This window comes from Mesocricetus auratus, unplaced genomic scaffold, assembly GCF_017639785.1.
Source record: "Mesocricetus auratus isolate SY011 unplaced genomic scaffold, BCM_Maur_2.0 Super-Scaffold_100676, whole genome shotgun sequence".
Taxonomy (NCBI): Eukaryota; Metazoa; Chordata; class Mammalia; order Rodentia; family Cricetidae; genus Mesocricetus; species Mesocricetus auratus.
In genome coordinates this window covers 111,864,788-111,928,413 of record NW_024429266.1, presented here as the reverse complement: position 1 = coordinate 111,928,413, position 63,626 = coordinate 111,864,788, and the positions used below count along the sequence as shown (strand labels likewise).

Genomic DNA, 63,626 nt, shown 5'->3' with positions numbered 1-63,626 from the left:
ATTTTTTCTGGTCCCCCCCTCCCAGACAGGAGATGGGAAAGAGAAACTGAAAAACCCCCTGCCTGTTTTCTGGGGGACAGTTTGAATATCCTATGGGAGTGGTCTTGAGCATCTTTGTGGGAGGGGGTCATTATTTGACGGGCTTTCTGAGATGCCACAAGGTTTGGATAGTGATACAAGAGGGGGCTTGAGGTGTAGCTTCCACCAGAACATTCCAGACACTTTGGGTGTATGGATGCCAGGGGCTGGGGTGTAGCTTCCACCAGAACACTCTTGCTACTTGAGTATGCAAGTCTTTCTTACTTGAGGAATCTTTCATTAGATGGCAGCTTTAAGGGAGTCTGCTGTCATTTTAGTCTTATTTTGCCCTTTATTGCCCACAAAGGAAGTAGCTTCCTCGTACTCCTTCTGGAGCCAGAGGACTAGCGGAGAACCTAGTTGGAACCCACAACACATGATGCACAGGTGAGGAGATATTAAGATTCACCAAATACTTTTTTGTTTGTTTGTTTTTTGTTTTTCGACACAAGGTTTCTCTGTATTGCTTTGGAGGCTGTCCTGGCACTCACTCTGTAAACCAGGCTGGCCTCGAACTCACAGAGATCCGCCTGCCTCTGTCTCCCGAGTGCTTGGATTGAAGGCATGCACCACCACCGCCCGGCCACCAAATACTCTTGTGGTGGCTGCTAGTGAGAGCTGCACTGGTAGAGGGATGTTGGCCAGATTATCCTTGTTTAAAGGCAGTTGGGTGCCGTGGGTTTAACTCACTGGCACGGGACTTACCTAAAATGTGAGAGGTTACACCCCCCCCCACACACACCTTTTTAAAGAGAAGCTATAGGGCTAAATTGGGAGATGAATAAGAATGTTTACATTTCTGTAAAAAGTCTATTGATCCAACTGGTTCTGTTTGCATGCGTGCGTGTGTCCGTGTCTGTAATGTGAAGCTTTTTCCTTGAGAGAAGCCTTCCCGCCAGCCTGGTTCTAGAGCCGCATCAGTCCCAAATAAACACACAGGAGGCTATATTAATTATGAAGCTGTTGGCCTTGCTTGTTTTTTACTGGCTATCTCTGACTTAAGTAATTACCCCATAATTGTTAATCTAAGTATGTCTCTTACCGGAGAATAGTTCTGGGCTTCCTACCCCATGGCATCACATGTCGAACGCTCCTGTTTCTCCTTCCCAGAATCCTCCTGGACTCCTAGTCCCTCCTATCTAGATTCCCTATTGGCCAGACAGTGCTTTATTGACAAATGCACAGGACCTCCCCAACACGTGTCCATGTCCGCGTGCGTGCGTGCGTGCGTGCGTGTGTGTCTGTCTTGTGCACATCAGTGTCTGTGTGCCAGCTATGTGCACAGAAGTGGAGGTGCCCAAGGAGGTCAGAAGGCAGTGTCAGATGCCCTGCAGCTGGAGTTACAGATGGTTGGGAACCACCTGACATGGGTCCCGGGAACCAAACTCCTTGTGGGTGGGCTTTGAGGGTTACAGCCCACTGCATTTTTAGCCCAACTGGCTCTATTTTCTGGTACACTGAGATAAGAGTAGTTCAGGCTTCAGCCCCCACCCATGTGGATTTTTGTGTAGTGACGGAGTGTGTCCTCTGATTTTTTTTGTTTGATTTTTTTTTATTTTGCTGTTTTGAGACGGTTTCTCTGTGTAGTCCTGGAATTCACTGTTTAGACTAGGTTGACCTAACTCAGAGATCTATCTGCTTCTGTCTCTTGGGTGTTGGAATTAAAGGCTTGCACCACCACCTCCTGGCTGGAGTGTGCCTTCTACAAGTGTGGTGGGGGGATGTCATTCCCTCCCACCAGCAAGTTGCCTATGTCATGTACTTCCATGTTTAACTAGTAGACAACAAATCTCTGAGAATTTACCCTTAAGCAAAACCAACATTTCCCCAAATACTGAATGAGATTGACTTTGTCAATATTTGTTGAGAGCACCTCGTAGGAGCCAGTCCAATGCAGTCCAGACAGTAGGGAAGAAAACTGAAGTCTCTGAATAGCTACTAGCCCTTGGGTGATTCCACACATAGGAAAAGGCCCTCTCAGAAACAATCCATTGTAATACAGATGTAATACAGATTGAGACTAATATTGAATATATATATACATATATATGTATACATATATACATATGTGTGTGTATACATGTTGTATGTCCTAGTGTGTTTTGGAATATTATTTTAACTGGACAAAGATGTGTTACATTTGTTTATGCTGCAGAATATTTAACTGTGTAAAGGTGTGTTACTTTTACTTATGCTGCATTTGTTTAATGACTCAAGGGTGTATGTTTAACTATGTAAAGACGTGTTGCATCTGTTTCACCTTGCCCGCTAAAGGCCTCTAAGCAGAGAAAGGATAAGCAGGGCTGGTGGGCAGAGAGAGTAAATTGGAAGAGAAATGTAGACTCAGGAGGAGGAGAAGGAGGAGAAGGAGATGCCCAGGGCAAGGGAGCAAGCAGCCACCACCAGCCAGACGTGCAAAGCAGTGAAAGTAAGATACGCAGAAAAAAGAAGAGTAAAAAAGCTCCGAGGCAAAAGGTAGATGAAGAGAAACAGTTAACAAAGCTAGACAGGTCCAGCGGTGGTATCGCACGCCTTTAATCCCAGCACCCAGGCGGCAGAAACAGGCAGAACTCTAAATTCGAGGCCAGCCTGGTCAACAGAGTGAATTCTGGGACAGGCTCCAAAGCTACAGATAAATCCTGTCTCTAAAATCAAACAAACAAACAAACAAAAAAAGAGCTTGACAGAAAAGAGCGAAGCGAAGGCCAAGCATTCGAAAGGAATAGTAAGTCTCCATGTCTTGATTTGGCTGCTGGTTGGTGGCCCAAAAGAAAAAAGCCTTGTACCCACGTGTGTGAGTGGGGGTGCATGCCCATGCCCTGGCATGTGTGGAGGTCTGGGGACAACCTTAGATGTCAGTCCTCACCTCTCCTTTGCTGCCGTGTACCCCACACCCCAGGCTACCTGGCCTGTGAACATTTGAGGGTTCTCCTGCCTCTGTCCTGTCCAGCTGCAGGAACACTGGGATTACAGATATGTGCTGCCGTGTCCAGTTGTACAGGGCTTCCAGTAATCCAAACTTAGGTCCTCCACTGCTGCACTGTCTCCCCATCCAGGAAGAATGTTACTGAATACTAGATGATATAGCAAAATGCCTAATTTCTATATCCTTGCCTCTGCTACCTGCATATTGACTTGTTGGCCATGCCGTAGTCTTGGCCTTAGTTTCCTTGATGAAATACCAATTATAATGTTTCTATTTTGATTTCTTAGGGTGTTAGAATAATTAAATGAGATAACAAAAATAGTTGAAAATTGTTTAGATTATATACATTAGTAATTAACTCAGAGCTACTGATAATGCATTAAGAAAAAAATAAAAGCACTTTCCCTTGAAGTCATTTATAACAAATTTGTATTTTCTTTTTCATGCTCCTTGGTTATTCTCTCTCCTGTCTGTCTGTTGCATGAGTCTGAATCTGTGCCTACCTGAAGGCTGCCTTGTGAATTTGTTTGTGCCTGGGCCTGTGTCTGTCCCTGTTTGTCTGTTCCTGTGTGTCTGTCTGTATATGTCTGTCCCTAACAAAGGGCTTCGCTTTTTGCTTATTGAGTGGCATAGAAGGTATCCTGTGGGGAAGGAATGGGATAGTTTACAGACATCTTTTACAGAGTTTTACCAGGGATTAGGTAACTGGCTCCAACTGGACAAGGTAACAGCCATCATTATTTATATCCATATGGATGATTTGAATCTTTATGGTAGAGTTTAATAAATTGCTTTCAGCAAATGATACACATGTGTTTTCCTGGGCCAGGGGCATGGGAGAGTGCACAATTTAAAATTACAGCTACACATTAGCTTAGATTGTAAAAGTCAATTATTTGGGAAGTCCAAGGCGGGTAAGATAGGTTGTTACATTGTTCTCTTAATGACAGGCTTAACAAACAGTTTGAGAACACAGAGGGAGAGCATTCTTGTTTTCAGTGACCTCAAGGTATGTTCTTTTTTTTTTTTTTTTTGGTTTTTCGAGACACGGTTTCTCTGTGGCTTTGGAGGCTGTCCTGGAACTCACTTGGTAGTCCAGGCTGGTCTCGAACTCACAGAGATCCACCTGCCTCTGCCTCCAGAGTGCTGGGATTAAAGGCGTGCGCCACCAACGCCCGGCTCAAGGTGTGTTCTTAACTTTGGCTATGAGGTCCAGCAAAAGTTCCAGTCTCTTAGAACGTAAGAAATATTTTCAGAATATTGCATTACCACAAAATTTATACAAATGAGGTCACTACATATTTCTATAGATCCTATGGTTTCTAATGGTTGCTTAAAACACTTTGGTTATGAGTTCTGTGATGGCTCTTTTTGGTTATCGATTTGACTGCGACTGGAATTAACTAAAATTGAACTGGATTATTTGGGGTGTGGAGACCAGCCCCACAGCAAACCTGGGACACGGAAGAAGGTGAGGCTTGGTTTCTGCTTGTTTGCCCTGCATCTTGCTGGCAGTTTAACCCCTTCACTGGCCTTCTTCCTCAAGGTTCTGATGTGCACCGAAGACAGCAGAGACATCCAGCCTTGTATTTCAGCCATTGTTGGAATAGTCAGGACATAACCTGGAAGCCACTCTAATGAATCCTGCTTTTAGACACTTGGTGGTGGTGTACCCCTCTAACCCTAGCACTCGGGAGGTAGAGGCAGACAGATATCTGAGTTCAGGGTTTGCCTAGGCTACAAAACTACACAGAGAAACCCTGTCTCAGAAAACCAAACCAAACCAAAGCAAGACAAAATAAGGGCTGGAGAGATGACTTGGTGGTTAAAAGCACTGGCTGGTCTTCTAGAGGTCCTGAGTTCAAGTCTCTGTCATGAGATCTGGTGCCCTCTTCTGGCATGTGGATGTACATGCAAGTGGAACACTGTATACATAATAAAAAAAAATAAATGTAAAAAACCCAAATTCAAAAAAATTATAAAAAAAAAAGCTGGGCATTGGTGGCACACGCCTTTAATCCCAGCACTGGGGGGGGGGGGGGCAGAGGCAGGTGGATCTCTGTGAGTTCGAGGCCAGCCTGGTCTACAAAGCGAGTTCCAGGACAGCCTCCAAGACAATACAGAGAAACCCTGTCTCAAAAAACAAAAAACAAACAAACAAACAAAAAACCTCAAATTCCTGTGTTTATGTATATCGACCCAGTCTATTAATTCTGTTTCTCTAGAGAACCCTGACTGACACAAGTTCCCTGCAATCATATTAAGTAACAGCTGATCCCAGATTTAACAGTGTTCTTGCTATAATTGAACTTTAACACGTGCTGTTATGTTCTAAACATGTAGTTGCACTTTTACAACTATATCACTTAATAACGTTTTTGTATTTTCGCCATTTGCTCTTCTTGTTGTGCATGCTATCTTGGCCCCCTTGGAAAAGTCATAAAGTGTAGGCCTGCTTGTGCTTGCCATGCGTTCTTGAGGCACCAGGATGAAGCTGGGCAGTTGGTGCTCTGGAAACATTCAATCCGGTGTTTGAATAGAGGATGTTATATGTGTGAAAGCTGAGAGTCTGAATCTTGCGTGTCCTCAACCAAGTGAAGAGACTGTGGAGTTATTACTAGCCAGTTTCCTTCTCCTCCTTCTCCTCCTTTCTTCTCCCTTCTCCCTCCTTCATCCTTCTTTCTTTCTTCTTATGTCTCCTCCTCCTTCTCCCTCCCACTGTTTATGGAATCCAAGAGAGTTGCTGATATGGTGTGGGTAGGAATAGATGGAGTTGACAGGGACTTGGGTTTCAAGGCTGCCTCTTTCTGTTCTGCTAAAAAAAAAAAAACTATGTACTCTGCTTCAGGATTAACTGAACCAAGTATAGTGGGGAGTGCATTGGAGGAATCCAAATAGAGTTTCTTAATAAAAGATTTATTTTTATTTTTAAATTTTGTGTGTGTGTACATGTGTGGTTGGATATGCATGTGAGTGCAGGTGCTCTTGGAGATGTGTGTGTGTGTGTGTGTAGGTGTGCTAGGGATTGAAGTTAGGGCCTTGCACATGCCAGACAAGTATTCTACCACCGGGTGATAATCCCAGCCTCTTTAAAAAAATTTTTTTTGTGAGATAGGGTCTTGCTAAATCCCTCAGATCAGACTTGAAATCATTCTGTAATGCTGGTAGTTCTCAAATTTGTCATCTTCTAGTGTCAGTCTTATGAGTCCTTGGGTTACAGGTCTGTACAACCATTCACAGCCTGGCTTTGCCACCGGCTTCTCTGTCTCTCTGCAACCACGTGATTCTCCACTTTAGCCTTTCAGAAAGGAGCCACTGCTACCCTCAGGACAGAGCCACAGATGCCCTGCATGTGTCCTCCCAAGTCCTTTGCCTGGAATCTGCAAATCCGAGAGATAATGGCCCGAGAATCATGCTTTACCTTAGGGGCAAGAACAGTGTTGAGGCTATAGCTCAGTTGGTTGAGTCCTTGCCTAGCATGCATGAAACCCGAATTTAGTCCTTAGTACCAAAGGAAGCAAAAACCTGCTAGTGCCTACCTGTAATCCCAGCTCTGGTCATCGTCAACTACACAGCAAATATGAGGCCAGCCTGGGCTACACAAGAGTCCGTCTCAATTCCAAACAAAGAAGACAAGAATGGAAGTAAAACTCCAACTTACCTCCTTTTCCAGTCCTCTCCCCAGCTCTTTTCCTTAGACACCACGTGATTAAACACATAAGTGTTGCTTTCCTTACTAGTGTGATATTGATGACCTTGTCCTCTTGCTGAGGAAGGTGGCACTTCCTAACAGGACTCTGATTCTAATTGACTGTAATTTTAATCTTGGATTCTGGAAAGGCATGGCTTCCACTCTGATGAAATTCACATGAGCAGCTTATTGCTTTTCTTTGATTTTAGTGTGTCTTTGACAGATGAGCAGGATGAGTTTGGCAATACATCCCATGACTTCTAAGAAAATAGTTTCTAAGCTGAAAAGTGCAATAAAAGATAACAATTATTATTTTAATCTCTTGAATCTTCCAAACTAAATTTATGTTTTTGTCTGCCAGGTTGTAGGAGTGAATGGGGGTGAGCATATTGAAATTAGGGCTGAAGAAATGGTTCAGCAGTTAAGAGCACATACTGCTCTTCCAGAGGACCCAAATTTGGTTCCCAGCACTCCTGTGGGTGGCTCAAAAGCATGGGTAACGCCAGCTCCAGGGGAATCTGTCTCCTCCAGCCTCTGTGGTTACCAGTGTTCATGTGCACATGCCTACACAGATGTACACATAAGAAAGAAAGAAAGGAAGGAAGGAAGAAAGAAAGAAAGAAAGAAAGGAAGAAAGAAAGAAAGAAAGAAAGAAAGAAAGGAAGGAAGGAAGAAAGGAAGGAAGGAAGGAAGAAAGGAGACAGGTGTTGGTGGCACACACCTTTAATCCCAGCACTCGGGAGGCAGAGGCAGGTGGATCTCTGTGAGTTTGAGGCCAGGCTCAACCGACAGCCTCCAAAACAATACAGAGAAACCCTGTCTCGTAAAACCAAAAAAAAAAAAAAAAAAAAAAAAAAAACAGGGGCCGGGCGTTGGTGGCGCACGCCTTGAATCCCAGCACTTGGGAGGCAGAGGCAGGCGGATCTCTGTGAGTTCGAGGCCAGCCTGGTCTACAAGAGCTAGTTCCAGGACAGCCTCCAAAGCCACAGAGAAACCCTGTCTCCAAAAACCAAAAAAAAAAAAAAAAAAAAAAAAAAAACAACAGAAAAAAAGAAGAAAAAAGAAAGGAAGAAAAAAAGAAGGCGAACAGAACTTATTAAATATCTGTAGTGTTCAGAGATTGGTAAATTGGGGTTAGGAGAAAGATTTAGCCATGTCCCATGTGGCCATTTAAATTCTTACTATTGTCTGGAAACAGAATTGTTTGTCTTAATCAGAGTTTGTTTTGTTTGCCTTTCTCCCCCCCCCCCCCCAGGGTTTCTCTGTGTAGTTCTGGTTGTCCTGGAACTCACTCTGCAGATTAGGCTGGCCTTGAACTCACAGAGATCCACCTGCCTCTGCTTGGGATTAAAGGCATGAGTGCTGGGATTGAAGGTATGAGCCACCATCACTCAGCTTTACTCAGGGTTTCTATTGCTGTGATAAAACACCGAAGACTGGCTTGGTTACCTTTGTACTGCTGTGAAGAGCTATCATAACCAAGACAGCTTACAGAAAGAGAGTTTATAGTTTTAAGGGTGAGTCTATGGTCATCATGGCAGGAGGCAGGGTGGCTTAGTGCTGGAACAGAAGCTGAGGGCTTGCATCCTGAGACATCGGCCATGATGCAGAAGGATAGCAAACTGGGAGTGGCATGGCCTTTCGAAACCCCCAAAGCTCATCCACAGTGACACACCTCCTCTAACAAGGCCACGCCTCCTAATCCTTCTCAAATAGTTTCACAAACTGGGGACCAAATACTCAGACATATGAGCCTATGGGGCCATTCACATTCGAAACCCCGCAATGACCAAGGTGATTTATAAACAAAGATATTTAATTTGGTTTGTGGTTCCAGAGGGTTGTATCCGTTATGGAGTGGGGTGTGTGTGTGTGTATGGGGGGGTAAAGGTGTGGCAGCTGAGAACTCACATCTGGAACTGCAAGGAGAAAACAAAGAACACACCGAGGATGGTGTGAGGCATTTGAAACCTTAAAGTCCACCCCAGTGACACACACATCTCCTCTAACAGGGTCGCACCTCTTAATTTTTTTTTTAAAGATTTATTTATTATGTACACAGTGTTCTGCCTACACATATATCAGCTTGCCAGAAGAGGGCACCAGATCTCACTATAGATGGTTGTGAGCCACCATGTGGTTGCTGGGAATTGAACTCAGAATCTCTGGAGGAGTAAGCAGTGCTCTTAACCTCTGAGCCACCTCTCCAGCCCACACCTCTTAGTTCTTTCCACACAGTTCTTCCAACTGGGGACCAAGTATTCAAACATATGCCCTGTGTGGCCATTCTCATTCAAATGGCCATAGTTTACACATATGTGAAATTAACGTACATAAATATTAGGTAATAGAGTTTCAGATAGATAAGAACCATCATTTTAACACCTTTTTTTTTTTTTTTTTGGTTTTTCGAGACAGGGTTTCTCTGTGGCTTTGGAAGCTGTCCTGGAACTAGCTCTTGTAGACCAGGCTGGTCTCAAACTCACAGAGATCCACCTGCCTCTGCCTTCCGAGTGCCATTTTGACACTTTTTAATACTCTTCAAATTAAAAAGAAATCCCTTAGGCTGACACCTTTCATAACCAGTATACAATAGCTACTCTTCTTCTTTAGTGTTGTCCCTGCTTGAATCTTTTCCCTTTTTCTTGAATCTTTTCCTTATGATTGTAGTTCTCTTTTTAAAAAAATTTGTTGTATTTTATGTGTGTGAGTGATTTTGCTTGAGTCTGTGTATGTGCTTGTGTCTGTGGAATGCAGAAGAAGATGTTGGATCCCATGGGACTGGACATGTGGATGTTGTGAGCCACCGTGTGGGTGCTTGGAATTGAAACTGGGTCCTCTGTAAGAACAGGCAGCTCTCCTCACCATGCAGCCATTTCTCCAGCCCTTGATTGTATATATTGTCTATATACAGGCTCTTTTTTGGTTATACATGTTATAAGGCCCTGCAAATTTTGTTCTTGTCTACATTTTTAGCTTTTCATGTATCTATAGCAACATTGTTCAACAGAAATGTAATGCAAACTTCATTTTGATTTTTACCTTTGCTTGTACTTATTTTAGTTTATGTACACACTATATATGCTAACTACCATATATATGATAGTAAATAAACCACACATATATATGATAGTATATATGCCATATGTCGTATATATGATTGTACACACACACACACACACATTTGAGATAGGATCTCCTGTAATCTAGGAATATGTAGCTAAGAAAAACATTGAAATTCTGATTCTCCTATGTCCATGATCTTTGATTTTCGACTTGGTAAGCACAACATATATGTGGAAAAATGCATGACCCATAGATATATACTTGTCTGGAAGATTGTAAAGCCTACAATGAAAGCCCCAAAAGAGATAGCGGTATGTAAAATTCTAGCCCACCTCTTGCCAACGGTAACTCCCTTTGTGTAGAGATTTCTGCAGGCAGCATTAAACACCCTCTATGATAGCCAGTTCCTCAGTGTGTGTGTGTGTGTGTGTGTGTATGTGTGTGTGTGGTGTGAGTTTAGGCATGACTGTCACCGCACATGTGTGGGCTCACAGGCGAGCATTCTGGAGTGTCCCCCCCCCTTCCCCGTGGGCTCCGAGGATTGATGTCTGATCATCAGGCCTGTGTATTTTTTTTTTCTGGCTGCCACATCTCCCCGCCCTTGGAGTTCCTTTTTGTTTCATCACTTACATGTGCATTTCCCTCTAGTTTCTTCTACACATTTATTTACTTATTTTGTACGAATGTGGTTGTGTGTGAGCGTGTGGTTTCCAGTGTGCTACAGCAGGTGTGTGAAGGCCGGAGGAGGGAACTTGTAGGATCGATCCTCTCCTTACACCATGAGGGATGGAACTGAGATTGTCAGGCTTGCAAGCTTGGTGGTAAGTCCTTTATCCCTGGAGCCATCTTTTAAATTCCAAATGGCTCGTTCTTCTAATGCGATGCGCTTAGGTTCATCTGTATTGTTGCATGCAGCTCGCTCCTTTTCCCAACTTGCTGTATTTTAGTTCCCTTGTGGTGACCTATGAGAATCCTGAAACATTTGTCAACAGGTAGAATTGCCAGTCTTTTTGTTTTAGCTGTTGCTGGATTTTCTTATTACGGTTTGAATTTTCCCATTTTTCCCATGAGGTTGACCCTCTTTCATGACAGTAAACCCTGGTTATTTGAATTTCCCCTTAGTTAGGGACCTTCTGGATCACCTTTCCTCCCCCCCTCCCTTCTGCAGTTCTGAGGATCAAATTGTTTCACCCTCACACAGGCTGCTATTCTACCACTGAACTATTTTTTGACCTCTTTTTTCTTGTGATTAAAATTCTTTATATATATGTACATATATACACATACATATGTATGTATATATATATATGTATGTATATTCTGAACACAAGGTCTTTGGTGGTTGCAGTGGTCTTAATTCCACTCTAAGGCTTGTCTGTTGTTTGTGCTGTTGAAACCGTGTCTTTCCAGAGTGTCTTTGATGCTCCTGTTTTGTTTTTTGAGGTGTGTGTGAGAGAGAGAGAGAGAGAGAGAGAGAGAGAGAGAGAGAGAGAGAGAGGGAGAGAGGGTGTGGGTGTTTTGTCTGCCTGCACATCAGTGTATACCTCCATTCGTGGTGAGGCTGGAAGACGATTGTCAGACATCCGGAACTGGGGTTACAGATGGCTATGAGCCATCATTGTGGGCACTTGGAACAGAACCTGAGTGCTTTGCAAGAACAAGTGCTCTTAGCCGGGCATTGGTGGCGCACGCCTTTACTCCCAGCACTCGGGAAGCAGAGGCAGGCAGATCTCTGTGAGTTCAAGGCCAGCCTGGTCTACAGAGTGAGTTCCAGGACAGCCTCCAAAGCCACAGAGAAACCCTGTCTCGAAAAACCAAAACAAACAAACAAACAAACAAACAAAAAACCAAACCAAAACCCAAAAAAAAAAACAAAAAAACAAGTGTTCTTAACCACTAAGCCGTTTTTCCAGCCCTATCTTTGATTTTTTTTTTTTTTCGAGACAGGGTTTCTCTGTGGCTTTGGAGGCTGTCCTGGAACTTGCTCTTTAGATGAGACCGGCCTCGAACTCACAGAGATCCGCCTGCCCCTGCCTCCAGAGTGCTGGGAGTAAAGGTATGGGCCACCACTGCCTGGCTACAAATGTCTTGTAATTGCAGTGTGCATACATACTTATACTATACGTGAAAAGCATATCTTAAAAATACTCCATTTGTATGCATGAAATTGTGTGTGAGTGTGCTGGTCTGCAGAGGCCAGAGGAGGCTGAGATCTCCTAGAACTGGATTCCAGGAGGTTATAAACCTCTTGATGTGGGAGCTGGGGATCAAATTCTGGCATTCTGGTCCTCAGCAAACTGTCTGAACTGCTGAGCCGGGTCATCAGTCACCAGAAAAGGATACTTTATTTCTATTAATCTTTAGTCCTTTTATTTTTCTTATCCTTCTGCACTGTGTAAGGACCTAATGGGCTGCAACAGTAGGATGTCCAGCGTCAGCCAAGAGTATCTGGAGGGTTGGTTTTCTGGTGGAAGGTCAGTAGTAGGACGCGGAGACTTCAGTTCACAATCAGGAGGCTGTTTCTTTTCTGGTAGTGTTGCTGCTGCCCCGCCTCTTGGTTGCCAAGCAACGGCGTCAGCCCGAGCCCCTAGGCTAAGAGCACGTGCCACTTCTCCGCTAGCCCCCCCGGACTACATCTCCCACAATGCCGCGCGCAGCGGGCCCTGCCCGCGGAGCGGGGGAAGGGCGGCCGGGAGGCGGAGCGGAAACCGGGAGCGGAGTCCCCGGGCGCCGAGCGCTCTCCCTCCTGCCTCCATCCCGGCCCGGAGGCTGCTGCGGTGCCGCTGCCACCCGCGGCGGGCTGTGGCTGCAGCTCCAGTTTTCGAGCCCCGCGGCGGCGGCCCGCGTGATTGACGGGAAGCCCGCGGGCCAGGTAATACGGAGGGGAGGCGGGAGGCAGTGTCCTCGAGGCCCGAGCTTTGCCGCCGTGACAGCCGGGACTCCCGGGCCGGGCTCGCCCCCGCGGCCGCGCTCACTTAGTGTTCCGTTCTTGACAGCTCAGTTCTCCCGTTGGGAGAAGGATCATAAAATGCCCTTTAAACCTGCCAAACTCTTCTGGGAGACTGGTGGGGGAGGAACTTTATTTGCAGTCTGGTGCGGGCGGTGGTTGAGGGGTCAGGCTGCCGGGATTCGAACCCTCGGTGCTGCCTCCATCAGGCTAATCAAAGGCTCCAGGCCGATTTGTTTCGTCCAGCAGATGGAGATCACACATAGTTTTAAGTTGTTAGATTCATGTGGTGTGATAAGCAGTGGCATGCACTTGCGTGTGTGTTCTTTTGTGCAATCATTGGTAATCTAAGTTGTGTGTTGACTTTATGTTTCACTCACATGCAAAGAATTCCTTAAGACAGCGGTTCTCAACCTGGGGGTCGAAGGACCCTTTCATAGGGGTTGCCCAGGATCATCTGCATATAAGATATTTACATTATGATTCATGACAGTAGCAACATTACAGTTATGAAGTAGCAAAGAAATTAATTTTATGATGGGGGTCTTTACAACAAGAGGAACCATCTTAAGGGGTCTCAGCACTAGGAAGGTTGAGAACCGCTGGCTTCTTAATTTCCGCCCTTTTAAGATGGCTGAGAGTGTTCTAAGGAAACTGATGACTCTGCTTTCCTGGGGATCAGCTCTGGAGATCTGTACAGTGACTCTCTCACCTCCCCCACCTCCCCAGCCTTGTCCTGTGGGAATCCCTTAAGAGGAGATTAAAGGCTTTGTCAGTCAGTTTATCCAAGCCCTTTGCAGCATGCCCCTGGGTCAACTTTCTGAACTATTTGTCACTGGTTCACAGTACCCCACTCAGGATTTCTGTTTCCAAGCTGTAGTTTTTGTTCTCAAGACAGATTGAATGAATGCAGTAAATCTGCTGGGGAACCCCTTCAGCGTGCTAGTTAGTCCTGGGTGTCAGCTGCTTTTGGCCTGCTTTTCTCAATTTCATTGGCATTGGTGATGGCTTTTCAAGGAAATCTTTATAAACCTTTAACTGGATTGCCTCTTCATTTAAGATGTCTGCTCTGTATGGACTATTTTGAGTGGAGACACTCTTGTGTCTTGAGTGTTGTTTTGGACCTATGGTTGTAATGGGGCAGTGGAGCTGGCGGGCCTGATGAATTGACTGTGTAACGTCTTTAGGAAAAAGGAAGACTTCCAATGATTGTTAGAAGAGTAACATAGTTAATGAACGGAATTTGTGGAGGAAGGCACATACATGCCCGTAAACATTTCTGATTAGCCTTACAATGTGTAGCAGAAACACTCATTTTGAAGAAAATGTTTCTACAGATGTTACTGAGTATAGTAGAGGGGACAGTAATGACCACAGAGAAGGAGACCTTGGTTCTTGTCCTGCTCTGCCACCCTCTGTATGACCTTAGCCTTGCTGCCACTGCAGTGAGTCTAAAATAATGAATTGATCGGTCCCAGGGACTCTTCTATCTCATACTGTCCATGGTAAGGATTTTGAAGCATCCATTTAAATGTTGGGGAATAAGATATAAGCTCCTTTACTCATTTATCTTCGTCCTTGTTCTCTGCCCTCTGGTTGTGTAGTTCTCTCCCTCCACCCTGGTAAAGAGGGCTCTCATGAGAGCTGGGGAGCTGCAGGGATCTCTATCGATCGCCAGCGAGCAGCTCTTTGTGTGCTGATGTTTCGTCGTCCTTGCTTCTGCTGGTGGCCCTAGGTACATGCTCTTGTGAATAACTTTTATTCTCAGTTTCCTAACCTGTTTTCATTTTTGCTCTCTGTGAGTTTCTCTTCTTCAGCTGTTGTGTTCTCTCTGGCCTCTATGTGTAGAAGGCCTCTGGCTGGTTGCCCCATGCTGGTCTAGTTAGCTGTGGAAAGGGGTGTAGGGCCATGTGATTCAAGTTATGATTGACTAAGGCAGTGAGCAGGTCAGACTGGGACTGAAGTGTCTGATGCTGCATAGTGTATTTTAGATGAGACACTCACTGTAGCATAGTTATGAAGTGGTTTTTGCTATAGAACTTCCTGTTTTTGTCTCTGCCTTACTTTACCCCCACCCCTTTTTGGACTTATTTATTTATTTATTTATTTATTTATTTATTTATTTGACAAGGTCTCACCATATATCTATGACTGGCCAGGAACTCACTGTGTAGACCAAACTGGTCTCCAACTCACAGAGATCCACTTGTCTCTGCCTCCTGAGTGCTGGGATTAAAGGCAAGCATCACCACTGCCCAGTCTATTTTTATAATTTTTATTGATTCTGTTTTCTTCTCCCTTCCCAAAAATGCCATCTAAAAATGATAAAATATCTGTGCGTTAATTTAGCAGGAACTCAGCCGGGTGGTGGCGGCGCACGTCTTTTTGGTTTTTTGAGACAGGGTTTCCCTGTAGCTTTGGAGGCTGTCCTGGAACTCGCTTGATAGACCAGGCTGGTCTCGAACTCACAGTGATCCGCCTGCCTCTGCCTCCCAAGTGCTGGTATTAAAGACGTGGCTTTATTTTATTTTTTATGTTTATTTCTTGGCAGCGTGGGTTGAAGCCAGTAGCTACATACCCCCAGGCCTAAAGCTTCTTCAAGTTTATACCTAATTATACAGTAGATAGCTGTTGCCTGTGTTAATTTTTTTCCACCAGATATTTGCTTTAGGCAGTATTGTGTAGAGAAAATATTTTAGGAATGGACCTTTTCTCCAGAAATTCCATTCCAGAGCCAAGTCCGGTGTGTGTGTGTGTGTGTGTGTGTGTCTGTGTCTGTGTCTGTCTGTCTATGACTTAGTTCTGTATCTTGTCTTGGAGAGTGCTGTGTGCACCTTTGAGTGCTGATGAGCATACCGTGTCTTTTTTTATAATTCACATGAAACTCTCTGGCTGTAAAGTCCTTTGGAGACTGACAGGCAGGAGTGAGTCTAAGAACACCCTAGTCTGGCCGGGCATTGGTGGCGCATGCCTTTAATCCCAGCACTCGGGAGGCAGAGGCAGGTGGATCTCTGTAAGTTCGAGACCAGCCTGGTCTACATAGTGAGTTCCAGGACAGCCTCCAAAGCCACAGAGAAATCCTGTCTTGAAAAACCCAAAAAAAAAAAAAAAAAAAAGAACACCCTAGTCTGAGTGAGGGTTGCTGCTGCTGTTAAATAATATTCGTAACAGCAAGAGCAGAGCACTGAAGCAAGGCAAAATGAGATTTGAATGAGAGATTTTAAGGTAGGATTAGCCATCTGTTAATGTTTTCAATGTTGCTATTACTGTGTTGGCATAGAAATACATGGGAATACTTCATGAAAGGCAGTTTAAAGTGCTCTATTTTTTTAATAGCTTCTAAAACCACAACTCAGGAAGAAATCTTTATCTCTAGATTTCATAGATTTATAATTGCATGCATGTCTGTATGTAAAAACAAATATCTTGAGAAAATCTATAGTGTGTACATTTTTCTCTGATTTCTGTTTTGTTCATCAAAACATTGCCAGTTGCAAATAATCCACTTAGGCCCTGTGTTTAAAAAGCAGTGGAGTCCCGAGTCGAGAGTTTGGATGTCTAAGTCTTCACTCTCCCTCTGCTGTTGTTGGATGGGCCTCGTCCCTTCGGTGCTCTCCTTCCTTTCCTTTACAATTCTACTTTAAATATTTCATGATCCGTTCTCTTTCTTTTTTTCTAGTAATAATGCTGGCTTAACGTATTTATCTTTTGGTTTGGGGCTAGGGAGAAACCACTAAAATGTTGCTTAACTACTTGGCTTTTTGCATGGTACATACTGGTTCGGTAAGAGGTGTAAGAGAGCTTTGAACATTGCTTTCCTGTAAAGCAGTGGTTTGCAGTGTGTGGGCCTTGACCCCAAGAGGGATTGAATAGTATATTAGATATTTGCATTATAATTCAGAACAGTAGCAAAATTGCAGTAATGAAGTACTGACAAAATAACTTTATGGTTGGGGTCTCTGCAACATGAGGACGGGTCCCAGCAGTGGGAAGGTTGAGAACTGCTTTTTTTTTAAGACAGGCTCTCACTTTGTAGCCCTGACTGGCCATGATCTCCCACCTTTCTGTTTCTATGCCCTAAGCACGGTGCTATAGGCATTTTCACTATGCTCTGCTTCCTGTAAAGATTTTATTTGTTTTGTTTTGTTTTGTTTTTTTTTTTGGTTTTTCGAGACAGGGTTTCTTTGTGGCTTTGGAGGCTGTCCTGGAACTCACTTGGTAGTCCAGGCTGGCCTCGAACTCACAGAGATCCGCCTGCCTCTGCCTCCCGAGTGCTGGGATTAAAGGCGTGCGCCACCAACGCCCGGCCTGTAAAGATTTTATAAATCAAGGTGGGGATATTAAAGCCTGTAACAAATACAGAAATTTAGAAAAACTTCTGCCAGTATTTGCTGTTTGACTCTTGGGCTCCTTAGGTAATGTTTTTAGAATTGGACACATTGTGCTTAAAATAGTAGCAGTTTTCTGTTAGCTTTCTGTGAACTGCTAAGTATACTTTGTTCTGCTTTCATTCTGTTACACTCTTCCTGTTAGAAAACACAAAGTCAGAGTGACCATCATGTCAGATCATCACTGAAGGGGCATTAATATGTGACTTTGGCAGGCCTTGCCCTTCCCCCCATCCCCAAAGCTAGAAAGATACCAAGGTCTATTTCTTTATTTTTGCTACTTCCTCCCCTTAAAGCTGTCTGCCAAGGCCCACCTATCAAAGTACTGAAATCCTGCAATCAGAAGGCCTCATTGCAAGCTGGCGGCGGTGGTGCATGCTTTTAATCCCAGCACTTGTGAGGCAGAGGCAGGTGGATCTCTGTGAGTTCGAGGCCAGCCTGGTCTACAAAGCTACACAGAGAAACTTGGTCTGAAAAAACCAAACCAAACCAAAACAAAACAAAACAAAAGCCTTGTTTGCTTCACCTACTCAACATGCCCAATGCTGTTTGCCATGGGCCATGTCTGTCTCCTGTCTATCCAAAGGCAGTCCTTTGTCCCTCTGCCTTCTTCTCGTCCTTCCTCCCTTCCCCTTCTCCCTTTTCATCCGTCTCCCTTCTTTGTCCCTTATCCCTGCTCTCTGTCCCCCTTTGGGGCAAATACATCTTCTTTGTGCTGAGAACTTGGTCTTGGGGTATCCTGAGCTGACTCTGAGGTTCCCTACAATCATGACCAACCCTGTAAGTTTCCAGATTGCCCGACAAAGTTCCTAAGAAAGGATCATCAGGGTTTTCTATGTCTGGGGTTTCCTGCTGTTAGTGAGGGAAAATGTCTTTTTTTCTATCAAAGGTAGATACTTTCTGTCTAGTTACTGAGGGCCCAAGTTCAGTACATCTCCCCCACCCCTCCACCACCTTGTAAAACTTTTATGCAACTCTTTTATTTTTTCCATATCTGTTTATACAAAGCCCCCCTCCCTTAGAAAATGAAGTGGCAGACCCCTTCTCCTTTCCTTCTTTTCTTTTTTTTCTTTTTTTTTTTTTTTTTTTTTTTGGTTTTTCGAGACAGGGTTTCTCTGTGGCTTTGGAGGCTGTCCTGGAACTCGCTTGGTAGTCCAGGCTGGTCTCGAACTCACAGTGATCTGCCTGCCTCTGCCTCCCGAGTGCTGGGATTAAAGGCGTGCGCCACCAATGCCCGGCTCCTTTCCTTCATTTTTCTCTGCATGATTCTTTTAAAACTAGCCAATTGGGAGTGACTGAGATCAGACCTCAGTCAGTCTGGAGAAGACACGGTCATGGTCATGGACACGCGCACATCCTTCTGCCCATGTCCATGGTGGCCAGAAGAGGGCTTCAGATTCCCTGGAGCTAGTATTGTAGGTAGTGAGTCACCCCACCGTGGATGCTGGGTACTGAACTGTCCTTTGAAAGAGCAGCAAGTGCTCTTAGCCCCTTAGCCGTCTCTCCAGCCCTGCTATGTCCTTGTGTTAAGAGTAGGAATAGTCTGTTTCCTCCTGCCTCCAAAATTGTGGTCAGAAGCAAATGCTAGTGGTTTCAGTCAGCAGGAAATTGGTACCAGGCTTTGTGCTTTGGCAGGTCAGTTGCTACCTCCTCAGAGGGTTCACCCTATAGACTTTTGTAGACATAGCCTGCTTGCTTGTTCAGTGTATTGCCTTATGGGATTACTTGTTTCTGAGTTACTCCTTAGTTGTCCCACTGCTAAGACAGTGGCTCTCAGCCTTCCTAATGCTGCCACCCTTTAATACAGCTCCTCTTGTTTTGATGACTCCAACATGCCTTTATTTTCACTGCTACTTCATACTGTAATTTTGCTACTGTTATGAATCGTGATGTGAAGATCTGTATATTTCAATGGTCTTAGGTAACCCCTGTGAAAGGGTTGTTCGACCCCCGAATGGGTCACAGCCCATGGGTTGAGAACTGCCGTTCTAATGTGTAATTATCAGGAAAACAGAATTCCTATTTTCACATTGCCAATTCATGACACATAGTAGGTGTTTTGCTTTTTTTTTTTTTGGCAGGGGTGGGGGTGGTGTGTGTATTAAGAGGCAGGGTTTCTCTGTGGCTTTGGAGCCTGTCCTGGAACTAGCTCTTGTAGACCAGGCTGGTCTTGAACTCACAGAGATCTGCTTGCCTCTGCCTCCTGAGTTCCTGGACTAAAGGTGTGTGCCACCACCGCCTGGCATAGTAGGTGCTTTAATAGATAATGTGAATACATGAATCAATAGATGAATGAATAAGCTGAGTTCATATATACATTAAATGAAACTGCATGTAATAAAGCATTTTTGTCCGTTTTTTTTTTTCTAGAAATACCTTGGTGTATTTGCTGATCTTGGTGAAGGGAATCTACTTCTTGAAGATTATGTCTTTGTTTTACTTCATGTTTTCTTCTACTCTGTGTGTGTGGGAGAGGGTGTATCAGATTTCTACCTATATAAGCTGCCTGACTTGTTCTCTTAAGAGAGACTTTTTTTCTCAACTGGAAGCTTGCTGTTTATGGTTATGCTGGGTAGCTAGCAAGCTCTCAGGATTGGCCTGCCACCCCCACCCCATGCTGGGGCCACTTGCAAAGCCATCCTGGCTTTCTTACACAGATAGTGGGGATTTGAACTTGGCTCCTAATGCTTACAGAGCACTGCTTTTACTGAGCCATTCTCCAGCCTCTGTCCTAGGTGTGTTTAAAAAATCCATGTTAGAAATTAAGATACAAAGTTGTGTTTTTGTTTGTGCATGTGTGTATTCATGTGTGTGCAGGAACACTCGAGTGTGGAGGTCAGAGGACAGTCTTGGGTATCTTTCCTCAGGAGCCATCCATCTTGTTTTTGAGACAGGTTCTGTCACTAGTCTAGAACTCTATGCCTATGCTTGACTCGCTGGCCTGCAAGCATCTGCTTGTCTTTGCCTCTCTGGTGCTAGGATTACAAACATGCCACCATCACATTTAGCTCCCCTGCCCCCACGTATGGCTATAACTTATATTTATTTATTTAAAGTGTAAGTGTGTATGTATGTGTGAGTACATGGGCGTGCACATTTTTAGGCAAGTTTTGGGGATCAAACTCAGGGCCTGATGCTTGCAAGATTATCAGCTCTAATCTTTATTCTTAGATTTTTTTTAACATGGGAAAGAAGTTTTAGTCAGGGAAGGGAAGAGAGAGAGGAGAGAGAGACAGAGAGAAAAGAGAGAGACAGTCAGAAATCTGTCTGCCTTGTCAGAGAAATGGTGGAGTCTTAGATTCTTCTTATAGCGACTTTGATTTATGTGAATAAAATGTATTTGAAACATAATGAACCAATAATAAACTAATGAATAGTCCAATAAAAAATTGTACAACATCTGGATCATTGCCCTAGTACACTTATAGTATTCTTTTAAAGAGGAAAAGGACAAAGACTCATTTAATATTACCGTTCATTCAGTATTTGCAAATTCAACCTTATTCAAAAAAACTTATCCAACCCTTAAATCTATTACCCAAACACACACACACAGAAAGATACACATATTTAAGTAGGTATGCCAAGAGATGAAGCAGTAAACATAGTAATTCTAATGTACAATAAAAACAAATGAAGCAATCGAAGTGGCCACGGGTTTAGTTTCTCAGTTACTTTGAGGAATTCTAGGCATAGACTGAATTTTGTTCCGTGTTGTGTTAATGCAGAATGAGGTACATTTACATGAAAGCAAGGATAAGGGACTGTGGGGATGGCTCAGTGGTTAAGAGCACTCACTGCTCTTGCAAAGGACCCAGGTTTGGTTTTCCAGCACCTACATGGCGACTCATCATCACCTGGAGCTCCAGTTCCGGGAATCTGACATCCTCTTCCTGCCTCTGTGACTTCTACATGCACTCGGTGTACATAACAAACTCCAGCAGGCTCTCATACATATGTCCCTCTTGGAAGGAAAAGGTTAACTCTTGGGAGGCTCCATAAGGCCACCTTTTGCTTTCCTGTCAGTTTCCTTGGGTATCTTCAGTCTGTATGTGTTCAGGCCAGCCAACTAGTCCAGTTCGCACCTGAGAGAGTGCAGATTGAGGGAAGAAGCAAGGTAGAGACAGAGGGATAGAGTTGGGAGGGCATCCAGTGAATACTGGGATCGGCCCTAAAGTTATTGCTCAAAGTTCTTATATACCCCAGCCAAAGGGGGGCGGGAGGCAAAAGGACTTCCTTACCAATGATACCAATGACACAAGGAACAATAAGACCGAATTACTTCCTTAATTCTCAAAGCATCCAGTAACTGCCCTTTGCCAAACATCCTGCCATTTGGCCTTGACGAGGAAAACATCCAGTAACCATACCTTAGATCAGGCCTCCTGTTATCTGGCCTTGAGGATTAAGACATCCAGTAATCACTCCTTAGATCAAACCTCCTGTTTCCTAGGCGAGACATCCAGTGACCACACCTTAGGCTAAACATCCTTCAGTAGCCATACCTTAGACCTTTAGATCTTAGGCCTTTAACCTTGAAAGATCAAGGATAGGTTTGAACTCTCTGACCTTAAGACAGCGTGGAAAGGAGCCACTTCTATGGGCCCTGATATGGATGGTATTGGTCATGTCAGGTTTGGTGCCTACAGTCTTCTGGACATGCAGAGTCTTCACAGTGGAAGTGAGGAGTTGTGCAGCATAGAGAAACTGGACCCTTGTTCTGAGCCCAAAGCTTCTCCACTGTTGTGTCATTGTGGGAAAGACACTTTGTGTCTCTGCCCTTTGTTTTTTGTTTTTTTAATCGAAAGTATAAGGGAATTTCTCCTTGGCTCTTCTAATCCACTGACAGATAATTGAGAATACTTCAATTTTACCTCCAAATTTCCATTTTCTGCCTTTCTGTCCTCAAAAAGGACAGGGAGTCACATTACTACTGGGGAGAAGGCAGACAGACTCAGGGACATGTTTAAAACAATGAGGTTTCCCAGTGACTGCAGATTGCTCACAAGCTCTGTAGAACATGTGACAGAGTCCAAGGTGAGTTAGGGGTGTGGGGTGGAATCCGGGAGCAAGGGCATGATTGGACGATATGAGGGCTAGGGTCACTTGGTAGAGGATGATGTGTTGTGGGAGGTAGAGGACCAGCATGGACTAGAGTGGAGGAAATGAGCTTTGGAAATCCATTTCACAGAGGGAGCATTTGAACACATACTTTACCATATGTGGTGGCTCATGCTGTAATCTCAACCTTCACGAGGCCCAGGAGAATTACTGTGAGTCTGAGGCAAGTCCAGGCTACATAGTATGTTCCAGGCCAGTGAGGCTGAGCAAGATTGTGTCTCAAAAAACAAAAGCCAGAACACCCAAACAGATAGACAGGTGTGGTGGTACACTCCTAGTTCTAGCATTCAGGAAGCAGAGGCAGATGGATCTCTGAGTTTAAGGTTACTAATGAGACCCTGTTTCAAAAAGACAAACATGCAGAAAAAACTCCGCAAACAGCACCCCACTCCCCCAAAAATACCCCTCACATTCAAATGAGGAAACATACTCATATGCCTTATCTCCTTCCTTTTGGAAGACGCAGTGGGTGGCTTGAATGAGGTGTTGGGCATTGAACACTGGCCCTCTGGAGAGCCTTGGGAGGTGTGACCTTGCTGGAGGCGGTGTGTCACTTGTGAGGGAAAAGACTCACATCATTGCTAGTTTGCTTTCTCTGCTGAGAGAAGAGGTTGAAGCTGTGAGCCCTTAGCTTCCTGCTCTAGCTGCCACACTCTCCTGCCACAGTGGACTAGTTTTGTTGTTTTTGTTTTGTTTTTCACAGTGGACTCTTAAACCTGTGGAATCATAAGCCCAATAAACTCCTGTAAGTTACCTCAGCGATGGTATTTTATCACAGCTATAGAAAAGCAATAAGCCTGCCTCTGCCTCCTGAGTGCTGGGATTAAAGGCGTGCACCCCCAAACTTTGTTTTTAGAAGGTGTTTTGACCTCTTAGAGGATAATGGATTGAAGTGGGGTTGCAGAAGTGTCTAGGAAACCACTTAAGCAGCTGCAGCAGGAAGCAGTGGGAGGTGATGACCCTCGGGCTGCACTCTGCTGCCTTCAGGCTCATAAAGGACTTTTCAGACCCGTCCTTCTTTCTTTGTCTCCTCTGTTTACTTTTTTTTTACCTTGTGTCTTGTCTTAGATACTTTTCAGATGCTGTGGCAAAGCACTAGGACCAAGGCAGTTTACAATAAATAGTATGTAATCAGACTTAGGGTTTCAGAGGGTTAGATGGTAGGACAGAGGCGTGGCTAGTGGCAAGCACAGCTGAGAGCTCACATCTTGGTTCTCAGGCGGGAGGTGGAGGAGCACACCGGGAGGCGGGAGGAATACACCGGAAGGCAGAGGAGCACATCGGGATGAGGGAGGAGCACACCGCGAGTGACGTGAGCTGTTCTGAAAGTTCAAAGCCTGCCCCCTCCAAAGCCACACCTCCTAATTCTTTTTTTTTTGGTTTTTTTTTTTTTTGTTTGTTTGTTTGTTTTCGAGACAGGGTTTCTCTGTATTGTTTTGGAGGCTGTCCTGGAACTCGCTCTGTAGACCAGGCTGGCCTCGAACTCACAGAGATCCGCCTGCCTCTGCCTCCCCAGTGCTGGGATTAAAGGCGTGCGCCACCAACGCCCGGCCACCTCCTAATTCTTTGAGAGGCCACTTATTCAGATGAATGAGCCTGTGGGGGCTAATCTCTTCCGATTTACCACATGCTAGAAAGATGGGTTCCTGTTTTTATTTTCTGCAGGTGGAAATTTTCCCCTAGGAATGTTTAAGTAGCTATCCTGGATCAAAATACTGATGATAAGGATGGTGATGATAATCTTAATTTTACCTTTAAAATTCTGGGTATTACTTGGGGAGGTAGTTGTGTTTTACTTTCTAAAGTCATTAGTAGGCAATATAGTGTAGTAAGATTGAAGAGAGTTTTAGGATCTAGGCCTTTATCACAGTGGAAATGTCCTTGGTTCAGTCGCCAGCACTGGAAAAAATAGAATTTTTAGATTGCTGTCCATTTGGGCCAGGGAAAGACTATTATTATGGTGGTGACCCAGAACCCCTTAGTGATGGTGTTGGTATGTCAGGTTTCCAAGTGCCATAACATGGTTTTCCAAGTTCTGGGCCAATTTGAAACATAAAGAAAATGGGGCTCTGCTGTCATTTGAAGCTTGAACATTATGCAGAAAAACACACCAAATCCTCTCGTTTTCCTAATTAAAAGTAACAATTATTTCCTCTCTAATCACTAAAAGTATTTAAGAAAATTCCCATTAGTTGCTGAAAGTTCAAACTCATTGTCCGTCATCTTCCTGTATGAAAGCATAGATGTAAATCCCAGAGAACAGGAACTTGTGTTCATATTGACACGGAAGTGGTTTGCTCAGTGGAGTTGGCTTTTCTCCTTCACGCTTGCCTAGTAAAGAATTGGGACATGGCTATCCTGGCAGTAACAACCTGTGTTCCAGTAAATGTCTCTGTTTTTCTACCTCCCAGCAGCAGGGCTTGGATGTCGCACCAAATGAACTGATTTGTAACTTGGGATGCACACACCTTCCCTGCAGCCATTGATGCTGCTCCCCTTTGTGAAAAGGTCTGACATTTTTGGGCAGTGTTCTTCTCCGTCTTTGCTGTACATTGAGGACTAACCAGTGTTCTTTTAGAAATATTGGTAGCAGCAGACATGGTAGTACACATCTGTAATCCAGCACTTGTAAAAGCTGAAGTAAAATGACAGAGGCCAGCCTGAGGTGCAAATTATGACCTTTGCTTCAAAGCAGTGACAACTGTAAATTCTGATGCTGGCTGGGAGCATAGCTCAGTGGTAGGGAAAACATTTGTCCACAATGTAGGAAGGCTCACCACACATCGTTAACAAGCAAAACAAAAACAAAGATGAAGCTCGGTTCCCATCCCCATTCTAATTTATTTGATATAGGGTGTGATTTGGTACTGGGGTTGTAAAAAATCTGGCCAGGTTATTTTATGTAAAACATTACCTGAGAAAGACCAAAGGCAGCTGTGAACCTTTAAAAACCTTAGTGTCTTCTGCCTGTGTTGCTTGGCATTGCTTGTGGGATTCTCACACTGGTTCTTAGGTCTTGGAGTGCTTCAGGGAGTCCTCTTGGACTTTGGAACTTTTCAGCCCTTTGTCAGGCATAGCTGGCTCCTGGACATCTTTTTAACTTGGGAAAGTTCTAGCGTGTTCTTTCTCCCACCTGTCATCCATGTCTACTATATTCTTTGATGTCCTTTCAGAGTTGCCCACTGTAGAGCAGGGTCAGGTGCTCCCAGCCTCTCAAGCCTTTGGTATTCTCACGATAACCCTTTTCTTTTTATTTTACATTTCTTTTATTAGCTGTATAAAGCAATGAGTTTCGTTGACATTTTCATACATGCACAGAACATCCTTTTATCATATTCACCCCATCTGTTACCTTCTTTGTCCTCTTTTTTTTTATACTCCAAATTGTTCCTCCTTTCATTTTATTTACTTATTGGTTCTTTTGAGACAGGGTTTCTCTGTTTAACTTTGGTAGACCAGGCTGGCCTCGAACTCACTGAGATCCTCCTGCCTTTGCCTCCCAAGTACTGGGATTAAAGGTGTATGCCACCACCGCCCAGCTTTATTTCCTTCTTTTAAAGTTAATTGACAGCTATGAGAGAAAACATGATACTTTGTGAGACTAGCCTGTTCCATGTATTAATGATTTCCAGTTCCATTCATTTTCCTATAAGTTTGCTTTTCATTATGGCTGAATAAATTGTGTCTGAGTGTTGGTGGTGCACACCTTTAATCCCAGCACTCGGGAGGCAGAGGCAGGCGGATCTCTGTGAGTTCGAGGTTAGCCTGGTCTACAGAGCGAGTTCCAGGACAGCCTCCAGAACAATACAGAGAAACCCTGTCTTGAAAAACAACAACAAAAAACCCCTCTAATGTGTGTATATATCACATTGGCAAAACCCTTTCATAATAAATGTCTCATTACCATGAGAAATCATGAAGCAGACACTACCAAATTGCAGAACATAACATTCCTTGTTATGTTTATTTCTGTCCAAGACCCTGACTTCCTGCAGAGGTGGGCATTGTATTTTGTGGAAGGCTGAGTGAATGTTGTTGAGAGTACAAGAAACTCCTGGTCAAGGAAAGGGAATCTGGCCTGCATGGAGACCTAACATTCCAGTCGGGCATGGTCAAGCCCTTGACCTAAGAGCCACTCCAGTAAGCCATACTAAAGAGATAGGTGCAATCATTATTCCTTCAGTGTGACACTACCTTTTCTTCCCGATCGCTCCCCTGTGGTAGTTTCATGAGCCTGCTGGCTGTTAGTAAAGTATCGCTTCTCTTTTTAGTTCTCCTTTTCTCTAAGCATGCTTTTCTTAACACCTTTGATTTCCCCTGTATTTTGTGCTTCTGTTCTCTTTAAGCTGCTGGCCCAATTATGCTGCTGCTTGTCAGTTCCATGTCTCACTTCTGTGCTAGCTTAAAGGAAATCTGTTGAGATATGCTGTTTGCCTGCCCTGGGGGTTTTCTGGGTAAACAATAGTAAAAATTTCCTTGGGCTGTCCTTTGTGTCTATTCTTAAAATCTTTTTATTAATAAGATTAAGAACCTGCTAGGCGGTGGTGGTGCCTTTAATCCCAACACTGAGGGGGCAGAGGCAGGCAGATCTTTGTGAGTTCAAGGACAGCCTGGTCTACAGAGCTAGTTCCAGGACAGCCAGTGCTACACAGTGGAAAAAAAGATCCCAAGAGGAGACCTGCATTGCCCCCATATCAGTATTGAGAAGATGCACTCTGTAGATCTATGTTGGGATGTTCTTGCCTTTATGAAGGTCTCTTTTTCTGACTGATGGTGTAGTCAGATCTTATTGATCAGAGTCCAGTGTCTTATACTGAACAATTATTTCGTTTGGGATTGAGTAATTTATTGAATGTTTTAAATTGAGCAACAGTAAAAGATTTCCAAATGTGCAGCAACCAGAAGTGAATTCAAACCCAAATGTGCCTTGAATCCCAGGTGTTTGCACATGTAACCCTTGGTTCTGAACACACAGCAGGCCACTCTGCACTGTGTATGCCCTCGTGCTGTTTTAAACACGTTGCGCATAGTCGGGACTGTTGCATGTTTTTTTTTTTTTTTTGGTTTTTTTCGAGACAGGGTTTCTCTGTGGCTTTGGAGGCTGTCCTGGAACTCACTTGGTAGACCAGGCTAACCTCGAACTCACAGAGATCCGCCTGCCTCTGCCTCCCGAGTGCTGGGATTAAAGGCGTGCGCCACCAACGCCCGGCTGGGACTGTTGCATGTTATAAATTGCAGTGTTTTCACTGTATACACGGCTTTTCTGCCCTTACAGTCTACTTAACAAAGGCCTTACTGCTTTCCTGCTTTCACTCCTCAGCCCGTGTGTGTCGAGTTAGTACACACTGGGTGTACTCTCCCTCCCCCTCTTCTCTTTCTTAGCTGTCTTTTAAGTCTTCACCGGCTAAAAGTACCTAGCTGGCTGTCTTCTCAGTTGTCACTTTTCTGGAGTTGCAGTCATGCCCCCTTTTGAAGTGACTGACCATGCAGGACAGTCCAGGTGTTCTTTTTCATGGGGTGCTAAGGCACAGTGTAATCTGTAGCTTGTATTTGGACACACAGAAGAACCAGTATACATTGGTATAAATATGTGAGGCCGAGGGATCTGTGTGAATTTGAGGACAGCCTGACGGACATGGTGAGTTCCAGGCCATCCAGGGCTACATAATGAGAGCTTGTCTCAAGTAAAACAAAAACTGGAAAGCGTCTATGCTAGAAAGCAAGTTTCTAGGGTAGAACTATAGAGTAGCTCTCGTACCTGACTCAGTATGTGCGGAATGAAAGCTATTTATTGCTCGTGGGCTCGGTGTTTGTTTTGTTTTTGTCTTGCTGTGTAGCCGATACTGACTTGATGCTCCCATCCATGCAGCCTAGGCTATCGTGGAGCTCGCCAGGCTCTGTTCTCCTCTGCGTGCTGGGACTGCAGATGTGTGTGTGTGCCTCTGCAAATTGCTGGCTACCTTTACACAGTTACTGTACTGTGTTCACACTCAGTCATGCTCTCAAAGTAGGTTAGACTTGGTTTTGTCATTCCCTAGTAAATGGGTTAAAATTGAGTTCATTTGTCCTCATCCCAGAAATGAAAGCATTCCAAGAGATTGCTTTTAGTAAGCTATGAAGCAGTCATGGGAAATGCACTATAGATTTTTACTTCGATTATTTTTTCCCTTCTGGTGATGAAACCAGACCTTTCATCCCTGGGTACTTTGGTGGTCTAAAAATACTATTTTTAAATTTCAAGTGTTTCCAACTTTCATGATTGGTTTTAATAACCTTCCACTTGCTTACTTTCCATGTTATGTTGGATGCTTCGTAGGGTTAATGCATTCACATTAGTAATACCTTCTAATGACACATCCGAATGTTGGCACGTATTTTATTATGGAAATTTTTGTTAGATAGGCATTTTAATTTTCTGTATTTGCTTTTTCATCACTTCTAACTTTTACCTTGACATTCCTGTTTTTGTTTACTTTAGGAATTACCTTTGTGTGTGGGCATGTTTGAACAGACCTCGGAAATCTTGTAATATCTGTGAACCTTATCCATCAATGGCTTTAAGGTGAGACAGAGGAGAAGTCATTCAAAATTTTATGGCTAAGGTGGCACAGTTTTCAGATATTCTCAACAGATTTATATTTATTTCTAGTTTGATTTTGAAAAAATGTTTGCAAATAGAACTGATAGGTGATCAAGAAACTTGTTATGTGACAGAGAAAGTTGTCAGGGAAGAGGGCATAGTAACAAGCCAGAACTCTAGAACTTTCATTGTTTATCCTGATACCAATGCAGGTGATAGTGACCCCTTTGTTCTTCATTTACAGGTATGTCAAAGTGGAGGCCACCGGGCTGAAGATGGACACACCACACTAGAGAGCTCTTCTTTCCCCTTGGAAGCCTTGATTATCTGGTGTTTCGTTTCCAGTTGTTGCTCCCCAGTCAAGTCTGTTCACTTCATCAGAAATGATTTTTACAATCTCAAGGAAAAATATGTCCCAGAAACTGAGTTTCCTGTTGCTGGTGTTCGGGCTCATCTGGGGGCTGATGCTACTTCATTATACTTTTCAACAGCCAAGACACCAGAGCAGCGTCAAGTTACGGGAGCAAATCCTAGATTTAAGCAAAAGATACGTGAAAGCCCTGGCGGAGGAGAGCAAGAGCGTGGCGGATGTGGACAGCGGAGCATCCATGGCGGGCTACGGTGAGACCCACGGCACACCTTTGTCCTCTCCCTTCCAGCCCGTTCCTGTGTAAACACAGATAGTCCCAGGAAGGAGCTCAGCATCCATGTGTGCTTTTTATAAACTGGTTTCTTAGAAACCACACATGTATGTTTGCAGATGTAAAGCAGGAATATAGTACTCGCATAGTCCTCACACAGATTTGTTATTAATAGCTCACATTTATTATATTTTAAGTACATTATAGAAATTGTGACATTTCACTATATTCATCTCTTTAAAATATGTACATATAAAGTATATTATGTGCATTTTTAAATGAGTATGTAATACAGTATAATTGTTTATATATATACATATATACATGCATTTCATTGGTTTTTCTTTTCTATTTCTCAATATAAAACATCAAATGGACAATATCAATTAAGTTCCAAGAAACAGGATTTCCTATAGTTCCAGTATTGGTTATTGCAAATCTCCATTTTAAATGCTGTATTCCCATTGTTGTTTTGTTTTGTTTTTTTAAAATGTAATTTCTTTTTTTTTTTAAGATTTATTTACTTGTTTATTTATTTAGTATACAGTGTTCTGCCTATAAGCCAGAAGAGGTCACCAGATTGAATTGTAGATGGTTGTGAGCCACCATGTGTTTGCTGGGAATTGAACTCAGGACCTCTGGAAGAGCAGCCAATGCTCTTAACCTCTGAGCCATCTCTCTAGCCCCTGTTTTGTTTTTTTTTTTTTTTTGAGACAAGATCTCTCTATGTGCCTGTCCTAGAGCTCACTATGTAGACCAAGCTGTACTTGAACTCTGCCTCCTGATTGCTAGGGTTAAAGGCATGCACCACCACAACCGGCTGTTTTAAGTTTGTTTTTGTTTTTTCCTCTGCTGAGCCAGGGTTTCTCTGTGTAGCCCCCGCTGTCCTGGAACTTGCTCTGTTGACCAGGCTGTCCTCAAATTCAAAGAGATCCTTCTATCTCTGCTCTGCTGGGATTAAAGGTGTGTGCCACCACAGCCCTAGTTTGTTTTAAATTCTTTATGTGTGCCATATTTTTTCTTCCTTTGAGATGAGATGGGGAGCTAGGAATTGCCAGAAGACTGAATGAAGGGTGTTCTATCAGTGCTGGGAATCAAACCCTCACATAATGCTAGGGCAGGCACTATAAACCAAGCCATAGCCATAGCCTGTTTTATTTAATCATTTATTTTGAGGCAGGGTCTCCTGTATCCCCGGTTGCACTTGAGTTTACTCTTGTAATTGAATATGGCCTTGAACTTCTTCCTTCCTCTCTCCCCCTAGTTTATCCTCTTGGTTTATGTGTTGTCAAACTTAGGGTTTTGTGCACACTGGGCAAGCACTTTATTAACTGAGTTATGTGCTTGACTGTCTATTTTTGAGATTGGCTCTTGCTTTGTAAACTAGGCTGATCTTAAACTCAACATTTTCCTGCCTCCTGCCAGCATTGGGATTGGGCATCTGTAGTAAATTTGTTAGTTGGGTGTCGCTTTTTGCTCAAGTTGACTCTTCTTTCAGCAGAGGTATTTACAATCTTCAGTTATTCACGGCAGGGATTGCAACTGCTGTTAAGTCCAGAGTACAGTAGCATGTCGCTCCAGGCTGCTCTCACATCCGTTCTGCTCTTTCTTCTGTGGTATTTCCTGAGTCTTGGAGGATATGTAGCTACCCTGTTTGTAGTTACTACATTAAAAAGAAAAGGCTTGCCGGACAGTGTGGCGCACGCCATTAATCCCAGTACTTGGGAGGCAGAGGCAGGCGGATCTCTGTGAGTTCAAAGCCAGCCTGGTCTACAGAATGAGTTCCTAGACAGCTAGGGCTACAGCGAGACATCTTGAACAAAACAAAATGCAGCCCCCCCCAACAAAACCAGAAGCCATAATATATTTGCAAAGGACTTGTAAGTTAAAAAAAAAACTTAAAATTAGGAGACAAGGAACTCCAAAGACGCTGTTGAATTTGTTTTCTCTTGGTCATCTACTGCTGGCCATGGTGCCTACCCTTAAGAGTAGTTTGCTTGGGAGGCAGAGGCAGGCAAATCTCTGTGAGTTCAAGGCCACCCTGGTCTACAAAGTGAATTCCAAGACAGCCAGGGCTACACAGAGAAACCCTATTTAGACAAACCAAAAAGAAAAGGAAAGGGGGGATAAAAGAAAAAAAAACACGTAGTTTACTTCCCCAGTGAGACTCCTTTGAAGAAAAATTCGCAAGTGGCTATTAATTAGAGGTATAAGGGCAAGTGTGCACTAGGACTCCATCTGGTGTAGACCCCGGCAGGCCCCGTGCATGCTGCCTCAGGCTCTGAGGTCACATGTGCGTGGTCCTGCTGTGTTTAGGTTTTGACTCCTTGGTATCCTCCAGCCTCTCTCTCGCTCTTACACATTTTCTGTCTCCTCTTCTGCAGGGCTCCCTGAGGGTTGGGTGCTACAAGGTCTCTCACTCTCTGCATGTTGTCTGCCTGAGGGTCTCTGCATTTGTTCCCTGCTTCAGGAAGAAGCTTCTCTGATGATGGCTGAGCAAGGCACTGATCTATGAGTACAGCAGGTTGTCATTAGGAGTCATTTTATTGCCATGTTCCTTTTGTGAAACAATTAGTATTTGGTTTTCCTCTAGTTCCCTGACCTATCTAGTCTCAAGTTCTTGGTCATCCAAGCAGCATCGTGGAGTGGGACTTAAGTCAAACCATATTCTGTGGGGGTGCCACCATTACATTGGCATATCTTGCAGGCAGGCCACCGTTGTAGATTGGTGTTTGCTTTTTTATTTTTATTTTATTTTTGGTTTTTTGAGACAGGGTTTCTCTGAGTAACAGTTTTGGCTATCCTGGAACTTACTCTAAAGACCAGGCTGAGCTCAAACTCACTGAGATCCACCTACCTCTGCCTCCCCAGTGCTGGGATTAAAGGTGTGTACCACCACCATCCAGACAACCAGCATTCTTAACCATGGAGCCATTTCTTTAGTCCCCTTGTTTATCTTTTGATTAGCATTTTTTGATTATCCACCATTCTCATCCTTTCTGCAAAAATTTAAATTTCACATAAATTTGTGAACTCTATTTAGCTAGTTGTCTTAGGGTATCTATTGCTGTGAAGAGACAACCATTGCCATGTCAACGCTTATAAAGGAAAACATTTAATTGGGGTGGCTCACTTACCAAATTGCCTCCAACCAGGCAATACCCACTCTAAAGCCACACCTCCTAATAGTGCCACTCCCTATGAGATTATAGGGGTCAGTTACATTCAAATGACACATCCCACTCCCTGGCACCCATAAGCTTGTAAACATATCATAATGCAAAATGCATTTAGTCAAACCTCAAAAGTTCCCATAGTCTATCAATCCTAACAATGTTTAAAAGTTCAAAGTCTCTTCTGAGATTCATGCAATCTCTTAACTGTAATCCCCTATAAAATCAAAATAAAAAAAACCCAGATTACATACTTCTAATATATAATGGCACAGGATATACATTACCATTCTAAAACATAGGGAAGGGAGCATAGTGAGGAAATACTGGACCAAAGCAAGACCAAAAACCAGCTGGGCAAACTCCAAACTCTGCATCTCCATGTCTGATGTGGAAACACGCTTCAGATCTCTAAATACATCCAGCTTTGTTGACTGCAACCTGCTTCTTTCTCTTGGGCTGGTTCCACTCCCTGCTAGCAGCTCTCCTTGGGAGGTTTCCCAGGACCCTGGCATCTCTAACATCTTGGGTTCTCCAAGTTAATCTGGGCTTCAACTACACAGCTTCATGACACCCTGACACATGCCTGGCATTAGTGGTTTTCTTTAGGGTCCATAACCCATTTCTTATATCCTTAACTCTAAAGTCAGAACCACATGGCTGGAAAAGCCAAGTTACGCTGCTTACTGGGACTGGAACATGGCCCCTTCATTCAATTATATCTTCACCAGCTTTCTGTCCTTAACTGCCTAAGCTTGGCTGTCCTGAAACTTTGCTCTTTAGACCAGTCTGGTCTCAAACTCAGAGATCTGGTAGCCTCTGCCTTCCCAGTGCTGGGATTAAAGTTGTGTCCCACCAGATCAACTCAAAGCTTTTCTTTAGTTTCTTTCCACAAGTTGGAAACTTAGCTGGGTGGGATCTTGCCCGGAGGTCACCAGTCCCTTTATTCTGTTTCTTAACCCATTTATCTCCTCAAACAAAGAATTTAGCTCTATTCTACTTCTTGGTGCTCTTTTTCTTTTCAAGATTTATATTTTATAATTTACCTTGCTCAGTTTGTTCCTTTTCATGATAAATCTTTATAAGCATGAACATTAGTAACCACATGACAGAGTCTGTACTAGGTTGTTTTGAGATTTCTGCTGCCAATAGCACCTTGGTGCACGGGTATCTGGACCCTTGCCTGCTTGATGAGTCCCAAACAAACTTTGTCCTTTGATTTGTTTCCCTGGTAGCCTCTACCATGTAAAGCTCCTATCAGCATGTCCTAGGGGCTGGCCTGGGTAGTTCTGCAGCAGATGGGCTGCATCTGGGTGTGGCCCCTTGGCACAATTATTTTTTTCCATCTTTTTATTAAGAATTTCCCAGGTCTTCCTCTACTTCCCTCCCTACCAACTTCATGCTATTTCATTTTCTTGCTTTCAAAAAGAAAAGGAAAGAAAAGAAAATGACCATCAAAATAAAGGCAAAAAGATCAATAAGAAAAAAGAAAAAAGAAAAAGAAAAAAAAAGGCCAAACAAAGCAGAATAAAACAAAGGGTCTACGAAAATACCATTGAGTTGGTTTTCTGTTGATCTATACTACACCTGGGTATGGGGCCGGCCCTAGAGTGAGGTTGGTAGACACAGTGACATGCCATTGGGTATGGGGCCTGCTAGAGTGAGGTTGGTAGACACAGTGACATGCCATTGGGTATGGGGCCTGCCAGAGTGAGGTTGGTGGACATAGTGACATGCCATTGGGTATGGGGCCTGCTAGAGTGAGGTTGGTAGACACAGTGACATGCCATTGGGTATGGGGCCTGCCCTAGAGTGAGGTTGGTAGACACAGTGACATGCCATTGGGTATGGGGCCTGCTAGAGTGAGGTTGGTGGACACAGTGACATGCCATTGGGTATGGGGCCTGCTAGAGTGAGGTTGGTGGACACAGTGACATGCCATTGGGTATGGGGCCTGCCCTAGAGTGAGGTTGGTGGACACAGTGACATGCCATTGAGAAACCTCATTTTTTCTTTGCTTGGCACAGTTACCCCCCATTCCCCATCTGATTAGAAACAAGAATCTTTGCCTGTTTTTAACTTGGATTGTCTTTTTGTTCTTGAATTTGAGGATTAGCATCACTGTAGTAGATCTTCTTGAGATATTGTAACACAAAAATTAAATGACCCAGAGACTGATATTGGGGTTCAAGCTTCAAGCTGAAGATCAGAGAAGCAAAACAGCCAAGCTAGATCTTACCTCTACCAAGCTGAAATGGCAATACTGTCTCCATGAATCCTCAGAGGCAAAAGGATCTCAGTTCTTGTCTCCTGCTTTTATTCCTTTCTCTGCCCAGCCATATCACTCCTGTCTCCACTTCCCTGGAATTAAAGGCTTGTGATCCCAAGTGCCGGGATCAAAGGAGGGAGCTCTGTTACTCTTCACTCTTGTGTAGGCCAGGGGGGAACTCAGCGAGATCCGTCTGCCTGTTTCCCGAGTCCTTAGAGTAAAGGTGTGTGCCACCACTGACTAGTGTCTATAGCTAACTAATGTGACTGATCTTGCAAACTGATCTCTAGTGGCTTTATTAGATCATAGACACTATATTACCACAAGATTTATGATTGGCAACGATGGTCTCCCATTCTGTTGCTTTCCTTTTTACCTTTTATTTTGTTTATTTAATTTTTTGAAGGGGGATGGTATATGCTACAGCAGGCACGTATGTGAGGTCAGAGGGCAGCTCTATGGAGTCATTTCACTGTTTCCACCTTTGTGTGTATTCCAAGGTTCAAACTCAGGGTGTTAGGTTTGTATTGTTGGGTAGCAACTGCCTTCACCTGTCTCATACTTTTTCCGGTAGTAGCACAGCTACGAGCAGCTTTGTCAGCTGGTGTTAGATGTTTTTCCCTGGTGAGCAGAGAATAGGTGTTGAGCTGCCTTTTTGGTCCAGGATCAACAAAAAATAACAATATCAATTGCCATTATTGACTACCTAATATCTGTGGAATGCCAGTGAAAAACATGAAGGCCAGCTAGGAAAAGTCTACTTAAGCCCCTTAACCTGCCACAGAGGTTAAGAACTAGAGTAACTGTCATTTTTCTGGAAGAAATTCAAGTTGGTGGCATATCTGCTGCCCTGGCTACGTCTCCTGATGTGCAGTGTCAGCAGTAGATACAGTTTGTCTTTCCACAAGGTCACAATTAATGCAATGACAGTAAATTCACAGGCTTTGTTGATTTCATTGACTGCAATTTTCCAGATGGTTCTAGTTGTCCTCACAGTGAGGACATGAGGTATTTTATTTCAATCTTAATTGCTAATAACTCTCAGATATGTGTTAGTGTGTATCACCGTGTGTGTGTGTGTGTGTGTGTGTGTGTGTGTGTGTGTGTGTGTGTGTGTTTTCTAGTCTCTCATTCTCACAAATGTCCACACACAGAGAAGGACTACAGAAGGTTGATGACACAGAGTTCAGACAGGGCTCGATAAGGCTGAGGTGAGAGCTAACAGAAAGCAGTTCCTGAAAGTTAGACAGGTTCTGAGCACCTCAGTGGGAGGAACTGCATTCATTGGTGAGGAAGAGCTGGAGAAGTAGCTGAGAGCCTGAGGCCAGGTCAATAGGAGGGGACCGTTCAGTGAAGGTCAGGATGGCGCCTAGATGGATCAGGACAGCAGTTGGGTCAGGTCTCATCAAACAGTGGGTGATCTGCCGACCTAAATTGCTGGGAGCAGTTTGGAGTTCTTTGTCTTGTCTTGATGCATGTGTGGGATAGTTGGAGGACAGGTGGGTGGGGCCATCATCATCATCTCAATGTTAGGTGTCTTTTTTAATATTTTGTTTAATTTTATGAGCAGTGATTAGTGTTTTGCCTGCATGTATGTCTGTGTGAGGGTGTTGGATCTTCTGGAACTGAAGTTACAGACAGTGGTGAGCTGCCAAGTGGGTGCTGGGAATTGAACCCTTGTCCTCTGGAAGAGTAGCCAATGATGAGCCATTTCTCCAGCTCCCTTATGTCTGTCTGTCTGTCTGTCTATTTTTCTCTCTCTTGTTTTTGTTTTTGAAAACAGGGTTTCTCTATGGCTTTGGAGGCTGTTCTAGAACTAGCTCTTGTAGACCAGGCTGACTTCGAACTCACAGAAATCCGCCTGCCTCTGTCTCTCGAGTGCCGGGATTAAAGGCTTGTGCCATTACCACCCCGATTTGATCTCTCTCTCTCTCTCTTTTTTTTGTTTTTTGTTTTTGTTTTTATGAGACAGGGTTTCTCTGTATTGTTTTAGAGGCTATCAGTCCAGTCTGGCCTCAAATTCACAGAGATCCGCCTGCCTCTGCCTCCCAAGTGCTGGGATTAAAGGCATGCGCCATCACCACCCCGCTTTGATATCTCCCTTTTAATGGCACCCAAGTGAGGGTGTTGCATCCTTTTTGGGTCTGGTGTGTACCTTTTTGCTCATGTGGAGAAGTTGATAGTTAATGCCTCATGGTTAGTGCTGGCCCTGTGGTAGTATCCGCACACAAACAAGCTGCAAAGTCAAAAGCCTCTGCATTTGTCCTCAACATGGAGTCAAGGGCTGCTTGGTAACCTGGAATCACCCAGGCCAAGCTGAAAGCCATTGCTTCAAACTCTAGAATAACTTAGAGCATAGCAGTCCTCAGAGCAGGTCACCCTGTGCCCTGACTCCCACTCGTGCTCCACTCTGGACGGTTAGGCGTCTTGCTTGTGTTTGGTTGAATTGCTTACATAGCTCTCTTTACCTGCCCTTGTCAGTACTTTACCTGCTGGCCCAAGCCTTCTGTATACACTGCTGAAGAAACTCAGCATGGCGTGTCAAGTGATGTCAGCATAGCTGGTGAGAGCCCACCTTACAGAGGGCTGATGTTTTGAGCCTGACTTGAAGTCTGATACACTGCTCTCAGAAGGGAGAGTTCCTGGTGTGTTGTAACTCTCTTGCTTTGGGTGTGGTGCTAGTGATGAAAGTGATTCAGCTTTCCCTGTCTGGGTCTGAGCGCATTCTCTGTAGCATATTTTCTTTCCGATGTCGTGATAATGGTTTACCTCTTTCCCTTAAGCTGTAAAGCACAAATAGTAAGTGCTGTACTGCTGTTTAATATGATTTATTCCAATTTTCCCCCTTAGCGGACCTGAAGAGAACGATTGCAGTCCTCTTAGATGACATTTTGCAACGCTTGGTGAAGCTGGAGAGCAAGGTCGACTATATTGTTGTGAATGGTTCAGCAACCAATACGACCAATGGCACCAGTGGGAACTTGGTGCCGGTAACCACCAACAAAAGGACGAGTGCATCCGGCAGCGTCAGATAGCAGTGAAGGCCACCTTGCAGGGCTACACCACTGTGGAATACATCCATCGCAGGACACCTCTTAAACTGCTGCCTAGGACAGAGTAATACTTGACAATAGAAGCTCTCCACATTTCCAAGGAGCTGGCTGGATTCATAGGATGCTAATTCTGTATATAAACTTGCAGGCATTATTAGTTTGCTTTCACACAAAGCTCTTCAATGCTGTTCTGTATACTTAATGGGAGTTTGGTAACACATTTGTTGTGGTAAGCAGGGAGGTCATCTTTGTATACATCTTTAGTATTTGAGATCAAGGAGAAACAAAAACACTAGAAAGACGTGGAGTCCTTTCTATAAAATATTTATTTAAGTGTATGACATGTTTTTCAGATAAGTGGACGGTAACTGAATCATTCTGTCATCTGTCCTCATGATGTCCCTGTAAGTAGAAAACATGCTTAGTTCCAGTACTATATTTTGTTACTCAGATTATGAGCAGGAAAAGGAAGTATCATGTTGAAAATCATGTTTTGAAATAGACCCAAAGAATGTTTTCATTTGCACTATCCTTCAGGATAACTGAAGGTTAATTGTATATTTTTAAAAATAGCATTTGTAAGACTATAATTTTGAAATGGGTAGTAGCCACTGTCCATAGCCTGACCATTGGGGACTATATAATAGAAATGAGGGTAATCTCTAATCTCATACTTAAAACTTTCTTACATATATTCTACATAATAATCATATTTTTATGATGAGATGAAAAATAAAATGCATGATTTTTCACAATCATGATTGTTGATTTGAAGGTAAATCACAGTGTCATATGTTTGTAGCCATGGGTACTCAGGAGGCCAAGGCAGGGGGACTGCAAGCTTACCGCCAGCCTGGGCAACAGAGCAGACCCGATCTAAAAAAAAGGAAAAGGAGGATATTTAGCCCATTGACGGTTTCTGCTATTACGAAAGTACATTATTTCCATATTTTGGTAAATGTTGCTTTGGTTATGTTGGTGGGGGTAGGAAGGGACTTGAGGACTTTAGCCAGATGTATATAATAAATGTATTTGCGCTGCACAAAACTGCTTGGAAAAATGTTAATGTTAGTTGGTGTTATGTAAGAGTATCTGGTGTTAGGAGATGTCAGCTTAGCTACTCATTTTATATAAATAACCACTTTACAAAATTAAGAACATTAAAATATAAATTATGAAGATGTTTTAGGGAAACAGCTACTATACACAGCACAAGAAATCTTAACTTGATTAATTCCAGTATAGAACAAAACATGTCTTTATTTAAATATATTTTGTAGCAAATCCAATTGCTATATAGTATTCTATATTTCGTAGTATTTATTCTATATGATGACTGCTGACATGCAGCTAGCCTCTAGATTTAGACTAAATTGAACTTAGTTTTCGATATTGTTCATTATTATAATATGCTACCACAAATAGTAGCAATGATGAAATATTTTGTTAAAATAAGTATAAGAATATATTGTTTCATGAAAGATAGCTTTCTGAAATGTCTTCCCTGTACCTTTATGTGAAGAAATTATGTTTCATTGCTAGGTGAAATCTCAAGCACTTGTTCAGTCTCAGAGGAGTTGTGAACATTTCTGGTTTAGTCATTGTTTTCAGGGATGGAATAAAATATATTGTTTGTATTTACAATTGTTCCGTGTGTTTTTTAAATATAAGTCATGCATTTAATAAATGATGAATGATTTGGTCTTTTTCTTAAAATGCTGGAGATGGAATCCAGGGCTTTGCACATGCAAAGTCATTCTCTACACTGAGTTTCATTCACAGCCCTTAATGTTGATGACTAAAGATAACCTTAACATGAGTTTGGTTGTTATTTCAACTCCATATCACTTTTACAAAAAATTATAAACCAACAAGAAACCCCAAGGGGCTGGGAATGTGGCTAGTTGGTAGTGTGATTACCTAGTATGCTTGGAGTCCTGGTTCCATCCCCATCTCTATAAACAGTGTGATGGTGCATGCTATGAGTGAATGATTCCTTTTTTGGTTTTGTTTTTTTTTGGGGGGACAGGGATTCTCTGTAACTTTGGAGCCTGTCCTAGAGCTTGTTCTGTAGACCAGGCTGGCCTTGAACTTGAAGAGATAAGCCTGCCTCTGCTTCACAGGTGCTGGGATTAAAGGCGTGGGCCACCACCACCCAGCATGAATGATTCTCAAGAACATTGGTTAGGTGATGAAAAGGGTCTTAAGTCACACACACACACACACACACACACACACACACACACACACAAACACACACACATTCATATGCAAAATGAGAAGAAAACCTAAAATTTTTCTAACCAAGGATAACTTTATTGACACTTTAGCATGTAATTGGAATCTCTAGACTGGCAGTATAGCTCAGGGTTGTGCAGGCCCTGTGTTTAATCTTTAGCATCATCAGTCAGTCAATCTTCCATGTCCATATTCTCTATCGGTTTTCCATTTCTACTCTGTCCTGGCTAGTCTTATGTCAGCTTGACACAAAAGCCATAGTCATCAGAGAGGAGGGAGCCTCAATCGAGGAAACGTCTCAATGAGATCCAGCTGTAGGGCATTTTCTTAGTGATTGATAGGGAAGGGTCCAGCCCATCATGGATGGTGCCATCCCTGGGCTGGTGGGGTCCTGGGTTCTATAAGAAAGGCTGAGTAAGTTATGGGGAACAAGCCAGTAAGCAGCACCCTCCATGACCTCTGTATCAGCTCCTGAGTTACTGCCCTGTTATAATTTTTGTCCTGACTTCCTTTGATGAGGAACAACGATATGAAAGTGTAAGCCAAATAAACCCTTCCCCCCTCAACTTGCATTTTGGACATGGTGTTTTTAGGAACCCTTATTAAGACACAAAGAGCGTGGCAGGCACCGTGCTGGAGAGCTCATGTCCTGATCCACAAACAGGAAATACAGAAGGATAATTCCAAATGGTGTAACTCTTTAGAAATCTTAAGGCCCACCTCCAGTGACACTCTTCCTCCAGCAAGGCCCCCCCCCATTCTGCCCAAACAGCCACTAACTGGGAACCAGATACTCAAAATGCCTGAGGTTTGTCTTGTCATCTCATTCTTACTGCCACAACTGTCAGCTTGACTGGCTTTTAAAATCAGTAAAGAAACATACTTCTGTGTCTATGGGGGTGCTTCCGGAAAAGTTTGAGGGAGTAAGAATAGCTCTGAATGTGTGGCACCAATTCATGGCTTGGACAGCCTTAGACCGGATGAAGAGGAGAAATGAGCCAAACACCAGCATTCCTATCTCTCTACTTCCTGATTGCAGATGCTATGTGACCAGCTGCCCCCTGCTGTGATGGACTGTACTCTGTGAGCCAAAAGAAACCCGTCCTTGCCATCAGTTTTTTCCCAGTCATAAGAAAGGTGACTAATATATCTGAAAGACTTCCCTGGGCAGGTCTTTTCTTGTGGGCTTCTGGCATTGCGAGTTGAGCTGGCGACATCCAGGGAGCACCAGAAACAAGCAGCAGCGACAGTGGGGCAGCTGGCGCACTCTGAGCTGCAGAAGCAAAGGGGTGGCAGATTGACGGCCGGAGAGATGGAACTTCAAGGCTTGTGGTCAGTAGCAGCAGTGATTCCGATGGTTGTCGCAACAATGGGCAGCTGAACAACCCCAGAGAGTGGTGATGGCAGGAATGGGGGGGGGGAGTCAAGAAAACATGGAGAAGTAAGACAGAAGTAAGATAGGATGGAGCATTACTCTAATTAATCTTAATTTTTAAAAATCGGGAGCTTGCCGGGCGCTGGTGGCACACGCCTTTAATCCCAGCACTCGGGAGGCAGAGGCAGGCGGATCTCTGTGAGTTCGAGACCAGCCTGTTCTACCAAGCGAGTTCCAGGACAGCCTCCAAAGCCACAGAGAAACCCTGTCTCAAAAAAACAACAAAAAAAAAAAAATTGGGAGCCAAATGTTGGGGGAAAACCTGAAAGTTCGGAGAACCCGAAGCAGCTGCCGGTTGCTTCCTACCTATCTCCTTCCTGCAACCAAAACCCCCCAGATCCTGTCTCCACCCCAACCTTATCACTTCCTGTCTCCACCCCTAATTTTTCACTTCCTGTCTCTACCTCCCCAGTGCTGGGATTAAAGTTGTGAACCACAAATGCTGGGACACCACTGCCCAGATTTTATGGCTAACTAGTGGCAAGCTCCACCCTCTGATCTCCAGGAAGCTTTATCTGTCAGAACACAAACAAAATATACAACAATGGGGAGCTGTGAAGAGCCAAAGAAGAAATCCTGTAGGCTTTGCTTGCTGAGAGAGTTCCAGAGGGCTGTCAAGCCTCTGGGGCAAACCCTCTCAGACATCTAGACCCAAGAGTTATAATACTGGCTACTTCCACTGGTTTAAAGCTTACACAGTGGTGACATTTGGAGAGCTAAGAGTTCTACAAGCCTAGGCAGGCATGATTACCTAGGTTACACTGGCTACCTGGAACAGTGCTGCCTGCTTCAGGGATACAAATGCTAGAGACTGGCATTAAGTGAGCTGCTTTCCCACCATGACTTCTCTAGAGCAAAAGGGCCCCAGCCAGGCAGTCAGTAGCATCATGAGCAGAGACTAGATGAGTAAGGGAGAAGTGCCGAATCCATACTGAGTTAGTGAGTGAGGAGGGTTATGCTTGTATTACTCAGAAGGAGTTTGCTTGTTTTGTGCTACTTTCTTCTTCCCCTTCCTTCCTTCCTTCCTTCCTTCCTTCCTTCCTTCCTTCCTTCCTTCCTTCCTTCCTTTCTTTCTTTCTTTCTTTCTTTCTTTTGTCAAGACAGGGGTTCTCTTTGTGTATCCCTGCCTATCCTGGAACTTGCTCTGTAGACCAGGCTGGTCTCGAACTCACAGAGATCCTCCTGCCTCTGCCTTCATTGGGATTAAAGGCTTGCACCACCATCTCTGAGCTGTGTTTTAGTTCTTACAGAAGAACTAGATTGCTGCCTCAAGTTCCTAGCACAAAGCCTTGCTGGAGGCCACGGCAGTTCCGGGATATCGGGGATGGAGAAGCCTGGAATGAATGGAGTCCTAAGTGCTTATGTGCTATTGACATTTGCACAGCTGTGTCAAGGACTCCAATCCTCAGTCCCATGGGGAAATGGCAAAGCCTTCCTCTCGGGTGAGGCTCGGGGATGGCAAAGCCTTCCCCTGGTCCTTCTATCTCTGGGTGTTTACAGCCTAAAAAGACTGTTTCTTTACAGAGATTTACTCCTTGTGGTGGTTTGAAAGAAAATGGTCCCAAAGGCAGTGGCACCATTAGAAGGTGTGGCCTTGTTGGAGTGGGTGTGGTCTTGTTAGAAGAAGTGTGACACTGTGGAGATGGGCTTTGAGGTCTCATATATGCTCAGTTCATGCCCAGTGAGACAGACCACTTCCTGTTGCCTGCAAATCAAGATTAGGAAACTGGGCTAATTCTTCAGCACCATGTCTGCCTGCACTCCACCATGCCTCACAATGATGAGAATGGACTAAACCTCTGAAAATGTAAGCCTTCCCAATTAAATGTTTTCCCTAAGCGTTGCCTTGGTGTCTCTTCACAGCAATAGAAACTCTTCCTAAGACACTCCTACTGAGATTGGCTAACCCCACCTCCTTGTTCATCTGTCTGCAATAACCCCACCCTCTTGTTCAGCTGTATGGAATAAGCATGCTGATCTTCTGGAGTGCTGTGGCTTTTCCATCAACGAGCCTAGTCCTCCTAAGCCCAGCTTTTCCGTGTGTATGTGTGCCTGTTACTACTTCATTCCCTTGCCACCACAGGGTCTCTTACTAGCCTGGACCTCTCTCCAAGTAGGTGATGCTGGCTGGCTAGTGAGCACCATGTGTCCTCCTATCTTCAACCTTCTCATGGCTGGAATCACAAAGCGTGCATCATCATACCTATATATTTTTTAAAATACGAGTTCTGGCGTTCAAATTCATGTTCTTGTGTTTGTTTTGCAAGCATGACCAGCTGAGTTATCTTTCAAACCCCTTATTAGTTTCTTTGTGTCTAACTTTCCACAGTTTGAATAATGCTTTTAAGATGTATCCATATTATAACATGGATCAGGATCTTCTCATTGCTCAATATTATTTCATTGTATAGATGAAACTTACTTACTATTTGTTTTAATAGGTGAAGGGAATTTCCACATAGTGGGGGTTCCCTTGCAGACGCCAGATTAGGCACAAACCACACCCAAGCACCTGTTTTCACGGAGACCCTTTATTAAGGAGGGAAGAAAAGTTAAAGTGGCTGCTTTCTTTTTTTTTTTTTTTTTTTTTTTTTTTGTTTTACGAGACAGGGTTTCTCTGTATTTTTTGGAGGCTGTCGGTCCAGCCCGGCCTCAAACTTACAGAGATCCTCCTGCCTCTGCCTCCTGAGTGCAAAGTGGCTGCTTTCTGACTCAGGCAGAAGACAGCAGCCAATGACCTTGCAGGTGTCATTCTTAAGGGAAAAGGGGGAGGTCTGTGTTAGGATGGGCTGGGATAGGGGATGAGGGAGAAGGTACAAGGGAAAGTGGGCAGGGACAGAAGACTTTCTGGGTAGGCTAGAGAGGAGATAGACATGGTACATAGGCAAATGGCGGTTTGTAAAGGTAAACATGGGAAACTCCGTGTTAGGTTGAGCTGTTTAATTTTAATTGGGCCTGCTACTTAGGTGAACCAAAGGAGGCTTCTGATTGGTGAACGTTGGTGGTCAGCCTTAGGAGGAAGAAGTGGCCAAAGAAGGGAATAGACCTTGGTGGCTAGCTTTAGGAATGTAATGTAACTTTTGTTGTTGTTGTTGTTTGCAAGGCAGAGGGAATTGGGGAGAAGGGCAGGGCCTGCCAGAGCCACATGCTCGAGTGGGCTAGTGTCCCTTCAGTAGGTTTGTGGGCTGGTTCTAGTTTCTGAGGCTTATCAGCAAGGCTAATCCAAATGTGGTGTGGTCTCTGTGTTTATATACGTTTATTGTTTTTCTTGAAGAATGTTTGGTAGTAGCATCCTTGAATTGTATAAGTTCACATTATGGTGTGTAGGTCTCTGTGTTTATATACATTTATTGGTTTTCTTGAAGAATGTTCAGTAGTAGTATCATTGAATTGTATAAGTTCACATTATGGTGTGTAGGTCTCTGTGTTTATATACCTTTATTGTTTTTCTTGAAGAATGTTCGGTAGTAGCATCCTTGAATGTGTAAGTTCACATTATGGCTTCGAAAGAGTGCACTGTGCTTTTCCAGCCGTACCATTCCACATTTCCAACAGCAGTGTGTGAAGAGTTCTGTTGCTGTGTCTTCAACAGCTCCTGGCAGACAGACGTGTCCTGTGCAGACACCTGGCTATGCTAATTGCTCCCAGGTCTAGCTGCTTACCTCTCAAAGCTAATACTTGGAAAATGAGAGAAGGAGGAGGAGGATAAGGAGAAACAAAAATCAGGTTTTTTCAAGGGCCATTGTCCTGAGATGAACTGATTATTTTCCTCTAAGCTCCATGTTGGAGAACTCAGGGGTGCGAAAGGTGTTTCTGAAGAAGGTAGTCTCAGTGTGTGCGTTTTCCCTTCTTCTCTGGATGGTACACTGTAGTTGAACTTTACCTCCTTGGGCTGTTCCTGTATTTTATTTAAAAAAAAAACATTAAAAAGATTAAAATGAAAAACAAAAAAAAACCTGTTCTTTTAATTTGTATTTTGAAATAGGATTTGACTGTGTAGCCTTAGCTAGCCTTGAACTCATGGCAATCCTGTCTTTCCTTACTGTTCAAATTACAGTCAGGCACAATCATCTTAATATTTTTTCGGGGAGTTTGACCTTGTGATACTTTCCTTGCCTTGTGTGGAACTAAAGAATGAGGGCGCTACACATTCTGATGTTATCTGCATCAAATCTCGTCACTTAAGTGCAGCCTCTTAGAATTTAACATGCTGGGCAAAAGGAGGGAATGCAACCACCAAGGAGTGGCCGCTGAGATTCTAACCAAACACCGAGCAGCACACATTAGCTCAGGTCTGAGGGGACCATTTTGTACATCTCATGTTTCATGGTAGTACCGTCTCTACCAGACTTTCTGAATTCTCAACTTTTCATCTTAAACTTGAGGAGAACATCTAACCCGATCTGGATTCAAGTTTCCTGTGGTAAGGCTCTGAAACCAATAGTATAAGCTGAGAGCAATGCGCTCTGTGTGTGTGTGTGTGTGTGTGTGTGTGTGTGTGTGTGTGTGTGTGTTGGTTTTGTTTTAAGGGGGAGTAGTATGTTAGTCTTCTATGATTGTCATAAAAATGATCACAGATTTGATGGGAGAAAACATTTATTCCCATGTGGTTCTGGAGGTCAGAAATCTTAAATCAGTTATCCTGGCTTAGATCAAGGTGTTGGCAGGATCTCCTTCCTCCAGAGGCCCCTGGTGGAAAAATGCATTCCCTGCCTTGTCCAGCTCCTGGGACTTTATTCCTCGAGTTTCCTGGCTTGCAGCTCCCCTTTCCATTCCTGAACCAGCAGAGCAGCCCTGTCAGGCGCCCTCACTGTGAGTGACACTCAGTGCCCTCAGGTATGGGGGCAGCCTTCCCATCGTGAGATCCCTAATCTGCAGTCTCTTTTGCCCTGTGTGGTAACGCCCACAGACTACATGATTTGGGACTTGTTTACTCAGCCAACACAGCAGGTAAATGCAGTTCCTGTTTTGTCATCTTGGCTGAGAATAGGGATCTTCTTTCCAAACACATTTTTTTGTTTTTGTTTTCGGACCTGGAACTCCTCGGTAGACCAGGCTGACCTTGAATTCAGAGATCCATTAGCTTCTGCCTCTTGAGTGCTAGGATTAAAGGCTCTCGTCACCACCGCCTGGATTAATTTTTATTTTTAAAATGTGAGAACTTGGGTGATGTATGTGTTATCATGCACATGGCCCTGGGTTTCATCTCTACCACCAAACAAACAAGCCCTCTCTTTTTAAACAATAAAAGCAAATGCTCTCCGATAAAACCCTTTCCTTCCTCTTTACCTCCCTTCTTTCCTCCCTTCTCTCTGCTTCTACCACTGAGATCTAGTCCCAACTGTGGTACTGTTAATCCCACCCACCAAGAACAAGACCACTACCACAGTTTAAAGCCAAATTTGAAGCAAGCTTTAAGGAAATGTTGGCCAGACTGAGGGACTCTGGCCAGGTGCAATCAGAGCCCAGGAAATGGCAATAAGTCACATTTCCCTCAGACTTAGAAAGGCAACTCCATAAGGCCCCGCCGTATTTCCTATCAGGTCCAATCAGAGCCCAGGAAATGGCAATAAGTCACATTTTCCTCAGACTTAGAAAGGCAACTCCATAAGGCCCCGCCGTATTTCCTATCAGGTCCAATCAGAGCCCAGGAAATGGCAATAAGTCACATTTTCCTCAGACTTAGAAAGGCAACTCCATAAGGCCCCACCGTATTTCCCATCAGGTCCAATCAGGGTCCAGCATATATCCTGACATCCTTCCTGCCTGCTGGTGATCAAGCACATTACGTGTAGTCGGGTCAACCAAACTTGCTTAGGGGAGTGAATATGTGACTTCTTATCTCCCATGAGCAACAGCCTCCAACATTTAAGGAAGCATCTCTCCTTGGGCAAGGGGTTAGAGGCATTTTTGTTTCGTGGATCTCTTAGGCACAGTAATTAAAAGTTAAAATGTAACTTTGGCTTTCACAGCGGTTTAAATGATAAATGCCCCCATTCTCTAACATCTGAATTCTTAGTCTCCAGTTGGCTCTGTTTGAAGAAGCGTGGGAGGTGTGGTCTTGCTGGAGGTAGAACTCTACTCTGAGACTCCCACCCTCTTGATTTGCCCTCTCTGCTTCCTGTTGAAGGCATCAGACCCTCACCCAGCCCCCTGCTTTGGGCTGCATGGCAGGATGCAGAAAGGACCCAGCAAGACAGAGGCACCAACTCAGCAAAATGTGCTGAGCTTCCTGACCTTGGCTGAGTATTAGGAGTCTGATACCCTCCACGTGGCAAAGAACCAATCAGAAGTTAGCTCTCGGTAAAAGTGGCATAACTGACAGGCAGAGTATAGCAACTACCCTGGGAGGGCCTATAGGCCATAGCAACCAATTGACCAATCAACCCAGGATAGGTCGCCCAGGCCTGGAAGCGCACCAATCCTGAGACTGTTACATACCCCTAGATACTCCTCTTACACACCCCAATAACACACACACACACACACACACACACACACACACACACACACGGCCTCAAGGTTCCCCTGGGTCCTTCTCACTCCACCTGCCTTGATGAGTTAAAGACAGTTAATAAAAAACTCTTAGCTTTTGCATCGTAATGGGTCTATTGATGATCTTGGGGTTCAGAATGTGGGCACAAAGCTGTTTGTCGTCAGAGATGTGAGCTCTCAGCCCCAGCCCCTGCCCCAGTGCCTGGTGCTTGCTGCCAAGCTTCCCTGGTCTGATGGTGATGGACTCTTCTCCCTCTGGAGCTGTAAACCCAAAGTGAACCTTTCCCCTGTAAGTTGCCCTGACTGTGGTGTTTATCACAGCAATGGGAAAGTAACCAATACACCAATCTCAATATTTTTCTTACAGCTTGAAAGAGTGTCTCACTACATTGCTCAGGAAAGTCTTTTTTTTGTTTTGTTTGTTTTTTGTTTTTTCGAGACAGGGTTTCTCTGTATTGTTTTGGAGGCTGTCCTGGACCAGGCTGGCCTCGAACTCACAGAGATCCACCTGCCTCTGCCTCCCTCGTGCTGGGATTAAAGGCGTGTGCCACCAATGCCTGGCACCCAGGAAAGTCTTAATTTACAATTTAAAGCTGTCCTACTCAAATCTCCAGAGTAGCTGAGATTACAAGTTTGTGGCTCCGGGTGTGGCTGATAAAATCCTATTATGTGACGTAAAGTTCTTTGTGGTCTAATTTGGTAGTTTCTAGTCATCCACGAGACACTGTTTTTGTTAAGCAATGTTGAATTGTTATCTCACGACCAGTGTGGCTTTTGTGGTGGAAATCCTGCCTGGCCTGAATTGAGTTAATACCTTGATATTGATTTGTACTTGCTTTCTGCTAGGAGCCTTGGGAGCATTGCTGATTACCTAATACTAACTGACCTATCTTTTTGCCTTGGTCTTTTTAGTCCCAAGCATTTTCCACAAAGCCCATGTGTGAGCAGAGCTGTGTTTAGAGTAGGTAGGGTAGGATCGGGAACGAAGCTCAGTGGTTAGAAGCAAGCGGTGCTTCTGCAAAGGACCTGAGTTTGTCTCCCAGCATTTACAGTAGCCAGCTCGTAACTGCCTGTGTGCAGCCCCAACTGTAGAGGTTTGACTGAGAATGCCCCTCCACCACCCCCAGGCTCATGCGTATTTGAATTAGCTGGTGGCTGTTTGGGAAGGATTTGTAGATGTAGCCCTGTTGAAGGAGGCATGTTACTTGGAGGGGCTTGAAGTTTTAAAAGCCTTCCCCCATGCCTAGTGTGCTCTCTCTGCTTTCTGTTTGCTCTGTGAGACCTAACTCCCAGCTGTTCCTGCTACCATGCCTTCACTCTGTCGTCATGGACGCTAACCCTTAGGAGCCAAATGCCTAATTAAATGCTTTTCTTTTATAATTGCCTTGATCATGGTGTTTTATCATAGCATTATAAAAGTAACTAAGATTCTAGCTCCAGGGGATGTGATACCCTTTTCTGACACACACATGTACACACACACACATGTGCACACACACACACACACACACACACACACACAAATCTTAACTACTAAAGAAAAATAAAGTTATCCTTTCTCCTTTCCAGAAGTTTTGGTTAGAAACAAACTAGCTTTGCTTTTTCTGTCATTTGCTGTTAGAGACATCCCCGCTGCTGCAATCCAGGCACACCCGGCCCTGCCTTGGGGGACCTGGCAGAGTGCCCATCCCTGCACGCATGGCAGGCAGCCCCTGGCTCTGTATGCAGGTGCAAAGGTCCCTTTAAGAGACAAGCTCCACCTGCTTCTGCTCGCTCTACCATTTGTCTGAGGCAGACAGATCTCTGTCTCTTTCTCTCTCCCCCTTTTTTCTCCCTTCCCCCCACTCTCTTCCCTTCCCAATAAAACCTCTTTCCCATGTAAGTTCTGCCTCATGGCGTCCCTGTCCCCCGCCATGGGATCCACTGTGGTCCCAACTTGCACCATGTTATTACCCCTATCTGAAACATTTATCGTCAGTTTTTGTCTTCTGACCTCATGTGACCTTATAAGCAGTGCCCTGGCTCTCTGACCAGTGTAATCTCCCATTCCATCCCAGCTTCTGTGCAGGAGGACTGGGAATCAGCACCAGCCTGGGCTACCTCATTCAAAAAAGCTAGAGCAAACCAAAACGAACCACAAAACCCAAGCCCCCAGACCTTACAGTATTCTTCCCTTAAAAATAGCAACCAAAGCCGGCCGGTGGCGATGCACACCTTCAATTCCAGCACTTGGGAGGCAGAGGGGGGCACATAAGTTGGAGATCAGTCTGGTCTACAGAGTGAGTTCCAAGTTCCAGGACAGCCAGGGCTCTGTCTTGATACCTGAGAAATCCTGTCTAGAAAAAAATCCAAAACAACAACAACAACAACAACAACAACAAAACCACCCTCCCTTAATCTAACAATTGTTGGATCCCATACACGTTGACAATAGTCACTGTATTAGTTATCTATCATTTGTAACAGCGACCACCAAAGAATTGAACACTCTAAACTTATTTGTTCTCCCACAGTTTCAGTCTGATCAAGTGTTCTGGCACCAGTTAACTGAGCATCCTTTTACCATCTAAACAAAATGGTGCTTGCCATGGCTGGCAGCACCTAGCTCAGGCTGTGCTCTCTGGCCTCTTGGACTATCGGACTGGGAGGACTTTGATCTCTCACTGGCCGCTGGCCAGAGGCTGTCCTAGGCTGCTTAATAGCAGGCCACTTAACATGGCAGCTTGCTTCATCAAACTGAGAAGTCTGCTAAAGTCTGTCACTTATTTATTTAGAGACAAACTTTCTCTGTGTAGCCCTGGCTGTCCTGGAACTCACTCTGTAGACCAATCTGGCCTAGAATTCAGAGATCTGCCTGCCTCTGCTTCTAGAGTGCTGGGATTAAAGGTGTGCGCCACCACCACCTGGGCCAAAGTCAGTCATTTATAGTCTAACCCGGAAAGTGACATCTTACTGTCACCGTGCTGTTGGCCTGCAAGAGAATGATTACACAAGCCCGTAAAAACAGGAAGTAGGAGCCTGGTGGAGGGGAAGACATACAGACTGCCTGCCACAGCCACATCCTCGCTCTATCCACGGGTTAGTATAGAACTGCATGGTAGTTTCTGTTTATTAGTGTTCTGGGAAAGTGTATACTGATTCCGACAGTGGTTATGCTAATTTGCATTCTTCTCATAGTGTACATGCTACCCTTAGCGACATTTTTAAAAATAATAACATCCATTCCTCTTTTTTTCCTTCCTCCCTTCCTTCCCTCCCTTTTCTCCCTTCCCCTTCCTTCCTACTTTTTTTTGGGGGGGGTATCTGCACGTGCATTCATGTGCATGCATATGCCATGGTTTCTCTGTGTGGCCCTAGATGTCCTGGAACTCACTCTGTAGACCAGGCTGTCCTTGAACTCACAGAGATCCACCTGCTTCTGCCTCCTGAGTTCTGGAATGAAAGGTGTGAGCCACCGCCACCTGGCTACCACGGTAGTCTTATAGACTTCAAAGACAACTTTTGGGAGTGAGTTGGTCTTTCCTCCCTCCATGCCGCCTCCAGGAGACTGAATTTACTCTGGTGGGAGAACCTTTCCCTGATGAGTCATCTCCTTGGCCCTGATAATGCCTGGTCTGATAGGTGTGTGGTGATTCTTCCTTATGACTTTAATTAGTCAGCATTGAATTTTGATGACTTCTTTGTCTTCTGGCAGAATTAGGATGCTCCAAGAGCAAATGGTATGTTTCTTGAAGTCATTGTTTCTTGGACATCCTTGGTCCTAAGAAATGGTGTTTCGGGCCGGGCGTTGGTGGCGCACGCCTTTAATCCCAGCACTCGGGAGGCAGAGGCAGGTGGATCTCTGTGAGTTCGAGGCCAGCCTGGTCTACAGAGTGAGTTCCAGGACAGCCTCCAAAACAATACAGAGAAACCCTGTCTCGAAAAGCCAAAAAAAGAAAAAAAGAAAAAAAAGAAAAAAGAAAAAAGAAAAAGAAATGGTGTTTTGGGATCACAGTACACATAGGGCTCTGCTTCAAGATCACCATTGGTTGCTGACCTTCTGTCAGGGGGTGGGGCAATAGAGCTGGAAAATACGCAACTTTCCCCCAGTATAATCTCATGATTGTTTTCATAACAGCATTGGCTGAGAACTGGACCATTGACCTTTTCTCATACGTCCTCCAGAGGTTCTTTTAGCCTGGGTCTAGGCTCCATACACTCAAGACTCCTACCACGATGCTGCCTTCCCCGGCCCCACAGAGGATCCTTGTACTGTGTCACTTTGCAGGGTAGGCGATTGCCGTATTTCTCCCAGAAAGTCCATTGTCGGCACAGAGAGACAAAAAGTATGTAATTTTTAAAATGAAAAAAAATTGTATTAGGATTCTACCTACAGTATATATTTACAATGGAATAATTTTATATTTTTGTTCTCTCACTTTCTGTCTCTCACTTCCGGTTTGGATGCAGAGTCCTGCTATATAGTCACATCTTCCTGTTTCAGACTCCTTTGCTGGGATTATAGGTGTGAAACCCCTCACACAGATGCCAATATGGGATCTTTTTTTTTTTTTTTTTGGTTTTTCGAGACAGGGTTTCTCTGTGGCTTTGGAGGCTGTCCTGGAACTCGCTCTGTAGACCAGGCTGGCCTCGAACTCACAAAGATCCTCCTACCTCTGCCTCCCGAGTGCTGGGATTAAAGGCGTGCGCCACCAACGCCCGGCCCAATATGGGATCTTAATTGTTGTCGCTGCTGTTGGATGATCTTTTTATGCTGGATGTCTGGCTTGCTGTCTTTAACATAGTTTCCTTGTAGCAGGATAGCAAAATACCTATGTTTCAAAAATAACTGCAATACTACCGCTAGCAATGAGGCTACTGAAGGAAGGAGGTAATCTGAAGTCTGTCCCCCTGCTTGTTTTTTGATCCAAGAAAGTATCACACAGAGATGTGAAGTGACAATATTTTACTTCAAGGTCTGGTAGAATAATAACCTGTTATCTGGATGTTGTCACCAAACCGATACTGATTACTGATTTGTTTCAGTTTATTTTCTAATTCTGTGCATTAGTTTTTCTTTTCTTTTAAAAAATTTAGTTGGAGTTTTGCTCCTACCCCCTTCCTAAAATACATTTTTTCCTTATCTTCAGTGACATTACTTTCCTTTGTGTATTATTGTGCTCTTACTCACTTGGGCCCTCTGTGTCTCCTTTCCCTGCTGTGACTCTGGAAGGGCCTCCGGCCTTCCCTCTGTCTGTCCCTTGGCAGTCCCTCTCAATTCCATTCATTACTAGACACATCTTGCCTGCTCTTTGATGTAAGAATGTGTCTTAACTTGGCCTAGAACTTAAAATCTTCCTCTCTCTCAAGCAGCCTAGGGTTTCCATTACTGACTATTTCCTGACCACTCTCAAATTTGCATCTCCTGCCACTACTTCCTTGAGCTACAACAGCACTGTATATCCAACTTTTTAGTTTACCGTCCCCACTTAGGTAGTGAATGGGTGCCTTAAATTTAGTGTGTTAAAGCTGGACAGTGGTGGTGCACGCCTTTAATCCCAACACTCAGGAGGCAGAGGCAGGCGGATCTCTGTGAGTTCGAGGCCAGCCTGGGCTACAGAGAGAGAGTGCCAGGGTAGGCTCCAAAGCTACACAGAGAAAACAAACAAAACAAACAAACTCTCTGTTGCTCAGCAGTTGCCTGCTCTCTACCCTATTAGCAAATGGCATCATTATTATTTTGCTCAGGCCAGAATACTGACACCATTATTGTTGTTTCTTCCCTCTCCTATTCCATAGTCAGTATCTTCTGCTAACTTCTGCCATCAGGGACCCCGTCAGCCCAGTCCATTCTCACCACCCGACAGCCATCACCCCAACAGCCACCACCGAGACAGCTACCACCCCAACGACAGCCACCACCCCAACGACAGCCGCCACCCCAAGCTACACACCTGCCAGTTTGTCTGGATTTTCCTCCGTGGTTGTGCTTTACAAGTTCTCCACTAGGGGGTGGAATGAGCTTTGATAAGGCACTGCTCTGTTCAAAACTTGCCAGTCTATTTCTTTAGAATAGCATGGGTTTTGCCTAATGAATCAAGACTGGCTAGAGAGATGGTTCAGTTGGTGAAAGTGCTTGAAATGTGAACCTGATGGCCACAGTTCTATTCCTGAAACCCCTGCTGGAAGGAAAGAACCAACTCCTGAAGTTGTCTCTGACCTGACACAATGTACTGTGGCACAATGGTGTGCTTACACGTCTCACACACACACACACACACACAGAGTCACAGATACACACACAGTCACACACAGATACATACACAGTCACACACACAGATAGATACACACAGATACACACACACAGATACACATACAGTCACACACACAGATACACACACACAGATACACATACACAGATACACACACAGTCACAGATACACACACAGATACACACATACATAGATACACACACATACACAGTCACACACAGATACACACACAGATACACACAGTCACAGATACACACAGATACACACACAGTCACACACAGATACACAGTCACACACACAGATAAACACATACATAGATACACACACAGTCACAGATACATACACACAGATACAACACATAGTCATACATAGATACACACAGATACACACATACACAGATACACACACACAGATACATAGACACACACACATAGTCATACACAGATACACACACACATAGTCATACACAGATACACATACACACAGACACACAAAGACACACACAAACACATAGATATACACACAGATATACACACATACACAGATACACACATAGAGATACACAGATACAGACACACAGACACACACATAGTCACACACAGACACAGTCATACACAGATACACATACACACAGACACACACACACACACACACACACACACACACACACACACACACGCTAAAGCTTGACCAGACATTGTTAGCTGTTGAAAGTGGGTGATGGAAACATTGGTTCATAACAGTTAATTTGTTTTCATATATTACTATGTTTTATCACTTAAATAATATATTTAAATTAATAATTTAAAATAATTACTAATATAAAATATTCAATGATAATAATTAGTAATATCACATATATAATAAAACAAAAACAAAACCCTTTAAAAGCTTCCCAATTTTTGTTTAACTGGCCGATCAGCTATGTGTTGCTACTAGACTGCATTTAGCTGTGCTGTGAGTTTAAAATTCATGCTAAACGTAAAGACTTAGCAAGAAAGCCCAAGATGTAAATCATCACATTAATATCTTGTTTTGCCATGTAATATAGTTGCTTCATGTTAATATGATAATATCTTGGCTATATAGAATGAAATAAGATGTCATTAAAATTGCACTTGTTTCTTTTTACTCTTCAAGTATGGCTGCTTGGAAATTTAAATGGCGTCTGTGTCTTATGCCTGCTTCTCCTGGGTCTGCCAGGCCCTGTGATCTGCTCTGCTTTGCCCCTGACATCATTGCCTCGAGTTCTCTTCTTTGTTCACACCTATCCCAACCACAAGGATCTCTTTGCTTGGAATCGGCAAATGCCCTTCTGCCGCAGGACGCAGGCACCTGTTAGTCTGCTGGAGGGAGCCCTGTTGCTTGGGTGGCTCCTTCTCTCCCTTCCTCCAGGGATCTGCTCAAACTGCTGCCTTACTGGCGAGGCTCACCTGACCCGTGACACTCGTCACTTCACTCTGTCCCCCTGCATCTGCCTCCCTCTTTAGAGCTGGCATCACAACTTTCTGTTGTAGCAAAAGGCTTGAGTCTGGGCACTTCATAAAGAAGAGTTTATTTAGTCTGGGAGGTGCCAGGGCTGATTGATACCTGCTGTCTCTGGTGAGGGTTCCCTTGGCTTGTACCACATCATGATGTAGGGTGTCATGGGAGGAGCATATGAGTCAGGAAGAGTTCACAAAGCAGAGTGGGGATGTGTTGGACATGCTCTTTTATATAACAGCTAGTTCTTTCTGGGACCTAAGAGAAGTTCCTTAATTCAATGACCCAGTTGTCTCCAATTCCATAGGCTCCATAGCTTAAGATTTTAATACTTGGACAGTGCCACACAGATCCAAACCTCCAGCAATAACCGTGTTCATTCATCATTTTATCATCTGAGGATGGGGGACGATCCATGGGAGATGATAGTTGTGGATCCAAAACAGGTATATGGTGACATTTGTGGGATGAAGAAATAATAATTTCAGGTTCATTATTCACTATTCAGCTTCCTTAAACATATAAAAAGTAAAGGTTGTTAGAGTACAAGAAAAATTACAACACAAAATAATTTACACAAGAAAATGAGTGCATTCTAATATGTTATACATTTTAAAACAAACAAAATAAATAAATTGACATTATTAAGTGTTGGTATATTTGTGTAATTAATAAGATAGGCTTTTAGAGGTGTACTCAGCGCCCACATAGTGCTTCAAAACCACCTATAACTCCAGTTCCAAGGAATCCAACACCCTCTTCTGGCAGCCTCATGCATCACACATATACGTGGTTCATAGACATATATACAGACAAAGTACCCATACCCATAACATACATAAATAAAAAACAAGAGTTGAAGAAACTTAATAAAATACAGATTAAGGTTTTTTGTTATTGAAAAAAAGTTTTTCAGACAATATATTCTAGTCACAGTTTTCCCTCCCCCAACTCCTCCAAGATCCTTTCCACCTCCCAACCCACCCAACTGCATACCCTTTCTTTCTCTCTTTTTAGAAAACAAATAGGCAAACAGCAAAACAAAAACAAAAAATCCAAAACATAATAAAAGTAAAATAAAGGATGAACACAAGAAACACTCACACAGACACACACACAAACAAAATCCATAAAAACACAAAACCAAGCAAAAGTCCAGTAAGACAAAAAAATTCCCAAATAATGTAATATGTGGTGTCTGTGCCACGAGCAAGTCTGAGGTATTGGGAGATGAAAGGCAAGACATCCAACCGTTTGTGCTAAGAGAATGCATCTGCCGCCTTTATTGGAGAGAGAGAGAGAGAGAGAGAGAGAGAGAGAGAGAGAGAGAGAGAGAGAGAGCCACACCTGTGTGTCATTATTGCAAGTGCTGAGAGGTCTTCCCCCCTTACCCCCCACCCCTGTCGAGAGGGAGCAGCCTTATATACAGGCTTACAGGACAGTGGAAAACCCCAAGTGGAAGAGATTATATTTTCCTAGTGTTGGATGTTGATGCCAGTGGGGCAATGCGGGGGCAATAAGCCAGGAATAGAAAACAGGATGCACCTGTGGCCATCAGCTGACAAACCACTCAGAGACCCTGTGGGGGCTGGGACCCAACAGTAATATGAGACAAAAAGTCTACAAAAATACCATTGGGTTTGTTTTATGCTGAGAATGGTTAATATTCCCAACGAGACTCCATTGGAGAGAACTAGTATTTCTTTGCAAACAGATGTCAGCTGGAGATAGCTCCTTGGTTGGTGATGGGAGCTCCTGTCCATTCCCCCTTCTCAGCACCAGGACCCTGTCTTGCCTGGGCTTGTGCAGGCCCCGAGCATGCTGCCACAGACTATGTGAGTTCATGTGTGTGACAGTCCTGTTGTGTCAGGAAAACGCTTGGAGTCATTCATCCCTCCTGGCTCTCACAACCTTTCTGCCTACTCTCCTGCACGGCTCCCTGATCCCTGAGGGGGGTGTGTGATGAAGACATCCCATTTAGGACTGAGTGCTCCAAAAACTCCAGTTGTGGGTCTCCGTGTTAGTTTCCACCTATTGTTAGAGGAAACTTCTTTGATCCTTTGATCATGGCTGAGCTATGTACTCATGTATGGGTACCAGAACAATAGTAAGGGGTTTTCCCCTAGGCCCGTGGCCTGTTCAGTCTCAGGTTCTTGAACCCTAGCAGTGTCATCCAAGGGTTCTGTCTTGTGGAACGAGCCTTAGATCCCATCAGATGGTAGTTGGCTGTTCCCACAACGTTTATACCACTATGGTACCACTGTATCGTACAGGTGGATCACCTTTGTAGACCACAGGGTTTGCCACTGGGTTGGTTAGCTTTCTCCTCTTGTAGCATGCAGGGTGCCATTCAGTACCATGAACACTAGTCATTGTGGGTGAAGGCTCTAGTTAGGCACCGGCTTTACTTCTCCGTGCGCAATGAGGTATGTACGTGTTGTCTCCAGCAGCGGGGTCTTACTGTCAGTTTGTCAGGAGAGACCAGTGTCATTGGGAATAGCCTGGGTTGTTTGAAGGTTTCCATGGGGCCCATTTGGCCAGTGACTCAGCTTAACATAACCCATTCCTGGCACTATGGTTAAGTTTAACTTAAGAGTCAGTGATGTCTTTTATGTAATACATAAAATCTTATTTCTCAAAGGAATTTTCCAAATTCTCTCATCCTAGCATTTTTTTAAATAAAAATTATAGTCATAGAAACCCAGTTGACTGGGGCATTTTACGGAGCCTAGAAGTTCTTTTGACACACGGAAACTTTTGGGATGCGGATAATTATAACACAAGTTGATCTGCTATGAACTAATCTTTGAAGGCAGTTGCTGTTTGTCATTCAAGACTCACAGGTCATGGGAAGCAGGGGAGGTTGATTGCTAGCCAGCTGTGAAGCCTGAGGAATCCTCACAGAGCTGCTGAGCCCTAGGCCTCTGTGCGTGTGTGACTGATTGAGACCATGGCTTGGGACCGACCGCAGGGAAGAATTGCAGGGGCAGAGTAAAGCCAAGTTAGAAGGTTGCTGATCCACAGCAAGGCAGATGCACTTGAAGAGGATTGGCTGCAGGTGTGAGGAGAAAAACATACCCAAGTGCCTCAGCCAGAGCTGTAATCGGTCTGGAATTACATTGTTGAAAGCCAGTCTACAGCTGAGATCCAGGGAGAAGGAAGTATTGGTAGGTACCCTCGTTTCCTCTTTGTAAGAACTGCCTTTAAACACATAAAACCACAGAATGATTTATAAGAGTACTGGCAGGTTTCTACCTGAGGAAGATATGCGACTGAAACATTATGTATCAAAATTAAAAAAAATTGACTATACATCCATTCCATAAAGGGGTTAAAGCATGGATCTTGGTCCCATGCTTAATTCCTCTTACTAATCTTGTTTGTGATACTGGTAGTAAATGAGAGTGCTGTCTGTGGGCATATCAGTTTCTTGTGGGCTGTGTTGAAACTCTTAACTCCAAACATGGGAGACCAAAGTCAGGTCCCAGCGATGAGATGAGGGACGCCTTGCTTTCCCGTGTGCCCTCAATACTTTTTGGTGTGTCACATTTGAGAGTGCGTGGGTTTGCGTATGGGGACTAGAGATCAACTTTGGATGTCACTGTTAAATAGCTATGCCCCAGGTTGCTCTTGTTTTCCTTTATTGTAGGTATGTGGCGTGTATATGATGTGTATGTGTGAGTGCCCAGGAGCCTGGTGTGTGGAGGACAAAGGAGGACTCTGAGTGTCCTGTTCTGTCATTGTCTGCCGTATTGCCTTGAGACAGAGCACAGGGCAGACGGCTCGCGAGCCCCACTGATTGCTCACTCTCTGCTCCTTGATAGTGCCAGAGTTGGCAGCACTGGTGACCACACCAGGCTTTTTACACGCATTCTGGGCATTTGAACTCAGGTCCTTATGCTTATGCAACTGAGCTCCACTTTGTTTTACTTAAAAAATTTGGAGACAAGGCTGTGTGTCTTATGTCGCTCTGACTGGCCTAGAATTCAATATATAAACCAGACTGAACCTAAAACTCACAGAGACATGTGTGTCTCTGTTTCTCTAGCAGTGGCATTAAAGACTTATGCTACCATGCCCAGCTTATCTTAAAAAAATTAAGGAGATTTTATTTTAATTATGTGTATATGGCTATATCTCAGTGTGGGTTTGAGCATATTTGTGCAGTGCCCTTTGATTCAGAAGAGGGTATTGGGCAGGCAGTGGTGGTGCACACCTTTAATCCCAGCACTTGGGACACAGAGGCTGGCAGATCTCAGTAAGTTCAAGGCCGGTCTAGTCTACAAAGTGAGTTCCAGGACTGTCAGAACTATTACACAGAGAAACTCTGTCTTGACACCCCCCCACAAAAAAAAGTTTTGCAGGCCTGGAGAGGTTAAGAGTACTGGCTGCTCTTCCAGAGGATCTGGGTTCAGTTCCCAGTACCCACATGGCAGCTCACAACTGTCTGTAACTCCAGTTCCAGAATCCAACACCCTCACATAGACATATGCAGGCAAAACACCTATGCACATGAAATAAATAAATCTTAAAAAAGCAAAGAGGAGGGTACTGGGTCCCCTGGAGCTGAAGTTGCAGGTAGTGTGAGCTGCTGCATGTTTGTGTGCTGGAAACTAAACTTGGGGCCTCTGCAAGAGCAGTGTGAGTTTCTAACTGCCGAGCCATCTCTCCAGACCCAGAGGGATTTTTTTAAAAATTTAAAGACAGGGTCTTATTGTGTAGCCCAGGCTGGCCTTGAACTCAGAGACACACCTGCCTTTTCTGCTCTAGAGATGAGATTAAAGACCTGTACTACCTCTACTCCAACTCCATGCCCCAAACCTAGTTTGTCCCTTGCTGGCCTGGGCCTGTTGAGGCTAGGACTGGCAGTCCAGCAAGCTTCGGGGTTCTTCTGCCTCTGCCTGCCTTACACTGGTACTGCAGGCACACTCCACGATGTCCAGCTGCTTTTTGTTTGTTTGTTTTTGGTTTTTTCCAGATACAGTTTCTCTGTGTAGCTTTGGAGCCTATCCTGGCACTCGCTCTATAGCCCAGACTGGCCTTGAACTCACAGAGATCCGCCTTCCTCTGCCTCCTGAGTGCTGGGATTAAAGGTGTGCGCCACCAGCACCCAGCTTTAATGTCCATCTTTTTATATTGGGTGCCTTGGATTGAACTCAGATCCTCATGAAATGTATTGAGGGAGCTGGCTTCCTAGTGCCCCACCTTTTCTATCTTCCTATTCAGCCTTAAGACTATGAAGTAAGGGAAAGAGCCAGAGAAAGAAAAGGGCAATTGGCCATTTTTTTTAACTTTCGGTTTTAATTTATAATGTGAGATGTTTACATGTATGAATGAAATAAGTTAAAAGCAAGAACTTTCCCTTTCTGGAATATATTCACTTTTTCTGTGTTAATCTCATTCAGTCTTGAACACAGCATTCCCTTCAAAACGAAGACAACATGGCTATCTGTGACAATTCAGACTGCAAAATGTCAGTAGATAATATTGACAAGTCAGGGCTAACACTATATGCAAGGCCTAATTTCAGGCATTTAAAGTATATTCCCAATGGGGCTTTACAAAACAAACTCAACTTATACCCACTTATCACATTTTTCTAGCTGTATGCTGTGTGTCAACGCTGGCCTTGTGGAAGCAATCTTACTGGTAGCTGTTGCTTCTGTGAGAGGTAACAGGAGGCAGGCCGGGGCTTTGCTGAAGTCAAGTCAGTTCATTCCCCTCAGGGCACAAGTAGGGAGAAGCTCCCAAAGAATTCTTTCAAGAAGTTTGCCACCTACAGGAAAGAGAGCAACAGTATGCATTATAGGCTGAAGACTCCAGAAGTCCCCAGAGCTGTTTACAGTGTGGTAGTGGGAAAAGGTGTTTAGGAGGGCAGGATGCTTGCCATGCCCAGAGTTCAGAGGGAGAGAGTATTGGAGTGTGTGTGTATGTGCACATGTGTGTGTGTGTGTGTGTGTGTGTGTGTGTGTGTGTGTGTGTGTGTATGTGTGTGTATGTAGTTTTTTTTTTTTTTAAACATGGTGTCACTCTGCAGTCCTGGCTGAACTCACCTGGAATTATATTGACCAGGCTGGTCTTGAACTCACAGAGATCCTTCCGTGTGCTGGAATTAAAGGTGTGTAGCACCATACCTGGCTGAAGGTGGCAAACAGGAAGACACTGAAATCTGAAATGAAAACTTTTCTGAAAGCTTCTAGTTCATTTGTCTGTCCTGTAGCCCACGTTCTGTATTTTCTTACTTTAACAAAGGCTTCCTCAGTGGTCTGTGAACGCATCCTGTGTGAAACTCCTGCATGGGGAGACCTTGTGTGCTTGTGCTTGAGCAGACACAGTTCAAGGGAGATCCATGACAGACCCTGTGGACTGGACCTTTCGTTTTGTTTTTAAACTAACACATTTGTGAGCGTCTCCTGGAAACGTAAGCTTGTTTGCTCAGCTTTCCTTGTGTCTAGAGGAGGCCATGTGACACTGTTCTGGTGAGTGACACAGTGAAAACTGTTATGGCTAAAGAAACTCCATTTTATGCTTGGTACCCACCAGCTGTTGGTCTCTGACTTCAGTCCCTGGAAAATAAGTTCCTAGTAACCCTGACTCAGTGACCCCCCCACCCAAAGATGTATAGCCTTGACTATCTACTTGTTATATGACTAACAAGTATTTTTTGCTTCTGTCACTTGCTTATATGGATACCCAAGAGTTGTTTTAACCACTTAACTTGGCAGAACAGGCTGATTTTGCTTGCTTGTGCAAATACTGAAGGTCTTCTTGCAGTTTTTGGCTTTAAAAATCCTTCCTCAAGCCCCTTCTCACAGCAATCTCAAATTTGGCTCTGAGATAAGTTCATCCGGCTAGCAGCTAATCAATGAATCCTTTAATTACAATAGAATGGAGTCTATGCTCCAGGGAGGTATCTAGGAAAATCAAACTTGGCAAAATGACAGCTGATACTGTTGACCCTTCTTTTCTCCTCCTTGAAGTTGGGTATAATTTCTGGAGTCATTGACTGTTCCTGCAACCATGGAGAAATGCCCGGAACCAATGCTAGCAGCTGCCTACCACTTCTGCAGAGTCATAAGAAAACACTTTCGCCAAAATTTATGCTTAAGCCACTGCTGGTTGGATTTTTCTGTTGTTTGCAGAACATGTCCTTGCAAAATGCAGATGGTTCTTATTTCATATGTTTTATGAGGATTAAATGTACGAAACATCTAACTTACTTGCATAGGCCATTTTCATAGCTCTCTGTCTATCGTCCTACCCCCTGGACCAACTTAGCTATGTTTTAGAGGGAAACTACAATTGGATCTTATCTAGCAGGCCACATTCAAGTGCACTGTTCTGATTAGCAAAATGTTAATTTTATATAAAGCAACATAGAGTTAGGACTACATTTTCTGTTTGGTCTCATACTCCAATTTGTCATGCTGACTTTTTGTGTGGTTCACTTTCTGCAGAAAATCACTGCTCTGGCATCTTCCTGGAGAGGGTGTAATTGTGCTGAGCACGTTTAATTATTTCCCTCTGGACCCATTAAGCACTTTTGCCTACTCAGACACTCCCTTGCCAGTCTCCTACAAGCTCATAGGGCCTGGTGATTTTTGCTATTTGTCTTTGTTAATTTAGTTGCTCCTAAAGCAGGGCTGGGTGCATCCGGAATGCAAGACTGCTATCAGCAAACACCGGTATGACTGGAGAGAGCTGCATGGAAACCCTTCCCTTACATGTGAACTTGATTTTTTTTTTTTTTTTTTTTGGTTTTTCGAGACAGGGTTTCTCTGCATTGTTTTGG

At 44.1% G+C, this 63,626-nt stretch overlaps 2 protein-coding genes across 3 annotated transcripts in view; both read left to right on the top strand.

Moving 5' to 3' along the window:
• The first annotated feature begins 12,447 nt into the window (after window positions 1-12,447).
• Ccdc126 (coiled-coil domain containing 126) lies at window positions 12,448-39,577 on the top strand. 2 transcript variants are annotated; one of them, XM_005087118.4, is made up of 4 exons: window positions 12,448-12,633; window positions 28,696-28,779; window positions 29,042-29,418; window positions 37,731-39,577. In XM_005087118.4, exons 3-4 carry the CDS (start codon window positions 29,181-29,183, stop codon window positions 37,913-37,915), a joined length of 423 nt encoding a protein of 140 aa, XP_005087175.1. In that variant the 5' UTR covers window positions 12,448-12,633; window positions 28,696-28,779; window positions 29,042-29,180; the 3' UTR covers window positions 37,916-39,577. The 2 variants fall into 2 exon arrangements, with proteins under 2 accessions (XP_005087175.1, XP_040594311.1); XM_040738377.1 differs by lacking the exon at window positions 28,696-28,779.
• A 19,403-nt stretch (window positions 39,578-58,980) lies between these two features.
• Window positions 58,981-63,626, top strand: part of Fam221a (family with sequence similarity 221 member A) — a 30,511-nt gene continuing 25,865 nt past the window's right edge. The window contains exon 1 of the mRNA XM_021223617.2: window positions 58,981-59,001. The gene's annotated coding sequence lies outside the window, so the exon portion shown is untranslated. The remainder of the gene's footprint in view (window positions 59,002-63,626) is intronic.

Bases quoted from the DNA above. Each gene is read 5' to 3' on its own strand.
- Ccdc126 (XM_040738377.1), top strand. From the start codon at position 29,181: ATGATTTTTACAATCTCAAGGAAAAATATGTCCCAGAAACTGAGTTTC. The intron at 29,419-37,730 runs GTGAGACCCACG...TTTCCCCCTTAG, and splicing joins AGCATCCATGGCGGGCTACG to CGGACCTGAAGAGAACGATT.